Here is a 61,807-nt window from a genome sequence, read left to right as displayed (position 1 = left end):
TTACGAAAATAAATTGTGAATCTCATTTTTTTCCTATCAATATACAGGTAAACCAAGGCAATTGGAAAAATCAATAAAATACACTTGAGATTACTTGTAATACTAGTTAAAAATTTATGAAAGTTAGTTGTAAATCACAAGTTTAATCATTGATAATTTTTATAAATCTTTGAAAAATCTACAAAATACGTTTTGAAATTATTTGTAATGTTAGTTGAGAATTTATGAGAGATAATTATAAATCGCAAGGCAATACTTGTAATTTTTTACCATCAATATCTAGATAATTATTTAAAAAATTAACAACAAATACTTAGGAATCTTTGTAGTATTAGTTGAGAATTTACAAAAGTCAACTATAAATCTCAAAACAATCAACAAAAAGTACTTTATTGTTAGTAAGGATTATAGTCTATTATTAATTTCAATAATTCAAAATTTTTAATTATAATTAATGTTCTTATGGAGTCTCTAATGTTATTTCTCCAAATTCTAACCCATTTAAAAGGTGGGTAATGTAGCCCTTCATTTAACTCATGGCTTATAATAAGCTAACTCACTAAATCACAAGTTGACCCACTTTTTTGATCCAAAAAAAGTTGACATACTTTTTTTTTTAACAATTTTTTTTTCTTTATTGTTTTAATTTTAATGAATAAGGAGTTTTTATTCCTTCTTTTAACTATGGTCTTTTGTTCTATATTAGAAACTTGATTCCATGTTTAATTTTCATTTTCTTTATTGATAGAAAAATGGATAAAGGTGCAAATTTAGTTATGAACTATTTTTTGAGAAGCATTTGATATCCTATACTATGAGATGGTGAAAATAAATCATCAACTATTTTTAAACAAAGTGCCTGTTCTTTCTTAAATTGCAGAAACATGGAAAGAAACAGATGGTTATTTAGTATTATGGGAGCCACTCAAATTTCACACATGGCACACCAACCCCTAAAACATGTTCTTCTATCTCCTCTTTCACTCCTTTACTCTCACTCTTAGATCTTATTGTGTCTCCAGTAATGGCATTTCCCTACTTGCTCACCATATATATCTTCTCTTCACCATGCTCCATTTTCCACAACTCACAGAGTACCTCATAAAATTACCTCAGCTTCCTTTTCTCTACAAGAACTCTCTCATACTAGATCAAGAAGCACAATAACTAGTCTTCTATTACATCATCTTCATCTCCATGGTGGCTTCTCTGCTGGAAAAACTGCACTTCTTGTTCAAGTTCATCAATAGAAGCAAGCAAGGAAGGTGGCCTTAAGAAGCTTAGTAGATCATAAGCTTCGAAGAAGCCTAAAGCATGGAAGGCCATGACTTTTATCTGGTCCTTAATGATATGTCCACAAACAAATCTTATGGTTATGGGGGACCACTTACAAGGTACCCTTGCTTGAAGGGGCTCCAAGACAAACCATATCCCTCTTTGTCATGACCCTTCAATCTCAAATCAAGGTCACAACTAAGTGCTTGCTTCTTCCCGAGTTGTTTGGTAGAATCAGACACATGAACCTTAGAGCTACTAGTTGGCACCAATAACATTTGGGTTTTGTGGCATGCACATATGGATAGAGGGAGAGAGGAAGATGAAGATGAGAAACGTGTTTGCAATTTAGAATGGGCCCATAATTCATAATAAAGTAATAGATGTTTGTTAAAAATTAACAAGGGTGTTAAGCATGTCATTTTAATAGTTGATTTATTTTGTACCACCCCGTTATAGGATATTAGATGCTATTTGAAAAATAGAAAATAGTTCATGGTTAAATTTGTACATTATCTTTAATAATTATATAAAAATATATATGTTTTTATTTGCAAGTTTTAAGATTAATAATCATATAACTTCATAAAAAAAACATACATAATCACTTGAATTTAATCTATAAAAGCTTGTAATTTAATTTGAATATTTTTTAAAATATTTAGAAATGCCAAAAAAATATAGAGCGAGTTGGTGAGTGGCTTATACTCACTTATAGCAGTTAGGTTGGTTTTTTTTAACACACTAAGAGGTGAGTTGGTTTCAACCTACCTTGCTAACTTGCAATTTGGTCTTTTTAAGTTAGAGTTGCAACTCTAGGAAGAATATCTAAAATTGGTAGCACAAAAGGAGCTCATATGGTTTCAAAAATATCGATGTAAGTGGCTTAAATGGAGTGACAATAATACTAGATTCTTCCATGCTTCTATTGTCATCAAGAGAAAACAATAGAGGATTACCTTTCTACAAGATAGCAATGGCAAATGTATTACTAATGAACCTTCTCTCTAGACCATAACTAGTCAATTTTACACTAATATCTACTCTTTTGACCTAGACGTTAACCCACACCTTGATTTGTTTTCTCTCTTCCCCTCACTTTCACTTGCCACTCTCCTTTAGATGTAATGTGTTGTGGACGATGTGGAGATTAAAAATGCATCCTTTTCTTTAAGGGTGTTTATAACATCTTAATTTTAATCCCTAAATTAAGTTAAATTAATCAAGGGTAATTAGGAGTATTAAACAAAATAAGAATGGAATAGGAGTAATGTGGAGCAAATTTTTGGTTTAAGAGTGATTTTAAGGGAGAATTTAAGTTTTTATCCATAACCATTTATGGTTGTGACCTAATAGGAGACTACCTTCCGCGGTGTTGAGCATCCTCACTCTTTGTTCACAATCATTTGTAGTTGAGTTCTTCATTTGAGATAACTACTTGACGTCATAGACAAAGGGGACAAATATGGAATAGTGGCTTTAACTGTGATTGGTTATGAATTAATGTGAATGACTGTCCATGGACAAAATGTTAGAATCACGATTTAAGTAGCAGAAGCGAGAGCAGAGAGAAATAGAAAGAGGGATGAAGGATCAATATAAAGCTTTGCTAGGGCTTGTATTTTTTAGTGATTCGAGGCATATTTGGGCTAGATATCACTTGGGGTAAGTTCCTCTATCCTTCCTCTTCTATTCTATCTCTAATTTTGAGGTTAGGGTTTATAGTTTTTCCTTAAATCTAAACCTTTGGTCGATTTTTTAGCTTTGGGAGGTTTATGGCCGAATTAATAGAATTACATGAAATTGTTTGAAGTTAGTTTTTGCTCCTAGAATTATGGATATTGGTGGTTTGGTTATTAATCTAAATTTTATGTGATTTAAACAAACCCTTTGTCTTTGAAGAATGATCTTGGAGTTTTGGGTATTATATTAGCTATTATTAAAAACTATGAGAGCTAAATGAAGTTAATGAGATTTAGTAAACTAGTTGGATGTGAGAATTAGCTTATGGTTAAAAATTTTGGTTAACAGGTATGAGTTTAAGAGATTGAAAAATAAAGTTTATGTTATTTATAATGATGGTTAATGTTAATTGTAAACTAACATCATGTTTGCCCTTCCTCTTCTCAGAGTTTACCCCTTAGATGTCCCTAGTAGGGGTGGAGAGTAGGACTCTTTCCAGTCCATTTACTCAGGCGGGGGCACGCTGGAGTAAGCCTTCCTAATGATCGAATTCCTAAAAGTTTGGCGTAATGCATACTTCTAAGGTTTGATCCTACAACCTCTTTTACTTAGTAAACAAGTGGGCTAAGATATCAGTACAAATACATGTTTGGATGTTTTGATTTGATGTGATGTATAGATGTTAGCCTTGTAATATGTCTTTTTTAACTGTGATTTGCAGGTGTGGCTGAGATGGAACCTTAAGCACAATCCAAGAAAGTCAAGAGTTGGCAGCTGGCAATGGTTCCAAACCTTTAGCCATATTTGTTGGCTACTATGGACCCAAAGGTGTAGGCACATTTTTGAAGCAAGAGTGAAAACCTTAAAGAAGTCATCTATTGCTGTATGCACAGATTGATGGATAGTGGTGCCAACGACAAGGTCAACCACAAAATCTTCCCTATGTTTACATTTTCTGCAAACAACTGGACCCCACCCCCTTTAGGTATTTTGAGGATCGATGTTAATGGGTCTATCAGAGGTTATCTTGAAGAGGCACGCGAGAGCCTCATTTGCAATGATAAAGGAGATGGATTCTTGGTTCCAAAAAAACCTAGGCTCCTATTCTACAATTGCAGCTGAAGTCCTTGCTATCAAGATTGGACTCTAAGTTGTTAAACTATATAATTCAAAAAAAAAAATCTAACTATATACTGATCCACTAAAAGCTTTCAACTGTTTATAGAAAAAATATGGCCCTGACCACCCTTTAAGTGTTGAGACTAGAGAATTAATCTTTCATGGTTGGAAACTTGAGATTTTTCACAATACCTGAGAAGTCCTATGGTGTGTGGATACTCTTGCTAAAGAAGAACATGCTGGTCCCTTTGAAACAATTGTCCTATCCAAAAATACCTGCTAGTTGCGTTGGTTATGCTTAGGATGATATGCAACAGTTTTTGATGCCTAGGCCTCTCTTAGTCTTATTGTGTAAACTTGTACTTCTCAAGTCCTGGCTTGCCCCTTTATTTAAATTTTTTTTTTAAAAAAGCTTACAGGTTGGCCCACTATTACCACCTCTAATAGTTTGGCTTCATCCTTTCTTTTAAAATATTTACAAATGCAATTAATATTAATTATAGCATTTTAAGGCCTTTTAATTTTAGAATGGGTGTGGACACTCTGTAACTCAAAAATCACAATTACGATGCAAGCAATGAGATAAATACCCTGTGTGTACATATTCTATAACGTTTTAAATAATTGTTTGATTGATTCAAGTTTGAAGGGCTTGCGTAACCGTGTCCGGGTTCTATTGGATCCAAATGATGCAAAAACCGACCACTGCGGCCCAGGGCCCACTTAGGTTCATCCAGACATCAGAACACTGGGAATGGGAATGGGATGATCTCTGCCAAAACTCGCTATTATATTAATAACACTCCGACTACACAACACGCAGTATCTCCTCTCCTCAAGCTTCGCGCACTCACCTCCCCTACCCCTTCCTCGCCGCTCGCCTTCTTTTGCCGCTGTCCAAAGCCTTCCCAGGCTTCCTCTCTTTTCCTTTTCTTCTCTTGTGCCCACCGCCGAGGCACCTGCTGGTGCTCTTCGGATTAACCCAAACCAGGCGAAAGGAGTATTTGCGCTGCTAATGGCGGCTACTGCAGCCTCTGACATTGCCGACGGCCCTGTCCTCAGTTTAGTCAACAAGCGCATCCGTGGGCTCCGCAAGAAAATGAATCGTATTCTTCAGATGGAGGAGTCTATTGCTCAGGGTAAAACAATCAACAAAGAGCAGGAGGAAGTCCTTCGCTCTAAGCCTGCAGTGTCCGCACTCATCGACGAGCTCGAGAAGCTTCGTCAACCCCTTTTGTCTGCTGTCAAGGAAGAAGTTGACCTAGCCCTTCAGAACCATCGTATCTCTCCCGACAAACAACCCCAGAAAGCCGACGACTTTAACCACACTGTGGTCGAAGATCTTCTCAATCTTCTTTATTTTGGGTCATTGTTCGACGTGAAGTCGCAGAATGATTTCACTTCGACGATGCTGACGAGGACCCATGAGCGAGGCTGTTGCTTAACCTACGATTATGTCACCGACGACGCAACTGATCTTCTCGGAGAGAAAGACTTGGATGTAATTTCTAGGCTGGGCGGTCTGTTGATATCGCGGCCTGCGGATTCAAGTTTATCTCACAAGAACGCGTTGCAGCGGTGCATAGAGCATGCGAAGCTATGGCTTGCGAAGGCCGACCAGCCCATTGAGTCGAATGCTGATGTCACATGTATCTTCCTTTTCCCAAGTTTAATTTCTTTTGAATTTGCTAATTTCTCTTCCTCTTCAATTTGGCTGTGTCATGTTGATTCTAAGTTTATTTCCAGATGTGGGTTTGAGGGAGAGGTTAAATAAGATTATGTCTTCAGAATACTTCACCACTACGCCCGAGATGAAAGCTACAGTTGAAGTCGCAGCAGCAGCTGCTGGAAATTATGCCTCTTTCCAGGTGCCAGTACACGGTACCATTGTTCCTGCCTCAGTTCCACTCGAGGTGGAAAGTTCAGTTTCGCCATCTCAAGAAAAGGTATATCTGCAGACCCAGTAAATTTATATTAATTGATTTGGATATGATCCATCTTTAATTCATGGTTCTTATCCTCCAATAGTTAATTGTAAATGTAGAATTTTTGGATTGCATGGTATGGGTGGCTTCAACTTTCAATATAGTGTTGTTCTTTTGGCCATTTGGTCGGTATTTGTCTGCACACGACCATTAATGCGGCAATAGCTATCTAGAACCTGCATTGCTTTGTCTGGTGCAATGAATTGTTGTTTGAGTATTCACTCTTTATTCAAGTATCATTCTAATAGAAATTTAAAAGTGGAAAGGGAAGGATGGGAGAAGAGTATTTACCGTTTGTGCTGTTTCTTTGCCTTTTTCCATTCTTCAGTTGCATATATAATATAACGTAGTGTGAACTTCAGTGGGTAAGGAACACAATTAACCTCTCACTTTAATATCAGGACCAGAGATTACGAGAAATGCAAATAAACAATCAATGCATGTCTTTCTATCGAGCATATTGTTATGACTCGCGCTATACTTCCCTCTTATGACCATAAAAGAGATGATCTCAAGTTTTTTATTTATATAATTCATTGATGTTGGTGACCCTTGACAAAATTCAATAAAGTTGTTCTTTCCCTCTATAATTGTTGATAATGGGCTTATGATATTTTGCTCCCACTGCTTAGTTCTTGCAGACTGTTTGATTTAGGCATGACTATTATCTGGTTTGAATTTCAGTCTTCATTGGACATGCATATTCCTAGAATTAGCATTTTGTAGAAAAATATTTATCTGCATTGTAATTATATTGGTAATTTAAATGGCAAAAACTCTGCTTGAGCATGTTATGTTTTGAAGAGTAGGAAATATGATGCGTATTGAATACTTTTTATGTATTAGATATGAATGCAAGTGTTGTTCTAGCATGGGACTTGCAGTAGATCATTTGTGCAATGCCATTCTCTTCAATGGGAGATTTGAAATCCCTCAATAATTCTTGTATCTCTGGCTTCTGTTTTTGTTTCCATTTTTTTCTAAAATAGATGGCTGTGGTATAATGTATGCGCTGGGTTATGGACACAGTTGAGCTGATGTTTATTTGGATTGATCTACCCATCCTTATCACCAGTTGTCACCTGTAGCCTTTAGTGACTCTCATTACTTAGTTTAATTCTGTGTCATAAGATAAGTTCCTTGTTATCACGTTTATATCACTGGGATTCATCAAAAAGGATGATTGCGCATAGTGCAGAAAATCCCATCCTTGCTTGTTTTGAACTATGACTGTTCCATTTTCTGGTCCCTCTGCCCCTATAGGTAAGATATTACCTGCTGCCTTTTAACAAACTTTCTTCATTGGAGGTAAGTTTGTACATTCCTCCTTAAAATATAATGCGAGAGCTGTTTTTCTGGATGACTGGGACAAATGATTCTTAGTTGCTTAACTACCTCTTTTAAATATATGCATTGGCAGTGAATAATTGAAAAGATGGGATGTTATTAATTGCTAAAACTGAGATAAAACAGCCTTTTTCTTTGATGTTTGTGCTTGAAGTAAGGTTTGATGAGAAGAGAAGTTTACCATGTTGCTAGAATCGCTTAATAAAACAAAAATGCACAGCTGCTGCTGGGTTGCTGCAGAGAAATGGGGGTGGTGTGTGCGTGCGTTTTTTTTTTCTTTCTTTTGGGGTGGGGGGTGATAATGAGTTTCAGTTCACGGTTCTTCTTGTTTTTTTTTTTTGGGGACTGTGTCTCTTCAAAAGGATTAAAATGCTCAAGTTAAAGAATCTTAGTTTTTTTTTTTATTTCTTGGTTGGGTCGTATCACTTCTCCTCTGCTATAGTATCATTCTCTCGTTGAATTCTGCTTGTGTGCCAGTTCAATGCTGCAGCCAAAGGGCCAAGTTAATTAATCAAATGGTTGATACCATACAACCCATATTTCTTCCATATGGATGGTTAAATGTCCCCAAAAAGTTTATTGACCCTTGCACAAGTAATTTAGGTGATATATATCTATCTTCCCTGTATTATGTTTCTCTAATCCAATCAAAGCTGAAGTCTTTTCAAATAACTTTTTATTCTATTTTACACTTCACTTGGTCAGACTATTTCCTGCATCATAACTGCTTTAGTCTTCATCGGAAACACCTTCAAATGTAGTTTGAAATAATCATAATTTGGAAAGGTGGTAACTGGTAAGTGCAGCTGAAAGTGCAAGTGGAATTGCCGCAGCCCCAAACGCTTCTGTTGTCCTTTTTCATGTTGCCATTAGGGCCGGCTTAAGTGACAAGGATGGGGAGAGGCATGGGTGGTGGTCGAGGTTCAGCTCCTGATGCAACTCCCCTCCCCCAAAAAAAGTAAATTATTTGATGCAGTTGTGTAAAATTTACTTATTTTTGAGTTGTTTTGGTAGCATAGAGCCCTGGACAGACAAATATCAGTGCTAATTACCACACCCAATACTTTTAGCATGTGTGGTATGTACCATATCTTCAGAGATGACTTCCTTACACACTCTTCCATGATTTTGAGTTCCAGACTCTAATTGAGGGTGCAATTGAGCCAGGCCAAATTGAGCACTTAGATTTCATTGTTTGGGAAAAGGATGGTTTCGACCTTGATCTATGTAAACAATTGAGCCAAGTTCAAAATGTTAGCTTGTAGGTTTGAAAGGGGCTTTGTTTAGCATTAGTTTTGGACCAAATAACGAGTTTAGGTTTTTGAAGAAACATCATTCAATTATCAAGCCTTGACAAATTTATCCAATTGCAACTACCAAAACTGCTGCCATGTGGCTATTTTAATTAGCTATATAATGAATGAATATAATTACAAAAAGCGGTGAGGTGCAGTTAAACTAGTACCATAACTAAAGTCACCAGGCTACTTGCACCTGACATAGGATGCCTTGGGTGGTCTCAAACAGTGCCAGAAAGCCAAAATTAAGCTTACATCAAGGATGATATATAAAGTTCAAATTCATGCAATCATTCAATTGTAAAATTAGACTTTTCTCATACCAAAGTAATGTGTTCATGTGGTAGGGATAGTCAAACAATTGAGCCTAATTCCAAACTTAAGTTTGTTTAACTTGCAAGCTGTGCTATAGCAGCTTGTGGATGCCTATGATCTATTTCCAGGGCCCCAGTCCTTGACTGCAGTTTTTAGCTAGTGATTATTTGATGATGGATTCAATGGAGTCATATCTTCTGTTTTTTCTTTTGATGATATGTTCATTTCCATGCATAGTTTTCTTTTGGTAAGAGGCAACAGCATTGTTGGTTACTGGGCATATTGGCAAGGCTAAATCTGAATACTGATTATATAGATCTTCCTTGGACCAAAAAAACATCTTCAATCAAGAAAATTAGAGTTTTCTTTTATTTTACTCTTTGAATATTGGGTTTTCCTATAAATAAGTCCTTGATTTTCATTGGACTGAGAGGTGCATTTATTCGGCAAGGGATTCATTTCACGGTTCTAATAAGTCCTTGATTTTTATTTATTTATTTATTTTGTTTTCTTGTTTTTTGAAAACTTCTTTTGGCTTGAACTCTACAAGTCAAGCTCCCTTGTCCCCTATCTTCAATGATACTGGCAAAAAAAATTACAGATTTTTAGGATTTTTACTTATCAGTCCCATGCGTTTTTGGCAGGATGAAAGGGTAACGAATTTTCACGGACATGAATCTGAAGACCTTCAATCTGATCTTGAAGAGGAACTTCAGAAGGTGCTCTTAACAGTTTTCCTAGACAGCTAGTTGATGTAGAAATTGTGATTTGGTCTGTGTCATCTGATGTTTCGAGGTGTTGCTTTGCAGGATGAAGTAGAAGAAGAAAATGTAGCTGAAGAGGTCTCAGTTCAACAAGATGTTAAGCCACAGGTAGATGCAGAGCGTAACCAGAGAGACTCTGAGGCGAAGGAACAACAGTATTTCCCCAGGAGAGGGGGTTACCAGAACCAAAGAGGTGGCCGGGGGGTTGGAGGTGGCCGGAGGGGTTATTCAAATGGACGTGGAGGCCGGGGTGGCGGGAGAGGAGGTGGCTATTACAATGGCCGTAACCAATACTATGACCAGTCTGGTAATTATTATCCCAGAAACTATTATAACAACAGAGGAAGAGGTGGCAGAGGTGGTGGTGGGCACCTCTATGAAAACCATGGTTCAGGTGGTCAAGCTAATCATGTAGCTGATGTTGGGGTTCGATCTTGATTAATCGTGTGAGGTGTTCATAGCGTTCTTAACTGTCTGTAGCAGGTCTGTTTTTGTTATATTTGTCTGGCATGAATAGAACTTTCTTTTGAACTATTTTGTTGACAGAATTCAGCATCCCAGACTCCATTTTGTAGTCCATTAATGAACATTTGTGAGAAGTGTTACAGGAAGAAATTACCTGCGAACATCTGATGTTTATGGAACTTAGCTTAGGCTTTCTACTCTGCCCCCGTCGACATCTAGGGCCTGTTGATAAGCAGCTTCCGTTTCAGATGTGTGCTTCTGACCATTTAATTATCAGATTTCGAATTTGTATTAGAAGAATGAGATGCCATAGTCTCAGGTTCGAACTCACTAAAGTAAAAATAGAACCTAACCCAGATTTCTTACATACAGTTATTTGCAGCTGTATCATCTATCGTGAGCCGCTTGCTCTTTTCTCATCTTCAACGAACCTTGAATTACTTTAAGTCCATCATTAAAATTGTTGAGTTTCAAAGGTGACAAATGACAGCTTGTACTCTGTCTTGTATCATCATTTTCACCGAGTATTATTGTGCGTTGTATGCGACCATTTATTTGATTTAAACAAAGGTGAGAGTGACCCGTTGTGGCGGGTAAAACAAAAATCACGTAGTTGACTTTTAATTTGTTTAATCTTTTTATGTAGACTTGAGTGAGGAATATTTGTCAAAGCTAGAAGATTCCCGGGAAAAATGTAATTTTTGGATCTCTGTAATCTTATGAACTAAAATATGTTTGGAATTCTTGTGGCCCTGTTCACATCTAGGAGTTATGCATAGTATGGGTACTATTTTGTCTTCAACAAGGTATTGTGCTTTTGTGGCTTGTTAGTATTCATGCCGTGTATTAACTATTAATGCCACTTCGTTTGAGATCATGCGATTCGTCTACGTATTCAAATTTTCAATCGCATGCGTCAATATTCTATTATACCCCAATTAACTAGAACTATGGCCCTGTTATTCAAAGAAAAAAGGGGCAAATTATATTGCAAGTTAAAATTTATATAATTTAATGACTAATAATATGGTGTGCCTCTTTGTAGGATTGCAGAAACAATGCTTTGACACCCACAATAGAATTAGTGTCTTTTTTTTTGAAGAAGAAAAAAAGTTAAGATTGTGGGAGGATACTTGTTTTTGTTTGACAAAAAAGGCCCATGGTTATCCTCTTGCATATTGGAGATGAGAGAGGAAGGAGGTGAAATTCAGTGGTTTCACCACCACTTGTTTTTAAACCAGAAACTCTTGGATACGAAAGAGAATTCAAACCTGACAAAATTAGGATCCCCTGTTGTGCACGGAAGTGGTATATACATACATTCACGCACATGAAAGTGATATTTTATTCTATTCCATGGATGTATGGCAGCTCAAATGGGAGCTGGAAGGATGTGAATATCTGTTTATTTTGTCTGGGTGAAGTTAAGGATTTGGGACCATTCACCATCGTTTCCTTTTGTATTTTACTTGTTTTGCCTTCTTTTCCCTTTATTCTTGGACAATATTTTTCTCCAATGTGGAATACACACCGTTATCATAAAGCAGATGCCGTTTCAGCCGAATCCAATTTGTTCACAAGCTTATTACTTAATTTAGCCTGTAAAAACCACGAGCTCATAAAATAAGAGAAGGCTCAGATGCTTGGGCAAGGTTATTATGAACCCCTCCTTTTATGCTCCTCAGCCTTTTTTTTTTGTTTTTTTTTGGTTTCGCCTCTTATATAATGTTGTGCTTTTGGTTCTGGGATGAAAAGACGTAAAATCAGCCCCACCACTGAGCCACAAAGCACCCATGAAGTTTCTCACCCTCATCCTACCGTATGCATTATACACTGCTCAGTACTTTAAAAGGCCTATTGGGAGCAAATTGAATATGAATCTGAAATATAAGAAAACTCCCCCATACTGAAAATGATTGAGATGAATATATACATATAGCAGATACGTATGTTACCAAATATATGCGTAAATTAGCTCAGAGGGTCTATTTTACAGCTTGCCACCTACAAGAATCTGATGCTATCCAATGAAAAAAAATGGCAGCCTCCCTTACAGCTTTATGAGTCCTATATATATGGCTTTCCAACCAGCAAGACATATCCAAACCAGTTGCGTACGAAGAAACACAGATTTTACAACCTTAATTCTCGTACAGCCTCTGATTTTGGATCATCAGACCTTTCTCAGAAGAAGAAAGCGGCATGAGAACCAACGTTTTGGACATGGGGTTTCTCAGCAGATCCTCAGAGTCATCATCAAACATCCTTAGCTTCCATTCCACTGCTAAATGGAATGCTCACTTTAATGCCTCCAAAGAAACCGACAAGCTGGTATGTTGTCTGATAGCTATACTCTTCAAAATCAGTAACGTTATTAACTATGTTTGGACTTCATGATGATTGGTTCTCACGAGATATTTGTTGTTTGCCAAAGATGGTGATTGATTTCAACGCTACATGGTGTGGCCCCTGCAAATTCATGGACTCAGTAATCCAAGAGTTTGCTGCAAAATACACAGATGTGGAGTTTATCAAGATTGATGTGGATGAGTTGATGGTACCAACCACCCCTTCCCTCTCTATACAGTTTATGTTACTATAATTTCTTTTCATTTTAACAAATGATATTCACCACTACCTGTGATTAATTCTTCACCAAACCTACCTAGGCTAAACAAATTAATAGACTAAAGCAGTAGGAATAGATATATAAGCATGTCAAAATACTAATCAATGGGACCACTTCTAACATGCTTATATTGATATGATTTACATGTTAGTGTTGTAGACTAGGTCTATGCAACTGAAGAAAAATTCTGGATCGTACAATTAATTGATTATCTGAATTCCATATATAAATGGAAACAGGAGGTGTCTCAAGTATTCCAAGTTCAGACATTGCCAGCATTCATATTGATAAAGAAAGGCAAGGTTGCTGAAAGAGTGACGGGAGCAAGAAAGGAGGAGCTTCAAAAGTTGATTGAGAACCACAGGAGAGTAATTGTATAATCATACCTTGAAATGAGGTCGCAAGGCTTTCCAATATATTCCTACCATGACCATTTACGATGGAACAAGACCAGCAACCTAAGATAACTAAATAAGTTGGTTTCGTTGTTTGTTTTATTGCTTACAATGTGTCGGTGCCTATATTTAATTATATATTACATAAATGGGCGCCGATACACCTTGGCCCTCTTTTTATATTATACCACACGCTCGTTGGATTCTTTAGATCAGTGATGTTGATATGTTCCTCCCCCTATCCGTCAAAACACCCTCCCCAAAAAAAAAAAAGAAAAAAAGGAAAGGAAAAAAAAGAAGAATAAACATCCAGAAAAGAATATCATTAAAAGGCAATATCATCCCGACAGGTCAATGAAGCGAAACCAGCATGCACAGATTCTCCCCATCTTTGATTATTTAATACATTTCTATAATTTCTCCAGAATGGCCAATGGGAAACTAATAATAATATATTATATTGATAAGAACAAAACTTGAGTCTCGAAGAAGCAAACACTAATTCCACAAGCAATAACATGCTGCGGAAAAGGTAGCATATATGCTTGGTTTATTTGTTCTATGCACAACTTTCATATCTAACTGTGGAATTACATATTTACAGTGTTAACTGACCTTTCATGCCACTCAGTGTTAACGGAGAGACACAACCATTAGAAAACAGACTGAAATTAGTTATCGGCGTCACTCAGAATCCTTTTCACTTCATATTTTTGCTGTGCGGTCAGCCTTGAAGGAAACATGACATCAAACTTAATTCTTAGGTTCCCCTTCTTGCCTGGTTCCTTTGAAATAGGCATCCCTTCATTTTGGACCACCAGCTCGTAGCCTGGTTCAACAATATCCTTCACTTGAATCGTAAGGTCTCTTCCATCCAATGTTTTCAGATTCAGAGTCTTTCCAACGAGAGCCTCGATAAGTAATATCTTCTGGATGATCACCAAATCATTTCCTTCCCTCTTGAAAATAGCATGAGGTTTCTCATCGACGACGAAGATTAGATCTGCTGGTTCACTTCCTGGTTCTTGGTGGCCTTTACCAGGAAAAGTTATTTTTGTGCCCTTCTTCCAGCCAGGTTTTATATAAATCTTTAAGATTTCTTCAACCGTGTTTAGCTTGCTGCAAAAAAAAAAAAAAAAAAAATGGGATACCTTGTAAAGCCTCTTTACAAGAGTAGAAAAGGAAACAGAAGATAGCGCAAGTGTTACGGGCGCATCTACATATGCATGTAGAGGGAAAGAATGAACTTAAGATTCAGTGGTTTTAGATTTGCCATTATGATGTGGAAGAACTCTTCTTGAAACAGTCAAACAGTTGATAGTATGCTGAATTCTACTTTATGTTCTCACCGAAAAATCTTGTAATAAATACCAAAGGAAGTTGTCCTCATTTTCATACAGAGTTGATTCAGATAATCAGTTCGGTTGGTAAATATCTAAATATGCCTGAAACTCAAGTGAAGGATCTGGAGATTATTATAAGCCAGAAAAAAAAATCATGCAGCTTTGACTTCATTTGTTACGCTAAACACACACATCAGGAGGGCCAGGCCAACGGACTAACACAAATCCCTAAGGCAATTAGGTTACTTAAAGACCTTCCTCTCTCCACATGTCGATTCACGTGTATGCATGCAAATATGAACAAGTGTGCGTGATCAGTGCCAATTCAGCATCTGTGGTTGTGATTCGTTTTTTTATGATGTTAGTGTAAGGCCAAAAACGAAAAAGGCCAAAACAGCATCTTGGGAGCGTAGCAGTGATATTTAAAAACGTCGGCAAGGAACTAGAATGGAATAAATTTAATTATCCTAGAGTTATTAGCTGTAATCATGATTACAAGACAATTTTTTTTTTTTTTGGGAAAACCGAACTTTAGACACACAGAAGGATCATGAAGTAAAAAAACACGGCGTGATTCAATTTTAGCAGTTTAATTTCTCTAAATGACAGTTTAGAAATGACAGCACAACTTGTTTTTTGCCTCATATCCTGCACAATTGAATTTCAAAGGCCTTTCAATCTCCAGGATGAATGAGTAAATGCACAAACCAATCCACAACCAACGCAGAATAATGCATGCTTATGAGAACAAAATTAGAAGTACCAAAAATGCATGAAAGAGAAATGGAAGATACTGATTACCCAAATTCATCAGGAACGTTCCTCGAGACTTTCATCTTCCTTTTGCAACCATTGTAAAGTTCCTCAAGGCTAAAAGCCAATTTACTCTCAATCGCCCCGACCTTCTTGTCCTTCTGGCTCGCACTTTCCTCATTCTCACCGTCTTTCCTAGCAACCCGACTAGAATTGAGTGGATAATGACCGTAAAAATCATAGATCTGACGCTTCTTGGGGTCGCTGAGAACATCATAAGCCTCGGATATCTGCTTGAATTTTGCCTCAGCGTCCTCTTTCTTGTCTGATTGTTGATGATTCTTATCCGGATGCCATTTCATGGCCAATCTCTTGTACGCCTTCTTGAGCTCCTCATCGGTCGCATTACGATTCACCTTGAGAATTTTGTAGTAGTCGCCAGCTCCCATTCTCGCCAATCTCAGCAAAATTGAGCGGAAATATCTGTGAAATTTGGGTTGAAGACGAAGAAGCTTTGATTCTAAATTTGCCGTAGTCTGTGGGTTCAGTCCGTGAGTGGTGGGCGAGTCCAGCAGAGCAGTTCTGTATATGTGAAGGAGGAGAGAGGAAGGAAAGCAAACGCGTGAAAGTAGCAGAAAATTCGCGCAAGGCTCTGCGCAGAGAGAGAGAGAGAGTGTTAAGGAGAGAAGGTTAAAGATTTAAGAATGAACCAAGCGTTACACGCTAAGAAAGCCCCAAGTGAAACGTTTCACTTATTTTTAATTTAATTTAACATGTCATTATTACTACTTATTAGTTTTGAAGATAAATAAGTAACATTTAACATTAAATTAATTTTAATATATCAATTTTTATCCAAATACCTAATATTTGTTTTATTTTAAAATAATAAAAATCAAATTCTGTGAAAAATTTTCAGAAGTATTGTAGATTAATTTTGATGAAATGTAAACAGCTTTTTTCTTTTTTACTTTTTTATCTAAGAATTAATTCTAACAAAAATAATATGTCAATCATGTTTTTCCTTTTTTAAAAAAAATAAATTTTAAATTAACAAACAAAAATCAAATATTAACAATCAAGGTGGGAAATCCAAATTGAAATTAAGAGAAAAATAATTAATTAAAGAAATATATTTAGATAGATTGGGTGCACTACATCATTTATGATTTGTTCAATAAAAACATAACATTTATATGATATTAATATAAATTAATTTTGATATTAATGGTAGTAGAAAAAAAGATGTAAGAAATTAAATATATATTTTATTATAAAAATGAAATTAATTTAAAAAATATCATATAAAATTTTATTTAAATTACTTATAGTATTTTAATTGAATAAATTATAAATAATATAGTATATTCAATTTATCTAAATATTTCTCAATTAATTATGGGATGGTGGGCTAATTTTGTAATGACACGTTGGTTTTTAAAATTGAGATGAACATTGTTTCCTAAGGAAGAGAACATTGTGGGCAAATAAAGAGGAAGTAGCAAATTAGGGGGCGACATATGTGGGTAACAGAGTTGTAAAGTTATGGAGGGTGCAATATACCGTACGAGAACGTGCGTTGAGTTGGAGAAGTGGTCATGTGGCCAAATACTATTAGCTGGTGACCATACTTTGCAAGAAACACACCTTTTGGCACTTTCTTCCTCTGCTTTTCTTTACACGGTATATTCTTTTTCATTGACTTCAACAACCCCACATCCAAAAAACTGTTTTTTTTTTCTAGTACCCTTAAGGACTTCAACTTACTGGAATTTCCAATGGTAACCCTCAAAAACTTAAGGCTTGGTTTGGATGGAGGAAAACATGGATAGAAAATAATGAAGAGAGAAAACTAGAAGAAGAAATTGCAAAAAAACAGTAATTTTTTTTTAACAATTTTTAAAAATTCTTTCTCATAATTGTTCTTCCTCTTCATTTACCCCATCCAAACGAAAGTAAATGTCAATAACATAAAATTCTATTTTTATCACCTAACCCTCTAGCCTAGTGGCACACAATAGTAACCAAAATTTATAATATATATTGATATTGAATTGAGGTTCTTTTTAGTACTACCTACGAGTCTAGTACAAAATAAGTCATCGTTAACCTTTCTTGTACTGCAATTGTTTCATCGACTTCCAAGCTTTCTTGCAAGTTACAACCGCTTAGAGGTGTATCATGCTGGGTTGCACATGATTTTTCTTTCAAGTTTTTGTTTTCTATGTGCTACTTATTGTTTCAGGTTTCAAGTTCCATAACATTGCAATTGGCTCTTTTCAATTGTTGCTTTGTATTTCATGGCGGTGGTTACTGAGATCTTATAGGAGATTTTCTTAATTATGCTTCCTACTTCTTAAAAAAAGGTCGAGTAACACATTTCAACTCGTTGTACTAATAATCAAGTTGCTTCTTCATCTACACTACACGAGTTGCTATTTGAAATTGCTGCAAATTTGTGGGATACAAAGCTTGAAGTACAATTTTTTATGTATTAAAAACATGCGATTAATGTTTTGCAATGTTTGGTTTGTAACAAGTTGTTTTGTAGAAGGGAAATGAAAAATACACGTATCATACTTCTTTCTTTTTAACATTTTTGGTTTCATTTTTAGAAAAATATTTTTTTGGGAACTAAACACGGTCTTCATGCCTTTTTGCATTTTCTTTGTTTCTTTCCATTGGTTGTTTACGTTTTTGCTTCGTCGTTTTGTAAGGTCCAATATACAAACTCATTATGAATTTTACATGAAAAAATGACAGTTAAGTTATAAAACAGTTAATTGATATCAATTAAGTATTCAATAATTTTTTAAAAAAATAAGCTAAAAATATCAATATAAATTATTACAAATTAAGGAGTTTTAATTACAGATGATTATTTAAATATTAAATGTAACTTTTAGATTATAATAAAAAATTTTATTTATAACTATTTAAATTAATATTTGTAATTCATTTCATAAAAAATTTATTAAAAACTTAATTAATATTAATTTATTATTTTAAAATTTAACTGTCATTCTCCCATTTTACACTAGCCATTTTAAATTTCCTCATTTGGTGTTTCTTTTTATCTTTCCCTGTTGCATGTGTGTGTCGGTCCAAGGATATTTCTTGGGAGAATTGCACTCAAGGCCCTTAGAATGGATATATTTGTAGATAAGTCTCAAATGATTTTGATTTGTCCCAGCAAGCCCAAGGGCCTCATTTCAAATTAAGTTCCTTTTTGAAATGACTCGATTGCCCCTGACATTTTTTCCCTCCTCTCTACTCCTTCGTTGCTCCTCCTGCGCTATCTTTCTCTTCCAATGATGGTGCGAGATCATAGAAAATATGCAGCTTAGCATCTTGTGAGGATAGGCAAGAGGTGATGTTGGATGCGCAGGCAGTGGATTGCTTGGCGATGTTGTTAAGCAGTATTGATTTGGGTTATTGTTCAACCTTAGAGAGCTGCGATAGCGAGCTGAAGAAGGAGGAGAAGGTGGGAAGCAAAAGAGGGAGAGAGAAGGTAAAGAGGATGTTGGAGATGATGAGAGTGAAAGAGGAAGCTGAAGAAGATGATGCCAATTGGGAGGCACTTCTTGACTCGGGTTTGCCAGAGCCTTCTTTATGCATCTTTTACTTCTCCTCATTGATAAAAATAACCTAACTCTGGCATCAAATTTAAAATTGATTCATTTTAGTTTCACTAAAATTATGCTTCTAATTTCTGAATCTACAAGTGTTTAAAAAAAAGGGTTAGATTCTTGGCATTAGGGAAATTGAGACTGAGATACTGCAATATAATTATAATTCTAGAATTTTTCAGGGTAGAGAGTGATGGAAGAGGACAATGTCTCACTAATAAATTCATCTCTTGAACACAATCTATTTAATAACTTACTTTCAAGTAACTTTTTAACATTTTATTTCCTCAACTATAGGTTTTTCAATTTGAATTATTTGATTCTGTCTCTTCAATAAAAGCATGAGACTTCAATGATGGTGGAGATGAGTGCTTGTAAGTTGTAACTGCCTTCCTGTATGTCAATGCATGCATCTTAAAATTTCATGCTTCAATTTGCCATATGAAAGTTATTTTTTGCATTTTTTTAATACCACAAACAATTATGGTTCACAGTATAATTCTATTGTATTCTTCTTCTCCTAATCATTATGATCTTAGGTTAAATGATCTCCCACCAATAGCATCGAAAGAGGAAAATAAGGGAGGAATAGCAATGAAGGAGAAGGGAGAGTGTTAAAAATGCTAGGGGCAATTGGGTTGTTTCAGCAAAAAATTTAATTCCGAATGATGCCCTTAGGCTTGCAGAGACAAATCAAATCATTTGGGCCTGATTTGCAAATATATCCATTCTAAGGGTTCTGCGTGCGCTGCTCCCTATTTCTTCTTTTATATCCTTGGTTTTTTTTTTTTTAAGTTGTAATCATTTTATTTTAAAAACCTTGCTCTTTCATAAAAAATATAACTTGATTTTTAAATATATTTTAACTTCAACTTATTTCTTATAAATAGGCCTACATTATTAGTTTGAAAATACTTAAATTGTGATCAAATGGATAATAATTATGCATAAATATTTATATTTTAATATTTTTTTAAAAATTGATGAGTACATTGTAAAAATGTTTTATATAAATAAAATTTCAAACATGTCATAAATTTTAAATTTAATTGACCTCCTAATTTTTTAAATCTGAAGCCAACGTATTTACTAATTGTTGCCTGATTTTGATGGTGACAAAGTTTAATTTCAATTATCTTAGCAAAAGAAAAAATTACAACTGGGAAAATTTGAGAAGATCAATACACTCAACTTGGAGCATTAATTAAATGGAGCAAGTCTAAATACGATGGGGCAGTCAAGTAGTCAAAGAATTCAAAGTGAAGAATATATGTTTGTCCTTTAAGCGATGCGAATGCACTTCAGTTTTTTTTTTTTTTAATCAAAGTCAATAATAGCTTGTAATTAACAAGGTGATATAATATTTGAGAAATTCTTGGATGATATGAACTTAGTGCACCATATCATTCATAGTTCATATAATAAAAATATGACACTCAATTGGCATGCAATAGAAATTGTTGTTGATATTCATAATAATAAAAAAAATATAAAAAATTAAATAGGTATTTTATTATAAAATTAAAATAATTTAAAATAATAATATAAAATTTTATTTGATTGAATTGATGTAATTTTATTGAATAGATTACGAATGACATGATACATCATGTCCATTAATAAAAAATTTCTCATGACATTTACAAAACTAAAAAGTATGAAAGTGACAAGCATGCAAAAAAAAGATTTGCATGAATAATCGATACATTATGAAGAAAAATAGATGCATAATGTAAATTAATACACGTAACATGCCAACATGTAAACAACATAACAATTGTTGATTGAAGCACCTGTGTATGAACAAAGATAGCAAATTAACTCTGCCTTTTGATTGGAATGGGAAGAAAATTTAAAAAAAAAAAAAATTATGGTGAAAAGTAAAAGAAAAGGGACCTTTTTCTTCCCTGGCATAAAGTCTTCCCTTTAGTTTTCCTCGTCTTTAGGGAGAAATCAGAGAAAAGGGAAAAATAAGGATGAAAAAAGTTTTTTTTTTTTCATCTCGTTTTCTATTATAATTTTCTCTTTTCTTTTTTTCTTTTTCTCATTATAGCCAAAGCCTGCAAGTAAAAAATGGAGATGTTCATACATGGAAGATCTATCGTTAATTTTCGGATTAGCCTAAGCCCATCAAGTTTTTTTGGCTTTTTGGGGAAAAAAAAAACAAGAAGTCTGAGTCAGTAATGATCTTATTGAACATCATCAATTGTAACTCTATTTAGCATGGTCGAGAAACTCACTTGAATATAGGGCAATGATTGTAGACAACAAGGTTAGATAAAAATAAATCTTCATATGATTTTCTCTCCCACTTTTATTTGTACTTATACACACTGTTGGTTAATGTTGTCAACCAGCTAACATCCTTTGGTAAGGGGGGAAATAAAAGTATAAAACCAGCCAGCATCCGCGAGTTGTTTCACCTGCCAGGTGATATTTTTCACTCATAAATATAATCGACAAATATTAGTGTGTTATAATAAGTAAATGAAATTAAATCATGTGAAAACTGTTGGCGGCACCGGCAGCAAACGTGAACAATTGCTTAAGTTATATTCGAAAGGACACTGTTCTTAAGAACTATTCCGGCACACCATCCGCACCTATGGCTATAGATAGCCCGAGGAAGGAGACATGAACGTTGACTCATAATCATTAGATTAAAATTTCATTTACACTCTCATAAATCACGTTTAAGCACTTATCTAGGGGTTTCTCTGTCTGGAAACGTCGACAGACAAAACGTTTAAGATATTAACTTCACAAAACTGATTTATCTGGAGACTTTTGGCAGACAAAATATTAACTCACAAAATTGATTTTCAGAAGAGGTTTAATATTGAAAAATTGTCAAGGCTTCTAGTTCAAACTCGAAACAACAAAATCAGAGGTTTTTGGATAAGTTAAAAATAATTATTTATTTAATTATTTTTGTAAAAATAACTCAGTAAAATGAACCCATTACCTCTTGAACTTGTGCACAACTGTGATTGCCCTGTGTTGGCCTGTTTTTATGTGTGTGAGGTCACTTTTTCTCCAAACTTATTTTATTCCTTAGTATATATATACTAGGAGATTCTTTCTTTTAGTTAGCGTGAAACTTTGACACACACATATTCTTGACACACATGCAACAAAAACTTATCATTCATTACATTAATTTTTTTTTTCCGTGATTTCAAGGACAAATACAGGTTATAAAAAAAAAAAAGACAAATATGGTTAAAGTAAATTATGATTGATATGCAGTGAAAGATTGATATCCCATGAGAGCAGAGATCACCAACATCATCGCCATCGTCAGAGATCATTATTGCCTCCCTAGATGCCGAAGCACGATCAGCTTTAAAAGTTAATTAAAACCTGGTATTTATTTATGTTTTTATTCTATTTTGTTTAGTGTCCGGACTCCGGAAAAACCTGTGAGGAACAAATAAATATTTGGACATCAATTCAAGCCCAGGTAAGGCCCAAATTTTACAAGTGACAGCCATTTTAAACGTAAACTTGATAAACAAGCGTCCAAAGATGAATCCAATGTCATCTCATTTTGAAATTTCTAAAACTATTTGCAAGGGGGTTTAAAATCTTTTTCTTATATTGGACAAAAAAAGTTAGAGAATAAAAAAGACATACAAATTTGAATAAACAAAGTAACAAGAAATCTGATTTTATTTTTATAGTATTTATTAATTTAATGACAACTGATGAATGATTGTTGATGATTATTAATATATTGATTGATGATAAGGGTTATTCATGATATTCCACTTATCAGCTGCTATAATGATTTAGAGTCAATGTTTGCGTTAAACTTGTGATGTCCTTGACTTCTTGGCATTCACATGGAGTTAAGTGAATAAAAAACGAAACGAAAATGATTGTAAATGAAAAGTATTTTTTATTTTTTAATATATCCAAATGGGCAATACTAATAAAAGGTAATTTTAAATGAAAATAAAATATTCCCCCTTGTTATATATCGAATTGACTAATTTGTTAAGAACAAAAATGAACTCTTTGTTAGATAATTTTGCATACTTACAGTATTATTCCACTGTTAGCCAGCAATATTCAGAAACTTCTATCATGTACGATTGATACATGTAAAAAATATAATAATTAGTTTGAGTTAAAAAAAGAAAGAAAGATATATATTATTAGAATGTAAGCACTTTGGAGAGCAAGTAAAATGTATTTCTTCCTCTCCCAGAAATGAGCATTTAGTTTGAGCAATGGATAACATTTTGGACAGCTCCTCTATTTAGTATAAATAGGTATATCTTGGTAAAGCATTAATTGCAAGGGACTGGCAACACGAAAACCAAGTGTGGCGCAGGGTTCACTCCACGGGAGAACGCAATTTTAATCTTTTAAGCCACTGCCTTCGCTTTGACTGGTTAGACAAATTGAACTTGTGTAACTTCCTCATCAACAAAGTAAAGATGGTGTTCTTTTTTAAAAACTTTTTTTAATGACAATTTTTTCATTAAATTTGCTTATAAGATTACAGAGATTTATAAAAACTAAAATCACTTTAATATTTAGTCTAAAATTTAAAAATGACCCACATGAAAAAAAAAATTTGAAAGGCTATTTGGGATTACCTCCAAACCAATCTCAGACATGCTATTGGAAATGCTCCCCAACATCATACTTGCCTTTTTGTTTGAAACTCCACTTATTCTTCTATTCATATTTTACGAGAGTATAAGAAAACTTAAAAGGTTTAGAAAAAATTGATTAACCTTGTAAAAATTAATTTTTTTCTCTTTTGGTATGCAAAATTGAATAATTTGAAATGCGAGGAATGAAATAAATAGTTTGAGAACAAAAAGAAAACCCTACCTAAGACTTTTTGCCTAAGTCTATTGAAACATTTGAAAAGCTAGATATAAAAAAATATACTATGAAAATTAGATCTTGGATAGCGATATTACCTTCTTTGGCACTTAACAAATAATCAATGGTTTGAAGCTTCTATCAAAAATTAATCACTTGAGCAAAAGAGATACTAGATATGATTTTAAATTGAACTCTCTTGAACTTGGATGGGCTAGACTTGATATTAACAATTTTGTCAACATTAATAGTGCCGTTGTCTGTGGAGACATCATTAAAGAGGATAAGGGAGATTGGATTAAAGTATTTTTCAAATATTTTGGCTAACACTCTAGCACAACAATCGATATCATGTGAATTTTTGAAGGACTTAACCTTTGCTAGAATATGAAATTATGCAAAATTAATGTTTATTTAGATTCAATAGAGGCCTTATCAATCATTGATTTCACCTATTATGAAAGCCATCCACTATATGAAATTATGAGGAAGATCAAAGATCTCACTGTGAGGGATTTGATAATTACTTTTAATCATATTTACAAAGAAACAAACAAATACGTCAATTTTTAAATTCACAAGATATCATATGATAATTTTGATGCATATTCTTTAATAACTCGCCTCCAGATTATAAAAACTTTTTAGTTTTAAAGATGACTGAATTTTAATTTCCTTGCATACTTTATCATAGCCTTGTATTAAAAAAAATACGAAGCGAAGAAGAGGTAGAGAAGGTAGAAAGCTAATATTATGGTGTACTTTATAATTTGAGTTTAAAATGAAATTTTTCATTTATTTAAATTGCTCTTATCATTTTTTTTAAATATTTGGAGTCTTTTCTTTTTTTAATTAAAAAATTTAGGCGAGATGAGTGTTCTAGGTATTTTCTATTCATAATCTAAAACATATATTCTCTCTGTTAAAAAATGTAAGGTATTTTTAATCGAATCTCACCCCAATAAAGTTTTTATTTACTTTTAAACTAACCCTATCTTTTTATATTTATTCCTATGGATTGCCCTATAATAATTATAAAGTCACCATCAATAGGGCCACGTTTGAAAAAAGGATAATGATTATATCTCAAAAATTTAAAATATCTTATATTTTTAAATATTCAATTCCTTAAAAAATAGTTATTATATGAAATTATGAGGAAGATCAAAGATCTCACTGTGAGGGATTTGATAATTACTTTTAATCATATTTACAAAGAAACAAACAAATACGTCAATTTTTAAATTCACAAGATATCATATGATAATTTTGATGCATATTCTTTAATAACTCGCCTCCAGATTATAAAAACTTTTTAGTTTTAAAGATGACTGAATTTTAATTTCTTTGCATACTTTATTATAGCTTTGTATTAAAAAAAATACAAAGCAAAGCAGAGGTAGAGAAAGTAGAAAGCTAATATTATGGTGTACTTTATAATTTGAGTTTAAAATGAAGTTTTTCATTTATTTGAATTGCTCTTCTCATTTTTTTTAAATATTTGGAGTCTTTTCTTTTTTTAATTATTAAATATACTCTCTATTAAAACATATAGTCTCTCTATTCATAATCTAAAACATATACTCTCTCTATTAAAAATATTTTTAATTGAATCTTACTCCAATAAAGTTTTTATTTACTTTTAAACTAATACTATCATTTTATATTTATTCTTATTAACTTCCCTATAAAAACTATAAAGTCACCATAAATAGGAGCACGTTTAAAAAAAAGATAATGATTATATCTCAAAAAATTAAAAATATTTTATATTTTTAAATATTTAATTTTTTAAAAAATAATTTATATTTTTAAATGAAGGGAGCACGTTGTTTTCATTTTTTTTTTAACATGTTTTTACTTTTCATTGAAATTAATTATTAAATTTTTAAATTACTTTGAATATGAATAAGTTTTGAGTTATGATCTATATTTGCCCCGGCATGTAATTTTTTCCAGTATATTTTTTTGCACCAGGCTGCGTTAGGGTTGCTCTTTCCTCCTGGCCGCAGCCGCACGCAATCTCTCACACACTCTCGGTTGAGCTGCCATTTCTTCTGGTCTCCCTCTATCTGCAGCTCCTAGCGGCAAATTCACCTCATCGGCTCACGGTTTTAGGCGCTGCTTTCCGGTTTCTGATCTGTCAAACCGTCGTCATAGGTGTACTCGATCTCGGTGGCCGTCGGTTCTCTTTCTCGGTTGTTATCTTTTAAAGTCACCACCAAGGAGTATTTGGAGCTCCTGTATCTTTCAGGTTTCATCTCTATTTCTTTCCCTTCTGCTAAGGTTATCCTCATGCCTTCCCTTTGGCTCTATAGATGTACTGGTTGAATAATTCTTATGGCTGTAGTTACGCGAAATTTAAATTAGCTGGACTTCTGGAGGATTTTTTTTTTGCCCAATCATTAGAAGTCTCCTGCATGGCTGCCATCAGTTAATTGATGGGCGTGTTTGATTTAATTCGTTTCTAAGGTATTGCATGCTTTGAAAAGGGTCAATCATTAAGGGGAATGATTGTCTGATGCTCAGTCCCCCCCCCCAAAAAAAAAAAATTTCATTGCTTTATAGAAGGAGTATGGCACACACGCTTAAGTTTCTGCAAACTTTACCGGTTGCCATCTTTGGCTCGAGCAGGATTTGGCCTTAAATGATATGTTTTTCAATTTTTATAAACTGGCTGCTCAAATGATGACGCTACATATTCAATGGATTAGTACAAAATAAAATCTTGCTCATTTTCCAAATGCAGAGAGGGCTTATTGGCCACATACATTAGAGTGGATTAATGAGAATAGGTCTTGCTATTACTGTTAGTGGATCTCGTTTCATTTAATCAAAAGATTGCTTTGCGTCATTTTTTGATATTTTACGTTTTCATTCTCATTCTCCTGGATTATGTGGTTCCCTCTGCCCGGCTTAAGGGGCTTTTCCCACTTTATAAAAGTTGATCCATCTTCTTTCCAGTAATATACTTCCTGGCATAAAATATATAGTTGTCAGAGTTATTTAACTAAGAATGCTATAGGCAGTGAAAACTCAAAATAACATACGTTTTGAACTTTTTTGTGATGTTTGTCATGGTAATAGTTCAAAGACATGTTTCAGGCATAATAGGTTACAACTAGTAAATAGATTATATGGTGGTGCAAGAGAGATTTGTTAAAAATTGGTTGTAGTGTTTTGCTGGATGGGTGAGTGATGGCTATGGAACTAAAGGATGTGGAAGATGATTGAAAAGGAGATTATCATCATGCAGAGAGATTGGTATATATGGAACTTAACGTATGGATCATTTTTTAGGTTTGCAATGACTGTTTTTAATGATAGGAAACTGCCTTATTGAATATTGGTTATCATAGTGATTGTATCAAAAGTTTGAAGTAATTAACTAGCTGGACAATAAAGTGCTAAGCTAAAAGTTGTTGAAAATTGACATTACATACGTGAATGATTTGTATAGTATAGTTGCAGTGATTTTTGGATGTCTGGTTTTATCTTCTATGGTCATAACTTGTACCTGAAGTTCATGCATAGCATTGTTGAAAAAATTCTATTCCCTTGTCACATATTCATGCGTAAGTTCTCACACAATTTCTGTCTTGTGATCTTGACGTGCAGGAAACCTACTGAATTGCCGAGCATATATTGATTTTATTATTCAGTTAAGCCAGCCAAAATGTCGCGGAAGGGTTTAATGGAGCAGGACCTGAGTAAACTGGATGTGACAAAGTTGCATCCACTCTCTCCTGAAGTTATCTCTCGTCAGGCTACCATTAATATTGGTAGTATTGTTATTCAATTTAGTTTGGTTCATTTACATTAGAATTGTCATAACCATCGGTGATCTGAGAGAAATGACTAGGACACTTACTTTAGTTGTCCATGAGAGGAAAATTTGGATAAAAGAACTAGGGAAAATGATAAGTAAGGACCTTGTAAGAACATTAACCCAAATCAGGAACTTTAGCATTGAAACATGCTAAAAGTAGTATCGAAATTTGGGAACGTCAGTGTTGAAAAATCCTAATTTGACATCAATATTATTACAAGGTCCTTTTTTGTCATTCTCGCAAAGAACTAATTTAATGCTACCAATTAATTAATTGCCTTTTCTCTGTTCTTTTTCCCCTAAGTTGATGAACAATATTGTTTTGTATCCTGGCAGGTACCATAGGCCATGTGGCACATGGCAAGTCAACAGTTGTAAAAGCAATATCGGGTGTCCAGGTAGTCCTCTCTCTCTCTCTCTCACACACACATGCACACACACATACACACACCCCTTTTCCGTCTTTGAGCGGGGTTTGGAGGATAGGAAGCTGATGTACGACTATATGTCGCATTAACTACTGGTAGCATGTGTTGTTATGGGTTATCCTCACTCTATAATTTGCTATTTGCAAGTATGACTAGTCCACTGGAAAGATTACAATATTAGCATCACGAAACATTACTCTGACTCAGGTGGCTGGTAAATATCACATTAAAAAAAAATTCCTTGGAGAAATAAGAGAGTAAGGACAGAAATGACCATGAAAATTTTTGTTACTATTCCCTATTCCTATGTCTATTTGATTGCAGATGAAAATTTCTATTGATGATCGTTTTGATTTTTTAGAAGAACAAAAAAGTTTCTAGTTGCTGGTTGGTTATGTTAATGATGACTAAATTTATTTTTTAAAAAAAGTTGTTACTTTCTGAGCATATGTCGTTTGCTTCAAAGCATGCTAGAAAATTAGTTAAGAATCAATAGTTAATTCTTCATTCAAGTGCACCAGATGAGTTCATGTAATTAGAAGTGACTATTTTGTCTTTGATAGTTTGATATATCTCACTCCTCTAAGGCTCACTTTATACACCATATTTTTTCTTTTTTGTGTAATCATGAAAGAATTGGTCAGTTCATGATGGTTTTAGCATGTGGTCTTTCTTTCTTTGTTCTTTTTACAAAGTAAATTTCATTGCATTTGATACCTCTCTGCATCATGAGCTACAGGGGAAAAGGAATTGGTACCGTGGTGTCGGATTATATCATTTGTATATATTCCTTGAGTTATTTAATTCTAAACTCTATGCCTTTGGGTTTTCATGTGCATGCAGACTGTTCGTTTTAAAAACGAGTTGGAGCGTAATATTACAATCAAGCTTGGTTATGCAAATGCGAAGATATATAAATGTGAAGATGAAAGGTGTCCCAGGCCTATGTGCTACAAGTGGGTATATTTGCAAATGCCATCATAATTTCTGGTAATTTTGGGCTTAAATAATGTAGTTAAATTGCCTCCGCAGGGCCTACGGAAGTGGAAAAGAAGACAATCCTATGTGTGATGTGCCAGGGTTTGAAAACTGCCGGATGAAATTGCTGAGGCATGTTTCTTTTGTGGATTGCCCGGTAAGGCATTTCCAATTTCAGGGCCTATATGATATTTGCAAATGTGACATAGGGATTCATTTCCTTATCTCTGCCTAGTTGTAATAGCTTTTTTTAAACACCAGGAGCTATGATTTATGTAATTGCTTTTCTTTGCTCACAATTTTTCACATGGCATGGAATTTTCATGTTTTCATGGGTATTGTCTAGATAAGTTGAAAAGTTAAAGAGGCCACTTATGTTTGTTACCTTACACCTATTTTGTTTCCTTACGCCTATTTAATAGCAGTAAATTTTCCCGATACCTGTAGGGTCATGATATTCTCATGGCTACAATGCTTAATGGAGCAGCAATCATGGATGGGGCATTGCTACTCATAGCAGCTAATGAGAGCTGCCCGCAACCACAAACCTCTGAACATCTAGCTGCTGTAGAAATTATGCGTCTACAACATATAATAATTCTTCAAAATAAGGTTGACCTGATTCAGGAAAACGTGGCTATTAATCAGCATGAAGCTATTCAGAAGTTTATACAAGTAAGTTTTCAATGAAGCAGATTATGCTATATAAGTGAATTAAATCGCATTAACTTACATCTGCCAATTTTTGTTATCTGCCAGGGAACAGTTGCCGATGGTGCACCTGTAGTACCTATTTCAGCTCAGTTGAAGTATAATATTGATGTTGTGTGTGAATATATCGTTAAGAAGATCCCAATTCCTGAAAGGAACTTTGTCTCTCCACCTAATATGATTGTAATTCGGTCATTTGATGTCAATAAGCCTGGGTTTGAGGTTGATGAGATAAAAGGAGGTGTAGCTGGTGGAAGTATTCTCAGGGTAAGTCTCTTGGATATATAATATGCTTAATGTTGTACGTCTTCTGATCCTATTTTGTCCACTTTTTTATTTTTCCAATTAATTTTTGGGACTAATTTGTGTCGTTCTCAATTAATTTTTATACAAAATGATGGGACTCGTTTTCATCCATTTCTAATGGTCATTGTGCGCTTCCTATGCTAAATATATGGATAATTTGTAAATGAGAGATAATGGCATACTAAGTTAATCTCTCCTCTCTTCATAGATAAACTCTTCTCCATACATGTGATCTTCTAGATACCATTTAAAAATGTGTTCTGGTGTAATACCAAGCTTGAATAATGGAATATTCTTTTTGTTTATCTTCACGCCGAGTCAGTGAAGATAATTTACCAAGATGTATGAGGTCAAAGGCATAGGATTTGTGGACGCGTAAAAATCAGTTGCATGACATGTGTTTGTCAAATTCAATCTGATTATATGTTCATTGCAGGGTGTTTTGAAAGTAAATCAATTCATTGAAGTTCGACCTGGAATAGTTGTTAAAGATGAAAGTGGGAATATCAGATGCACTCCTATATACTCGAGAATAGTTTCATTGTACGCTGAGCAGAATGAGCTTCAATTTGCTGTGCCAGGAGGTTTGATTGGTGTTGGCACAACCATGGATCCCACTTTGACCCGTGCTGACAGATTGGTGGGTCAAGTTCTTGGTGAAGTTGGATCACTGCCTGAGGTCTATGTTGAACTTGAGGTAGGTGGCATTAACTAGTTCGTCTGCAATGCAGGCATTGAATATTGGGTTGTCAAACTATTTGCTGAAATTTTGAGGCACAGGGATTTTTTTTTTTTGCTTTTTATTATAAATTTGTCATTGAGATGTCACGGTTGCTTGCTATTAGGTAGGGGTTAGAATGTTTTGGATATGGATTGCATTCAGAACATTTTACCTATTATGTACATCTTTTTCATCTCCAAAAAAGTTTGGAAAAAAAATTCCCGTTGTCTGGTCTTTTATTTCATGTATGACAAGTTTTCTCTTCCCACTGTTCTCCGCAGAAAAGCATTGTTTGGGGCTTAGTTCTATTTGCTTTGATCATGCAGGTAAACTTCTTCTTGCTTCGTCGCTTGCTCGGTGTCCGGACAAAAGGAACTGAGAGACAGGGAAAGGTATCAAAGTTGACCAAAGCAGAGATCCTTATGTTGAACATAGGATCAATGTCAACTGGGGCCAGAGTTATTGCCGTAAAGAATGATTTGGCGAAGTTGCAACTCACTTCCCCTGTGTGCACTAGCAGGGGGGAGAAGATCGCTCTGAGTCGTCGTGTCGAGAAGCATTGGCGTCTGATTGGCTGGGGCCAAATCCAAGCTGGAACCACCCTAGATGTCCCATCTTCACCTCTTCTGAATTAATCTGAGTGACTAGAGAATAGAGACAGCGAGGATCACAGCAAGAAACGCCTTATATAAATTCTGAGAGTTCATAGATGTGGGAAGGTAGACAATTGTTGGGAACCATTTTTTTGAAGTGGAGAAGAAAACTTTTGCGCTGAGTTGTTTTTTCTTCTCTTTTTCCTCTGTATTTTTTTCCTCCTCCCTTTTTTACCTATTGATGAATTTGTATCTTGTGCCGATTTAGACTGTGGGAGCAATTCAACAGAGTATTTTTTTTCCCCTCAGGGACTCCCTGGCCAATAATCAGTTTGTTGCTTCAATTGGGTTTGACAGGATGCTGTGTGGTGCTGGTTCAATATTATACATTATTCAAGCTACGGTTTTCAAAAGCTGTGTAGTGTAATTGTGTTTATGACTGCCGGGTTGATTTTTTTTTTTTTAACCAAATATATAATTTACAAAATCCTGCTGTGTAGAATTGGATTGTTGTGGCTTTAGGAGGCTACTAGAGTGATATTTTGTCGGTCATGCTATCTTCATCTAGCATTTTGGGTTAAATACATTGAGGTGTTTGGATGGAAGAATTTATATTTGGATTTTAGATTTTAAAGTTTGGTCAAACTAAGAAACGAGTTGAATCTGATATGGAATTCTTGTGTCCTGGTTGGCAAGTGGAATGTAATCCCGGCTTGTCCCTTTTCAACAAGAAGGTGAAGGTCTCATTTCTATGAAATAGTGCACTATATAAGCTGAGAACATTTTTGTTGGACGTGTATGATGATTATGCAATCTATATAATCAGTCCCATCTAATTGATATAAGATTTGCTGTTGCACTTCTTTTGGTGCAAAATATAAACAGTTTCTTTAAAAAATCTGTATACCAATAAAGAAAGTAGTCATTCTCATAATATATATATATATATATATATATATTTATGTGGGGCTTTTAGCAAATTTAGCTAACATTATATGGTTAAATAAAACTAATAACCCATTTTTTTTTAAATTAAGATAATGGCCGTTTCTTAATTTATCTTTAATACAAAAGACAAAATTATCCTTAAACATCACAATATCATGATTCTCCTTTTTCACACTAGTTTTGCTTTCACTCTCTCGAAAATGTGGAGACAACACTGCACTCTTAGTCACGATAGAGAAGAAACTAATAGTAGACAATGAAACAGTTGACACCAATGAATAAATGAAGTTAGAAATTTACCCTGGAGACTACAAGAACGCGAGGTGAGGTAGATTAAAAGCTACAGATTCAGGTTGAAAAATCATGAATGCAAGGTGAGGAAGTTTGAAATTACAACTTCTATACAAAGCCACACTAAAGCTGCAGATTCAGGGTGAGGAAGTTCAGTCAAACTCTGTTACAAGAGCCAGAGTTCAAACGAGGGTTTTCTAAGATTTTGTTTGATCTGTTTTGGAAAAATAATTATGTATTTTTCATGTTACTAATTTGCGATACTACATCATTAATATACGACTGTACATCAATTCTAAACAAGTTCATATTTGATTGTCTGATTATGTTGATCTGCGATAGTATATCAATGATATATTATTATATATCACTCATATATAAGTCCTATCAGTGAAAACTTATCGATTTATTTATCATTGATTTACAGTCGTATATCAATGATATAGTATCGCAGATCAGTAATGGAGCATTCTTTTTTATTGTTGAATATTCTCTTCGTAATATTTGAAAAAAAAAAGAGAGAGACAGAGAGAGAAGAAAAGCTCTATGATAAAAATGGTGATCCAGAAAAATTAGATCAAAAATTTGGATGAAGAAAACCACTGTACAAGAGATAAATATGGTGATCCAAGAAAATTATATCCAAAAATCTAATGAAAAAAATATTCAGAGATGATAAATTAGAGAGGGAGCACACACAATACGATTTTTGATAATAAAAATGAGAGATCTAATCAATTAAAGATTAGTTAAATCAAATATTTTTATTTTAATAATAAATATATTGTGAGGGTAAAAAAGGAAAACATATCTAATTAATTTTATGAATGGGCCATATTTCAAAATATTTAAAAACCTCATCCATAATTTATGAGAGTTATATTTTTTGAGGCCATTGAGCTAATTTTCTCATATATATATATATATATTGGTTTTCTTTTTTATTTTTAGTTTCAATTACTAATGCATTTTATGAGTGTGAGATTTTTTTTTTTGAATAAATTAAAAGAGGTACAGACGTCCAACAAAGGATACAGAGAAATTAGGTTACAACATAAGACCAATTTTTTTTTGTCATCCATCACTTTTTAGCAAAAATAAGGTAGTTGATAAAAAATATAAAAACTATTGACATAATCTAAAGCATTCTGAGCAAGTGAATTGGCAAAGAAATTAGCTTCTCAGATACATGAAATTCAAAGTGTTAAACAATTCCTCACACACTCAATAGTGTCTCTAAACGGGTGATGACTTGCATCAGTCTCGATAATCAAATTAATTGCCTCAGCACAGTCCTTGAACACATGAACTCTTGGAATATTCAAATGATAGCAAAGTTCACAGGCTTGGATTATTCCAATAATTTTAGAAATAGTAGAAGGAAGATGACCAACATTACAGTGAAATCCCGCAACCCACTCAACATGGCCATCACGAAGCACACCTCCACACTTGGAAATGCAATCTTTATAAGAAACATCAATGTCTAAGCATAAATTATTAGCAGTAGGCCAACACCATTGATAATGATTCTGCCGAGAGGAGTCACCCATAGAAACAGAATTGTTGAATAAGCACCAAACACTCTTAGCTTTATATAACATTCCCTCTTTCGAACTCTCTCACCATCTTCCTCAGAGAAAACACCTTTGCATCTTGCACACCAAGCATTCTGGCAAACATAGCCAAAAAGAGCCTCCCAATGTACCTGCTCAGTGAAATCACGATCCACATAATGTTTCATATTTCATAGGATCCAATCCCCAGAGTGAGAGATAAATTTATACAAAAATCTATGTTAATAAATACAAGAGGTGAAATAATAATTTTTTTACTGTTTATATTTTGAATCAATATTAGTTAGGAAAAAATACTTATATTTTGGATCAGAGAGAATATATGATAGTTACATATATAGGCTCCTCACTCTAACTCACAACCTTAGTTCAATCTCCCCTTTGTTCACACGAAAGATTGTGTGCGTTTAGATAGCTTTTAGAATCAATTTTAAAGGTAAAAATCATGATTTTATAAAAGTACATTTAAGCATTCTTATCATGAAGATTCTCTCCCTCGCATTCCTCTCCTTCCCGCTGGAGATTGTTCCTGTGACGATGGATTAGCTTCTCTTTTCTCTTTCTGCAATTTTGTGGCTACGTACCATCCCCTTATGTTCCCATATTTCTATAGTATATTCATGTAGCTTAGTAGTTTTTCCCCGTTCATTATCTATTCTTGAAACTATCATTTGGATTGGGATTTTCTTTAAGATAATTTAGTTTTGTTTTATTATTTGGATAAATTTTTGAGTACATTACATATCCTTGTCCAGCAAAAAGTAGAAAGTTCTTTACCTTTTATTTCATACGTATATTTGGTTAAGGATATAGCAATTGATGTGAAGACAAAATTACATCATTGGATCGGTTTAATTTTCTTACCGTCTGAACCGATTTCCTCTTATCTTAACGTCCATAATTCATCGTTGTCTTATTGACAATAAAAAAAACCACACAAAACAAAATAATCCTTTTCCGGTGGCTTCGATGACATTGGGCTTCACCTGCGGAGTTTTCGAACTAAATGAACACGTGTCCCAACTTGAAAGCCTGAGCATGGGGTCCACCACCTTATGCTAACCAAATCAGATCAAATTCCAACATTGTCAGACTCTAAATCAGTAACAATCCACCCTTTTGTAGGCCATATCTGGAACTAATTCATGTTTTAATTTTTTTGTATCATTGGTTTACGTATCCTTTGCTTCTACTTGTACTCATGCCAGGTTTGTACTTACGCATGACACACATGAGATGAGACCTTGTGTTAATTAATTCTCCTTATTAGATAGTATACTTATTCTAATAAAGAAAAAAAATTTCTACACAAACCAACAACAAAAAGGTTCCAGCTGTACTATGTCACCGTCCAAAACGGCAAAACCTGCCACACTGTTTCCTTCTTAATCTATTTGCCTGCTAATCGCATCCCATTTTCGATCCATAGTAATGAAAAGTTTGACATCTTTTTATCTGTTTTTTTTTAAATTAATAAAACTTTACCTTTAGAAATAAAGAAACTCATTTTCCCGCCTCATTTTGAGGTAATTCGCATCCCATTTAATTTCCAACAGTATATATATATATTGTATCTCTGGATCTCTTGTCTTCTCATTTGAAATCGGAATGCAAACAAAGGGGTCCTTTGAGATAATTCACAAGCTTCTCCTCTATATATCATTAGCTCTATCTCGTAATTATGTCTCTCTTGCTCCCTCTAACAGACTATTTTCATATATATATATATATATATATTCACAAACGGAAGAAAAATCAGCAGAAAGCGATCGGTAACTAGAGACTAATAATCGCCAGCCTCATGCATGTCTAGATTTTTCCAAGCAAGTCTCATTCTGTCTTCAATTAAAACCAGAGAAGCTGTGAGAGCCAGTGCGACGGAGACACCTGTACGTGCTTTGGACATATGCCCCATGAATATCTCCTGCTTGATGCTGCTGCATGAGGAAAGACAATTATTCAGACATTGAAAAGAGACCGTGGAATTCAAAGGTCGAGAGAAACAATGACTGAACACTACTGTTTTTCCAGTGTTACGAATGAGAAACATGATTGCTGGAAATTGAAGGCACGTAGATCTTTGTAATAATGTCGTCTCCTATTTGTGCCCTTTGATTTAATGTGAATTCAAACTGTTAGCCCATGTCTATTATATTAATACTGTTTTGCATGGTGGAAAATTATAGTTAGAGCATGAACAAGCAATTGGTGAACGCATGAATGAATTTATACAAACAAGAAATAAGAAGGAAGACGATTATACATTATATCTGGTATTGAAGGTTGAGATATGCCATTTTACGAATCATTTTCTATCTCTTGGTAAAGAGGATATCAATTACTGATTATTAGTTTATTTGATCAATATAATTTGTTTTTGTATTTCATAAAAGCTTTTTATTATATCTAGTATGTCATCATCTAAAATTACAAATAGTTTTCCAAAACGACTTTGTTCTATTATTTGTCTCAATATATATCTGTTGCAGCCCATTGTAATTGCTCTTGTATTTCCAAATAATAGTGATCATGATCTTAATCCGAGGAATATACTCTAGTTCCTTTACATAGCGTCGAGCTTAATTGGATGAATGAAATACCCATCCAGTCCTTTTTATAAATAAACCATGTTAACTACTTTCCTGAAATTAAGGAAATTAGTTAAATGTTAAATATTTTTACAACTTTAAAAAATTTACCCTTAATCAAATTAAAGCCATTATTTGAGCTAAGACTGAAAGAGATAAGCGTTATTGATATTTCAGTAAATTTTGTTAGGTGTCTTGTATTAAAGATTGATGAGTATTCTCTCCGGACCATAACATAAACATTGATAACTATTTTGCGGCTCTAAAAAAAAAGTTAAATAAGACATTAATCTCTCAAAAAAATTTATATCTTTTCAATAATATCCTCGTTAAACATTTATATTAGTGTTTTAATAATAACAATTAAAATTTTAATATATTTTTTTTAAAATAGAGTATTAAATAAAATAAGAGTATAGTTCAAAAAATAATTACAAAAATTATATAATATTATATATTTTGTACTGAGTAAAGTTTTCAAGAATATCTTATATTATAATTCAGAAAAAGTAAAATTTATGATGTGTTCTACTCACTCCCATCTTCCCACATGACACCCTCTCCTGGACAGGACCTTTATTTTGGCCCAAATCTTTCCGATGTTAAGCAAGTTCAGCCTCTCTCTTTGCCTCACATTGCAAATTTCATCATTGGAGGGCCATGAATAGTATTCTTCCCAGGAGGTAATATTCCTATACACATATATTTTTTCGACGTCACTGTACTGTGATATGACTGCACCCTGCGTTCTATCTTCAATAACATCGATGCCTTGTTTTCCTTTTTTTTTTTTTTTTTTACCTGTCTGATCGAGTTTCATTGCTGTTATGGCTTCGGCTGGCTAGAAATTTTGAAGGACATTACCGTTGAAGTGATGCAAAAACTGAATTATGGAGAAGAGAGCCTGAGTTCTCTCTCATTTTTGCGTCATTTATCTGGGGTAATCTGTTTCTTATAATTGACGTCATATTGTCGTAACAGTTCTAAAGTCTAAACCAACTCACAAGTTAACGCCATATAATCAAAATTCGCCAAACGACGACTTTTCTTGTTTCTGTCGTCGAGGAGCGCGATTTTCCCCAATGTAAGGTTGACATCTGCAATGGCCGGAATTGGATTTTATCGACAAATCAACCGCCCTCTCATCCACTTTCGTTTCAATGCTCTGGACGGCCAGCCGGCGTTTCTAATGAGTGTACAAAGCTTGAGAAAGCTGCAGATTAAACATGAACCCCAAAAAGCGATTCAAGTTTCAGAAACACCCACATGTTGCTATTTGTTTTTCCTGTCCTGTTAATATGTATCTTTAGGCCTAAAACCAGAGAAACTAAAGATGTGTTCTCCAGCTTCAGCGGCGACACCCGTTCTGGCTTTACGAGCCATCTTGAAGAATCTTTTACCAGGAACGATATCACAGCCTTCTTAGACGACCAAATTGAGAAAGGTGCTGATACGTCTCCTACACTTTTACGAGAAATCAAGAGGTCCAAGATCTCAGTCATCATTTTCTCACAAGACTACGCCACTTCAGAGTGATGCTTAGAAGAACCGGTAAATATAATGGAGCGCAAGAGAAAAAGAAAACAGATTGTGATACCCATTTTCTATAGGGTGAGGCCCAGAGAGGTGCGAGAGCAATCTGGGATTTACGAAGCTGCTTTTGAAGAACATGAACAATGTTATCGGCGTCGGAGAGTGCAAAGGTGGCGGAATGCCATGACAGAAGCAGCCAAAGTCTCTGGCTGGGATAGCTCCGCTTACGGGTATACATACGCATGAATAGTGATTCACTTCTCTTTTCGTTTCCTCCATATATATATATATATATATTTCAAGTCGAGAACTTCTACTGATCAAGATTTTTCATTAATTAGCACGAGTTTTTACGCCATATATAGTTAATTAACGCAGGCAACATGCTACTTTCCGGTCTTAAAACTTAGGAGATAGTTGGGGATTTGTTTACATGTATTCTAAATATAAGATATCAATCCATTTTCACTTGAGACATGTAAGGCGGTACTGTCAAGACTTTTTTTTTTTTTTAATTACTCATCTCCTATTCACTGTCAAGACTTTTGATCATCTACATACCAATGACATTGGCGTGCATCTGCAATCTAACTTCAAAATAGTGTTCCATTAATTTTTCCAATAATTCCTATTATGAATTTTGGTCTTGAACAAGGTGGTGTTCCAGTTTGCTTTGAATTTGGTTTGTTGGAACGGTCTTGATCTTCCTACAGACTTGTAGCTTTTCAAGTTATTTTAAGGGGAAATAATTTTTACTAATTTGAACTTTGAAGACAAGATTCATTTTAATGAGGGAGATAATGTCATGAATAGGCCTGATGATGTGTTTTATATATTATTTGAGTAAGTTTTTGTAGTTTTTTCCCTTTCATTATCTGTTCTGAAAACTATCATTTGGATTGGAATTTTGATTAAGATAGAGTTAAGTTGTGTTTTATATATTATTTGAGTAAATTTTTGAGCAAATTACATATACCTAGTCAAACAAAAGTTGAAAGTTTTTATGGTGTACAAATAATTGATGCTTGGAAAGATAGTTCTAACTTCTGAGCAAGATTATTTCCTTTCTAAGAGCTTGACAAACATTTCTGAGCAAGACTTGCATTTATAGGAGGGAGTCAGAGCTTGCAAAGGATATAGCAAATGATGTGGAGACAAAACTTGAATCAATTAGCCCACGTAGCGGGAGAGAGAGCAGCCAAATCGCAACACTAGAATAGGCTGCGTGTGTGCGTGGGTGCATAGCTTCAGTCTCAGGATCATTTTGACAAACTTCATTGCGCACCCAAACCGAAAATTATAGTTTCTAAAACTTACTCTTCAATTCAAATGAAGCTATATCTTTGTACCATAAGGAACATTCTCAACCTTACGCTGAAACTTGAAAAAGCTGTATAAGTAAAAATTTCAGCCCATGTCAATTTTTGTACAGTAACTCATGTCAATTTTGGCCAATGTAATGTCTTCTTTTTCTTTTCATCTTTTTTCTATTTTTTTGAATGCCTTCTTTTTAATTATTTTTCTTCAACCATTCATTTTACATTATTATTATTGAAAAATCTTGTTGAATCAAACTGAATGGCTATATATGCATGATACAGACACACATAACAAACGCACTCGCATATCCTTACCACATGTATATATAATATTTTAAAATACGAGAAGAACTAGCCGACACATGGCGTAACTCCCAACGAGAAGGCTGGAGCTATTTAAATTCTAGGTTTTGAGTTTGAATATGATAAATTAAATGAAAAAACATTTTTTAGAAAAGTTATTGCAATTAGAACTAATAAGGCTTACATTTTATCTTTGTAGTATTAACTATCTTATAATTATATATAAAAAAATACATGAAGGATCGATTTTTCTTTTTCATTTTTTTTAAATGGGCAAATTAAACGGGTCAACGGAACTAAAGTTTACTCGATGTGGAACTTTGCGCAAGTTGGCAAGTGGAATTTAACGCCCACTTGGGCATTTTTTCATCTGCCTATTCCCATAAAATTTCCTGGGTCAAATTTGATGGCTATATTTTAATCAAATATCCTCCTTCAAACTCCGTTATTATATTCTTTTCACATATAAAATTTTATTGAATTATTTTTTTTAAAAAAATCATAAGGTCCCATTCGATGACATGGCAGATCATTGAGAGTTTCAGTTTTACAATAAACTAAAATGAATTTCATTTGAGAAAAAAAAGTTTCTGCCATGCCCCTCACAATGAGGAGCACCCATGCATGCATCTGCAGATTGGTCTCATTTCATTTGGGATGCAATGGATTTCTCATCAATTTAAAAGTGTTTGATAGGATTCAGAGGAAGAAACAGTTGATCAGTTTTTAAAGATGTTTTATTTTAAGGAAGAAGCACCCATGTTTTATTTTTAAAGATGTTTTTAAATTAAAGAACATAAAACATAAAATTGAGATATTAATATAAAAATAAATAAAATAAACTTAAAATAAAACATCAAATAAATAAAGTTAAAGGATAAAAGGATAAAAGTATTTTAATGTCACTAATTTCTTTCGTTTATTAAAAAAGTATTTTAACTGTAACCGCGTTTTACTAATTCAGGTTAGCGTAAACAGTAAGTATTGTCGTCACTTAATTAGTGGGTTTAAATACTAGCCTTTTTAAGTATGTAGCAGTCCTAGCTTGGTGCTATGTGCAAGGGAGAACAACGACTTTCAGATCAGTCTCACACCTTGTAGAAGATCAGTTAGACGCCACAATCCCATTCTGTAGTCCAATATAACCAAGACGTTCACAGAAAAACAAGTTGCTATGGCATCAATGAATCGCTCATCGTCCTCAAGTGGTAATGGTAATGTTCCTCCGGAGAAGCACGAAGTGTTCATCAGCTTCAGAGGAGAAGACACTCGCAAGGGCTTCACGAGCCATCTCAACGCTGCTTTCAGGAGGAACGACATCAGAACCTACATGGACTACAACCTCGAGAGAGGAGACGAAATATCTACCACTCTCCTCAAAGCCATTGAGGATGCTCAGCTCTCTGTTATTGTTTTCTCCAAGAACTACGCTAATTCCAAGTGGTGTCTGGACGAGCTCCTCAAGATCCTTGAATGCAAGAGATCCAGAGGCCAGGTAGTGTTGCCGGTCTTCTACGACATCGATCCCTCCTTCGTGCGTAACCAGATAGCAAGTTATGCAGAAGCATTTGAGAAACATGAGCAGAGATTTAGGCATGACTTGACCAAGGTCCAAAAATGGAGAGACGCTCTGACAGAAGCCGCTAGTTATTCTGGTTGGGATTGTACCATCAACAGGTAATTAACGTGGTTTTCATAATTATAATTTAAAGAGAGTACTGGTTTGTGTTTCGAGACAGTGTGTTTCTTTGCAGGATGGAATCAGAACTGGTTGAGGAAATAGTGAAGGATGTGTTGGAGAAACTGAACAGAGTGTATGTGGGAGACCTGGATGAGCAGATCGCCAAGTATGAACAGCTTGCACAGCTCCAGAACGAGTATGCACGCAAATTACCCAGTATTCAAAACTTTCAGCAGGTTGAAATCACAAAGCAACGCATCGTTCAGCTTCAGATGGAGAGAAATCTTCGCATGCTTCGTCTCACTCCTGACATGGTTTCTGAAATCCAACAATCATCTCCACCCAATAATTATCGTTTTTCTAGCTCGATCTCTCCCGTGATGAAATGTCAAGATTGTTATAATAGAATTCAGGTTTATAAGCTTTTGTTTTGTTCTATTGTTTAAACGGATACATTTGTGTACTGTTGACTACTTCTATATGGCTTCAGCATCAATTTCATTTGATGCATTTTTAATTCATCCCCTACCATAGTTACGCTGTCGTTAGTTCTTTCAAATGTATTTTATTAAGTTGCGTATATTTATAACTCGTATATATCTCACGCTCGATAGTTCATCTTCAAGCGGACCAGCTTCATTTTTTAAAATAATCAATTTTTGGAGTGTTTTCAAACGAATCGGCGGATTTATTAATGGGATTGCTTGATTTTCAGCACTTCTGTTCTTTGTGATGAAAGCAATGCAATAAAACAATGAAGTAGCCAGAGATTGATTGAGGTTATTTTAAATTGGATGAATATTACCGATGCATAACGGGGAAAATAGAGATGTTATTTACAGGTGTTACCAAATTCATAAAAATAAACCTGAGAATATTTTAGAAATTTTAAAATTAAATGTAAAAATAACAATAATTTTAATATTATAATAGTTAAAATAAAATATTCTTAATTAATCTTCAAGCCTCTAAAATATTAAATTATTCTTTTTCATGTTTCCATCACTTACTCCCCTTTTTTCACATATATATCCTTGAATTGTATATAATTTATTATATTTAAGGTTTTTTTTAAGGGGTGATGGTAGATAGAGTTGGTTTCTCTCCACTACTTTTCTCCCAATTATCTTTTCATTATAAATTTGAAGTCAAAAAAGTAAATCTGAATTGTTTAAATTAAATTTATATTTTAAAAATTATTAAATTTAAATATTTAAATTCAATTTAACGGTCGAGTGGTCTTCCCTTTACTCCCTTAGAAAGGCCAAATCTGACAGTACTCAACATCCTATCGTCCATTTTCTCTATTTAATTGAGAGACTTTAATGTTCACATTTTTAGAAGTAATTAAATAGCAATGTGGGAGTATAAACTAATTTTATCTGCATGTTACTCCCTCCATCTCAAATTATAAAATATTTTTAGGTAAAATCTCACATATTAATAAATTTTATTAAATATACTTTAACAACATTATCTTTTCAAAATAAAAATATAAAATTTTTAAAATACCCATCATTTAATATATTAAAAAGAAAAGTGAGAGAAATTAATCATAGAGAGAGAAAGGATAATATTAAAATTGATGCATTTAATAAAATTTTAATTTACTTAAAATGTCTTATATTTTAGGATAAATAAATTCTTTAAAAGTAACCTATAATTTGAGATGAGAGGAGGGAGTAGAAACTTATAATTCAATTTAAGACGAAAGGTAAATTTAACCAGGTTTCAAATTCATAACCCTTTCAAGATCAGTGGCAGGCTAACAATAATTAGCGCGAGAAAGCATAATCATCAACACATAATTACATTAAATCATGGTTCATCTGCCCATATATGTATTGTCAACCTATTTTATTGCGAAAATTAATATCCACACAAACATACCAAGACTAAATATAGGGATATGTTTTCTTATTATTTTTAAGAGACGTAAATTGCTAGTCCTTTTTACTCATCTTAATTATTCACATTTTCCAGTTTTTTTTTTTTTTGAAATCCTTCAAGCTGCAAAGGTGTCTGCTTTTCAAGGTCTTCTTTTTTGTTTGACCAAAATCTCCATTGTCCCTGAAAAATATGGGTCAGTCAAACTCGACGGCTATAAGTATAAGGGGGAGAGACCAACTAGCTCGAATCATTGAGCGCATGGTAAGTTGTATCCTTATTGTTTATCATTATATTAAATAAATTTTTGTTGTCCATGAAAATTCCCTACTAATCAGACCTAACACTTACTTGAACTACCAATTATTTTTAGATTTTTTTTTGGGCCACATCAATTGTCCCTAGAATATATTCCCTCTATTTCAATATACAAGTTTTTTTTGGGAATTTTTTTGTTTCATTTTATATATCCTTTCAAAAATCAAACGTAGAATTGTATAAAAATTTTCCTATTATTTACTTATTTTACTCAAACAATTTTGATTTATTCTACACAATAATTAGGGACAAGTTTGTCAATAATTTAATATATTAATTAATTAATTGTGTTTCTTAATCTATATGCTAAAATCTTAACAGACTTAAATTTTCATTTATTTTCTACACAATAATTAGGGGCAAGTTTGTCAATGTAGTCAATATTAACTAACATGGATTCCTCCGGCTTCGCTGAGACTCTTCTACATGTGTTGGCAGAAAACAAAGAATTGTATATGAGCTTCAATCATTATATAGCTAATATAATTTAAGTTATTAATTTGTTTCCGTTTCACTTCTCAGCGGGTGATTTGGCAACCTATACACATGTGCACGCGCTTGTAAATAGAAGAATTTTTTTGGCCGAAGTAAATAGTAGAAATTTGTAGAAAACTTATTTGCACCCAAATTATCAATTTTAAGACTCAAGCTTCACTCAATTTAATCGATTTTAAAATAATTAAAAATAAATATTTATAAAACCTTAGCCATTAAGTTAAAATTGGGTCTAGGCCATTATCTTCACACTCCACCTATAATACTTGAATCATGAAAGTTAGAAAAGTAACCACGATTGAAGAAGTGCTTTCTAAATTCAAGGAAAATGACGATCATGGAGTTTAGACATAAAGTCAGGACCATTTATAAATAAATGAGCCCTCTCTCATCATCGGCATCAATAAACTACCAGTCAAATTTTCAAACTCCAAGTCTACTACTTTATTTTCAATTTTATCATGTAGTTTTAGCCTTTAGTTTTCTATTGTATAGCCGGCATAGCCTACCAACTCTTTCTTTAATCAATGTATCTCTATTTCCCTGTATCTACATTAATTTTCTTCACTTTGCATTCTTGCATCTAGGTAAACTATAGTAAAAAGCTTAGGTTCCTAGCGTTTGATCAAAAGTAAGGTTCTTTCATCTTTTTAAGATCCCGTGTCTTTGGTACGCCTCACAACACCCCCTTTTTTGCAGAACAATCTTTTGGCACGCTCGGTGGGACCTGTGTGAACGCAATGCCTAAAACACATAAGGATCAATATATTGGAAAGAATGAACCTGAGTCTTATGACTTAGAGAGAACATGGTTGCATATGCAAAATGTGAAGTAAGGGCCTCTCATACTTTAGTGATTGTGGGGCAACAAGCAATACCTCCTCAAGAAATGCCTTACCCACTAGCTCAAGATGAGTCTTAAAGCCTCTCACTTAGGAAAACCTCTTATTATTGTGTCTAATGATGTTGTAACTTTGTCTTTAACCATGATACATGATCTTATCGATAAGCAAGCAATAACCTCACAAGCACTAGTAGAGGAACTCAAGAGATAACATTTGAAAAAGCAATCGAAGTAAGCCAAAGCCTAGGAGAAGTTGGAATGCTAGGCTGATGAGAGGCAAAGAGCTTTATTGCAAACTCTGAAAGATAGCCTAAGGAATATCCTTATTATGCTGTTTAGATCATCAAATGAGCAAGCTCCAATTAGCTTGCACATTCAGAGAGTAGATGGATTTGGGGGGTCTTCCAACATGCCCTTCAATTAGAAGATTAACAATAAGGACCATTATAATATCCCTGAAAGGAGAAATGGTAGGTTTAACTCAATGGTAGGCCCATTCAACCTCCAGGAAAGATAAATGACAAGATGCTGTAAGGAAGAACAATAGTACCATTAAGACACATTTCTTAAAGCCCATCACAAGTGGCACTACTCAGCCAATACTCTCAACAAGTCTATTTAAGAAATGCAAAGAGATCTCAAGACTAGAGCTTGGCCTATGAGTCAAGTCACCATTGAAAAGCTCAGGAGGTAATCTGTACGAGCTCACCAAGAGGACTCCATCTTTAAGATGTCTCTTTAGGCCAATTTTAGACAGAGGAGAAATGGATAACTTTACCTAGGATGTGGGAAGAAACTTGAAAGTTTGTAAAAAACTTAAGGAGCAACATCCAAGGGCTCTAAAAAAGAGATGAACAAGGTCCTAAGCTAATAGTTTCGGTGCCCAGACTGTCAATTTTTAAAACAATAAGGCTTGGCTTGTCAAATTCATTGAGTCCTGAGATATTGTTTGATACGGCCCTAGTACTTGAGCTATCATTTCCTACGGCTCTAGTCTATCAAACTCAAATGGCTTTGATATAAAGGAGTCATATTTTAAGAGATCAAATCCTAACCCACCAATCCCATAAAGGTAATGTCTACAAAGATTGGATCTTAAGTTGCCAATCCTACAAAGACTAACCCCACAGTAGCTAACTTTACACAGGCCAGCACTATAAGGGTTAGAGCCATAAGGGCCAAAGTTGAAAAGGCTAGCTCTGTAAGGGCCCTTTGCATAAGAGTTCTCCCCCCAAGGGCTCTCTTCACAGGGAAAAAAGTCATAAGGTCGAGCCTTGCAGTAACTAGACTTTGCAAAACTAGCCCTTAAGGTCCCAAAACTTAAAGGGCCAATTCTAAAACCAGCTCTTGAGATTCTAAACCTTGAGAAACTTAATCCTAAGCTAGATCATATAGCCTCTAATCCTCAACTATAAGAGTGTCCTCCAAGGAAAGTACCAGATCAATTATCAATCATAACAAGAACGAGCCGATCCTCTAAGACATACTACTCACGCAACACTTGAAAGCGAGGCCAATGAAAATATCCATATAAAATTGGCCTACAAAGGCTTCCACTAATTTGTATGTAGAGGGCATTGTTTGCACCCAAATTGTAAATTTGGAGGCTTGGGATTAACTCAACTTAATTGGCCTTAAAATAATTAAAAATGAATATTTATGATATCTTAGCCACTAAATCAAGATTGGGTTAAGGCCATTATCTCCACATTCCACCCATGATGCTTGAATTATGAAAGTTGAGAAAGTGGCCATGATGGAGGAAGTTTTCCTAAATTCAAGGAAAATGAAGATCATGAGGCTTGGGCACGAAGCCCAGACCATCTATAAATAGAAGAGCCCTCTCTCATCATCAATATCAACAAACTACCAGTCAAATTCTTAGACTCTACGTCTGCTACTTTATTTTCAATTTTATTATGTAGTTTTAGCTTTTACTTTTCTGTTATACAGCTATCATAGCTTGCCACTTTTTTTTTTAATTAATGTATCTCTGCTTCCCTACATTTATATTAATTTTCTACATTTTGCATTCTCATATCTGAGTAAATTGTGGTAAAAAAGCTCGGGTTCTTAGTGTTTGATTAAAAGTTAGGCTCTTCTATTCTTTTAAGACTCCACATCTCTAGCATGCCTCACGACACCTTCCTTTTCTGCCAAACAAACCTTCATAAGGATTGGAGTGACAAAAAAAAATACAAAGATCTCTTCTCAATCTATAGTAGTATGTAATTCTCTTATATTGACTTAAAAAAATAAATCTTACACACTCTTTTGGGTGAGATGCTAAGATGAGAGAATCAAAGATTAAAAAAAAAATACATATCCTAATTAAATTTGTTTCCTACAAAATGATGGAATAATCTTTATAATTAATAGTTTATGTGATAATGATAATGCACGACCTTAATTTCCAGTTGGCAAGTGGCATATCCTTAGGATTAAATATTCAAATTGCCATTTTGTTTATCCCAACTTCTAAGCGGACCTTACTGTATCACTCTTTAAAATTGAAATTTATATCTATTTGATTGGTCAAGTTGACTTTAAATGTATTTGTACAAGACCTAGCTTATTGTCTATACTTTCTAATGTCTACCTCCATTGAACTACAAATTGCCATACACTATGTCTTTGCAATAAAAATATTGTTTTCTTATTATGAGCGTGTTGATGGTATATGAACGAAAATTAGAGGGAAACTATGAGTAGTTGAATCAAAATTACATCTTGACTTCAAATTTTAAAACTTAATTTCATAGATCATTTCACATTTAGATATATATATATATATATTTATTTATTTATTTATTTATTAGACCCAACTTTTTTTGATGTGAAACTTGTACATAAATTCAAGACCACTCATATTTAGACGTTATAAGTGGGAATTTGCTCCAAATTTTAGATGACAATTCTCCCATGCATGGCCATTAAGTTTTCATTTTTTAGGAGTTTATGTCCAGCTATTTTTCATATTTCTGTATCATATTCTTTCAACTTCTCTTCCATTGACTTTTGGCAAGTTAACGAAGTAATTAAACCATATACGGGTTTCTCTCCTATATATTTCGCACAACGCAATCCCAAATTCAACTACAACAAATTCCACACCAAAAATATCAATCATCTCTGTCTATCATATCCAAGAATGCCACGTGCGACCTCCATGAGAAGAAGTAAAGATCCTCCTCAACGACGCGATCATCAGTTTCAGAGGAGATCGAAGACACTCGCAAGACCTTCACAAGCCACGCATCTCCACGCGGCTTTAACAAGGATTGGCATCAGAACTTCAAGAAGAGTTTTTGGAAGAACAATACAGTTTCGGAGAGCGAAAGAAACCATAAAGCAACACTGGAACAGACGACTCAAAAAGTCAAAATGGAGGAGGAGTTCAGGAAGCTTCGTCTCACACCTGACTTGGTTCTCCAAATGAAAATTTCAGAAGCCACACAAACCTACTAGAAAGTTGATAGGTGTATCATGCATAATTGCCTTATTTGTTCTTGTCTCATTCTTGTGCGTGTGTTTGGACTTTGTTTGAACCAAATTAATTAACTATAACGAACTATAGTTATTATCAAGTGATGACAATAGCGACATAATAACCAACAAGGTTCGCTATATATATATATATATATAGTTAGTACATTGCCGGATCTCGCGAACATGTTGTCTCCCCTTGTGTTTGAAAAAATTAAAAAAACCCTGGTTGAGAGAAACAAGGCTCCCTTATGCGATTTCTCCCATAATAAATATACTATACTCCGTCCTGTCTCGTAAGCCATTCATTTAATCTCATTTATAAATTACGATATAATTTTTTAAATAATATATATTTAAAAAGTTATTTCTTAAATTACCTTTCACAAAAAAAAAAAGTAATATGATATTACTTTTTAAATTTATTATATTGAGACATATTTAAAATTCTACATACGTTTATTCCTCTTTTTTTTGCATTGGTATTAATGACGTTAGTAAAAATGACTTATAAAAAATATTGGAAGAGTATATATATAAAAACAAACTGACACGACATATTTCTTTCTTTCCTGCTCTTCTAAAAAATAGTGTCACGCATTAAAGGCAAAAAATATTGTCATTTTTGGGGCTAAGCGTCTTTAAACAAAATTAATCATCTTTGATAATTATTTGGTCAATAACTCATAAGAATGTGAGTTTAAATCCCATTGTTGATATAAAAATTTTGTTGTTGAGTAATTTATAAATATTTTTATAAGTACTTTTTAAATTTAGAGATATATCTAGATTCAACTTATCTAAACTCTTATTCATGAAAGAAATACTATAATGGTGTATTTGGAAGTAATGAGAATTTGAATTTGAATTTGAACCAAAATCTCTTATTGTGTCCTTATTTTATAGCTTTATAATTTTAAATTCCCTTTAGTTTCTGGTTATTTAAAATTAAATTTTGGCTATTTTAACTTTCTTATTTTCTTCACATTTTTATTATTTGTGTCTTTACATTCTCAATCTTGTCTACCAATTGAAAAGTAGATGTTAGCTCACCACTTAAAAATCTTCTGTTTCCACTTTCTTTTGCATTTAAAATTTTTTACATTGTCCGAACAAAATATTTTAGTTACATTATTTTAAATATGAAATTTTAAATTTAAATCCATAAATCTAACCGGTGCCAAGACTAATTAAACAAACATTGGCCAATCAAAATTCACGCTGATCTACACCTCTCCCTCCCCCTTTGTTGTCTCTACCAAGTTCCCCAATCTCCAACGACCACCGTGAGTAATCTACACGCCCTTCGACCGCTGCTAGCTCTCTTCCATCTTCCCCAATCTCCGATGACCATTGTGATGCTTCCATCTTTATTTCATCATCTCCGATGACCATCACGGGGACAGACGTTGAGGTGCAGTGATTATATTGCTTGCTATCTCCTCCACTTCTGCATCCCCACATCTTCTCCCCCCCCATACGTTTGCTAAGAAGGAAAAGGAACCCAAGAAGGAAGATGAAATCGAAGGAACATGCTCATATTTCTTCAGTCCGTGCATGGGTTTTGTATTTGTGTGGGTTTTTTGACACTTTGTTTCTCATTTGTGGCCTTTTTATGCTGTGTTTGTGTGGTTTTCTGATCTGTGCGATGGTTCCTGCAATGCTTTTGTGGCTGCTGATGATGTGATGCAGAATTTTCATTTTCTACTTTTTACTAGCGCATTTTGGTCTTTTTTATTTTAATTATATATACATATTAAAATTATGTCAAGATTTCATCTTAATATTAAAGACACTTATCATGTCTTTGTCTTCTTTTAAGCTTGAACTTGTATTACAAATTTTTGTACCAAATGGGACCACTAAGCCGGCCTCCTCTCGTGTCTGGTCCAAGAAACCATAAGCCCATTTGGTTCAAGAGAAAGCATAGTCCATACGGGGATTCCAAGTCATCCATAACAAAAGCTATAATATCCACATGTAGACAGACAGACACAACCCTACTTACCATTGATAGCAGTACATTAAGCCGTATATGAGTCAAAATCAAGGCCATGATAATCATTATGCCAAGCAGTACGACCATAGCTCAATTGTCCAACACTACCCAATTGAAGATACTGATAGGCTCACCGCGTGAGAGGTAGAGGACGTACAGTGGCTCAGTGCAAACAACCATCATATCCTGATGATTGGAGACGTGATTCTCCGACTCCATAATCCTAGCCCTTGCTCTTCTATCAGAAAGATCAAGTGAAAGAAAAGAGACGTTGGTAAAGGAACTAGAGATCTTACAAAATTAGAGAGAAGCAAACGTAGCTAGATCAACCCAAATCTAGAGACGGACATACGAATCTTGACTGAAGAGAATTCGATTCGAGGTCACATAAGAACGTGGCCGAATATTACGAATAGGAATGTTGACATAACTCCATTTACACGGCCTACAGAGCCCACGATCCCAAGCATCGAAACTAGCACCAACAAGATGTCGCCGATCAATAACAAAGATCTTGTGCAGGGAACGCTGAAGACTCTGGGTGTTGGGTCAACGCTGAAGGTCATCGACAGTGAGGATGAAATCCTGGTAGTGTGCCTTGCAAACCTTCTCGATCTCAGATTCTTTGAAGTGAGCAAAGTGACGAAGGTGATGGAGTTTCATGACGCGAAGCGAAAACGCGATAGGTTGGGCTGTGATGCTGATGGGTTTTCGAATCTTGATGTCCGACCCGTTTCTTGAAGGAGGAGTCTTGAAATGCTGATGAGTTAAGGTTTCTAAGTGGGCTGCAAATCTTGAAAAATTTGGTCCAATCCGTGATTTTTTCGCTACGCACTTCAACCGAACGAAAGGGGCTCTTGTTCATGCCCAAACAACCTAATGCTCGTGATGCCATGTTAATACTAGAAAGAATTGAATAAAAAGAAGAAAATGAACATTGATGAAGATGATGATTATCAAACATTACTGCAAAAAGATGAGATTTACACAGAAAAGGAAATTGTGAATAGAGGCGCCCAGTCCTCAAGGTCATGTATTCCTTATATAGACAGATTATACAACCTTAATACACTAGCTGAAGCCACGTATGCAAGATGTAAAGAGTACATAATATACAAAATGTACAGATAAAGAAATGGGCTCAACTTTGTTTAATTTCCTTTGGTTTGGGCTTTCTAGTTTTGGGCTTCTGTATTGCTTTAATATTCCCCTCAAACTCGGGGTTGGGCTTCTAATCAGACCGAGTTTGGTTCTTAACTCCAGGAAACGAGAATGAGACAAAGCCTTGGTAAATATATCAGCAATCTGGTCTGATGAAGGAACGTAGCAGACGGAGAGTTGACAAGACAGAACACGTTCTCGAACAAAGTGCACATCCAGCTCAATGTGCTTAGTTCGAGCATGGTACACTGGGTTAGAAGCCAGAGCAGAGGCACTCTGATTGTCACACCATGCTACAGGAACCTGTTTGAGCTTGAATCCAATCTCAAGGAACAATGACTGAAGCCACGCGATTTCAGTTGCAAGATCTGCCAATGCCCTGTATTCAGACTCTGTTGAAGAGCGAGAGACCACTTTTTGTTTCTTCCCAGACCAGGCTACAAGAGAATCGCCGAGATAAACACAATATCCTCCCATTGAACGGTGATCGTCGACACACGCTGCCCAATCCGCATCCGAAAAGCCATATAAGGTAAGAAATCTACTCGGTTTCAAGTGGAGAGATAAATTTGTGGTACCCTTTAGATATCTTAGAACTCTCTTGATTGCTTGCCAATGTTGGTCTGTAGGTGCATGTAGAAATTGACTCAGTTTATTCACCGCAAACATTATATCTGGCCTTGTATTCACTAAATATTGTAGTGCTCCAACAGCTTTTCTGTATATTGAGGGATTACTAAGAAGATTTCCATCATTAATGGACAAGTTCTTGTTGATCACCATAGGAGTAGGCACGGGAGAACAATTGGCCATGCCAAAGGTTCTGAGTAAATCCAGAATGTACTTCTCTTGTTTTAGATAAAGACCCGATATATCTCTGTGAGCTTCTATGCCAAGAAAATGGTGTAGATTCCCTAAATCTTTTAAGGGAAAAAAGGAGTTAAGCTGCTTAATAAACCTACTCAGCATAGATGGATTACTTCCAGTGACAATAATGTCATCAACATAGACAAGCACAAATACTAAATCTTGTTTCCATTTGAGAAAAAATAGGGAGTTATCACACTGGGAGTGATAGAAGTGCCAACTAAGCAGGGTGGACTTCAGTCTATCAAACCAGGCTCTTGGGGCCTGCTTTAGTCCATATATAGCCTTGTTTAGAAGGCAGATATGATTAGGAAATCTTCTATCGACAAAACCTTCTGGCTGTTTCATGAACACCTTTTCTTGTAAATGGCCATTCAGAAAAGCATTATTTATGTCTAGCTGTCTGATTTGCCATTTAAAACTCACAGCTAGTGTAAGAACAAATCTCAGTGTTGCAGGTTTTAGGACAGGAGAGAATGTCTCATAATAATTAATTCCAGGATTTTGTTGAAAACCTTTAGCTACTAATCTGGCCTTTGGCTTTAAAAATGACCCATCAGGATTAAATTTTGCTTTGAACACCCATTTGCAATCTACAGGTTTGACTCTGCCACTATGAGGAACTAACACCCATGTTTTGTTATTCACTAGAGCATTGAATTCATCTATCATGGCTCTTTTCCATATCTTAGATTCAAATGCTTCAGTAACACAAGTGGGTTCAGTTACTGAAGTTTCAGAAGACTCAGTTAATCCAATGAAAGGAGTATTTGGTTTATAAATTCCAGCTTTGCTCCTAGTAATCATAGGATGATTATTCTGAGCTTCATCAAGGTGTCTTTACTCAATAGGTACACTAACAGTAGGAATAGATTGAATGGAAGTAGGTAAATCAGGAACTAAACCTGTATTTAGTTGTATGTTGCTATGACTTGCATCTTCTTCCATTTCTTCAATTCTGACAGCATGATTAGAGTTGGATTCAGATTCATTAACAGTTGTATCTTTGCTCGTAGGTGATGAAGGAATCAAATTCGAGTCATCTGTAGTAAAGGTCAGGCAGAGCAGAAAGCAAAGGTCTGAAGAAAACACTTGGATGCACTTCTTCAACAGGTACTTGTTGTTTGTTGATAAAACCTGAAGTAAATGGAAAATCATTTTCATTAAATTCAACATGTCTGGATATGTATAACCTGCCCGTAGGACTCAAACATTTAAATCCCTTGTGTGAATTACTGTAGCCAAGAAATACACACTTGGTAGTACGAAATTGGAGCTTGTGCTGATTGTAAGCTCTTAGGCAAGGATAACAAGCTGATCCAAACACCTTAAGGTTAGAATAATCAGGATATTTTGTAAACAACCTCATGTATGGTGAAATTCCGCCTAGAGCACTGCTAGGCAACCGATTAATTAATACAGTAGCTGTCTGGAAAGCCTCCCACCAATAATGAAGAGGCATCTTAGCTTGAGCTAAAAGGGTGAGACCCATTTCTACAATATGTCTGTGCTTTCTTTCAGCTTTACCATTTTGCTGAGAGGTATGTGGACAAGAGTGTCTAAATTGTATACCAGCCTCTTATAATGTCTTAGAGAAGCTCCTATACTCTCCTCCCCAATCACTTTGCACAATTTTAATCTTCTTGTCAAATTGTCTTTCAGCAAATTGTTTGAATTGAATAAACATTTGTAATGCTTCATCTTTAGTTTTAAGTGGAAAGATCCAAGAATATCTGCTGTAGTCATCTAAAAACAGCACATAGTATCGAAATCCATTCAAGGAAGGCAAGGGAGAAGGTCCCCATAGGTCTGTGTGAATTAACTGTAAAGGTTGAGAAGTCTTAGAAGTGGAAGCTTTGAAGGGTAGGGAGTGAGATTTACCATACTTGCAAGATTCACAAAACATAGGTTCAGTTTTCTCATTAACCTTCAAATTACAATCTCTAATAATTTGATTCAAAATCCTATCATTAGGATGCCCTAGTCTATAATGCCAAAGCTTCCTAGAGTCACAAGTATTATTTTTGTCAACTAAGACTTCTTCTCCTTCAACATGAAAAATCATCTCTAACTTTGCATGTCCTCTGTCACAAAAACCAGCACCTTCTTTCACCTTCTTTGCATCAACTTTGTAGAGACCCAGGTTACTTCTCAGTCCTTGTAGTAGCACTTGTCCTGTTCCCTGATTCTTGACAATTGCAGCACGTGAATTCATTAGAATTAGTGCATCATTATCATCTGATAATTTAGGAATGCTGATTAAGTTCTTCTTTGCCTTAGGAGCATAAAGAACATTGTTAAGTTTTACAGAAGTGTCAGAGACATTTTGTAGAGTAGATGAACCTATTAGTTCAACATTTAGACTCTGCCCATTAGCTACTAATAAATAAACCTTACCATCATTGTTTACTGGGTGGTCAAGCCGAGAAACATCATTAGTAACGTGAGTAGTGGCACCACTGTCTAAGTACCACGACTCATCGTTCACAGTCTCAGGAGTAGCTAGAAAAACCTCATTAAAATTAGATGAGCCAGAACCAGCCTCAAAAACGCGACGAGAACCACTAGGTGGGTTGAAGTTCTTGTCAAAGCGACGAAAACAGTCTTTTACAGTGTGACCAGGTTTGTCACAAAGCTGACACGGTGGTTTACCACCACGACCTGATCTGCCTCGGCCACCACGTGACCCTCTAGTTCCACGAAAACTTCTCCAGCCACCTCGTGAAGGTTGAGAAGTAGCAAGATGAGCAAACTGAGTAGAGATGTTGAGTTGAGTAACATGATTAAGCTGTTCCAAACGAGACTCAAATGTGAGCAGAATGGTTTGAAATTCAATCCAACTAATCTCTTCCTTAATACATGATAGTTGAACCACTATAGGGTTATATTCACCATCAAGTCCCGCAAGCACCTGAAGGAAGAAATCTGCCTGGGGAATAGGACTTCCAGCTAACACGAGACTTTCAGAGATGTTTTTCATCTTAGTTAGATATTCATCCATCCGCATGGTACCCTTCCTGGTACGTTGCAAATCTGTTCGCAGCATAAGGATACGAGCTTTGTTTTGAGCTCCCGCAACCTCACGCGCAGCATTCCAGAGACCGGCAGCAGACGATACTTGAGTCATCTGCGCAGAAACTTCAAGAGACATTGTATTGAGCAGCCTGCCGAAAACTAACTGATCTGCCGAAATCCAGTCTTCAAACTCTGGATTAATTATGGTTTCATTTTTGTCAACAATGAACTGAGGAGGGCAAGTCTCAGTGCCATTGATGAAACCTTCGAGTTTGTAACCTTTGAGAATGGGCAGGACATGAGTCTGCCATAGAAGATAGTTATTCCTGTCCAGCTTGACAAAAATATTCTGGTTAAGGGTAGGTGCTGTAGGATTCTTAGCAAGAAGGGAGGCAGAAATAAATGAACTGTTAGTGTGATTAGTGGAGTGTGGGGTAGATGGTGACTTGGAGGATTCTTCTGCCATGGCAGCTAGCCGACGTGCTCTGATACCAAGATGAGATTTACACAGAAAAGGAAATTGTGAATAGAGGCGCCCAGTCCTCAAGGTCATGTATTCCTTATATAGACAGATTATACAACCCTAATACACTAGCTGAAGCCACGTATGCAAGATGTAAAGAGTACATAATATACAAAATGTACAGATAAAGAAATGGGCTCAGCTTTGTTTAATTTCCTTTGGTTTGGGCTTTCTAGTTTTGGGCTTCTGTATTGCTTTAATACAAAATATTCTTTCATTTGAAGGATATACAACAATAAATCATCTCTTAATCTAATGGTGATGTATAAACCCATCCAGACTAACATGAAGGATTACAATTATTTTTCCTAATAACTCACCACAATGATATATGTTCCTTTTATATAGATTTAGAGATACCAACTAACTAGGTGATTAATCACTAATCATAATAATATTCCAACAGTTCTCTTCTCAATCTAAAGTAACACATGCTCTTTTCGGGTGAGATACTGAGATAAGAGTACCTTTAATGGATGATAAAGATTAATATCTTTTAAAATGCAGAGGATATTTACTAAAACATCAAAAAGAATCCATATCCTAATTAAATTTGTTTCCCACAAAATGACAGAATAAACCTTACAAACTTTTGTTTGTACAGTTAAACAATTGAGCAAAAAGACACGCACTTACATATACTTAATTAATAGTTTATGTGATAATTTACTTCCTTAATTGCCAGTTGGCAAGTGGCATCCTTAGGATTTAAGATTAAAATTGCCAATTTAATTGATTTACAATTAAGTCAAGGAGATTATTTTGACAAAAAAAAGTCAATGGATTACAACTCAGACTACCCATATAATCATTACACTGATTTTGTACTTTTCATTATCCCAACTTCTACGCCCATGCAACTTTTATATCACACTTCAAAAAATTTATATCTATTTAATTTTATGCTCAAAATTGACTTTAAGTGAAATTTTGAATTTATAAATCTTTCCATGTAATTTACATATCAACTTTATTTAATATGACACGTGCCATATCAACTCAATATCACTCTTTCTTAGACATCCCAACAATAACATGCATAAATTTATTCCAAATCTTAGATAACAATTCTCTCATGAACGGCCATTAAATTTATTTCATTGTTTTAGGAGTTTGTGTCCAGCTAATTTTTCATATCTGTATAATATTCCTTCAACTTCTCTTCCATTGACTTTTGGCAAGTTAACGAAGTAATTAAACCATATATAGGTTTCTCTCCTATATATTTCGCACAATGCAATCCCAAATTCAACTACAACAAATTCCACACTAAACACATCAATCATCTCGATCTATCATATCCAACAATGCCACGTTCGACCTCCATGAGAAGAGGTAAAGATGCTGCTCAAGAGAAGCACGACGTGTTCATCAGTTTCAGAGGAGAAGACACTCGCAAGACCTTCACAAGCCATCTCCACGCAGCTTTAACAAGGATCGGCATCAGAACCTACATAGACTACAATTTAGAGGGAGGGGATGATATATCAGCCACCCTCGTGAAGGCCATCGAGGATGCGAAGCTGTCTCTCATAGTTTTCTCAAAGAACTACCCAAATTCAAAGTGGTGTTTGGATGAGCTTGTAAAGATTCTCGAGTGTAGAAAAAAGAAAGGGCAGCTGATAGTGCCTGTTTTCTATGACGTGGATCCAAGCTCTGTACGTAAGCAGATGGGTAGTTATGTAGAAGCATTTGCAATACATGAACAGAACTTTAAGGGTAACATGGAGAAGGTCCAATCATGGAGGGAGGCTCTGACTGAAGCTTCTAGTTTTGCTGGCTGGGATTGCACCATCAACAGGTAATTTTGTTTTGTACAATATTCACAATATTTAAAGAGAAACCGAGCACTAGATTTAGAAGTATATATTTGGTAATAATTATATATGCAGGACGGAATATGAAATGGTGGAGGAAATAGCGAGGAATGTGTTGGAGAAAGCTGATGGGGTGTATGTTGGAGACTTGGATTTGCAGATAGAGAAGTTAGAGAAACTGGCAGAGCTTCAAGAAGAGTTCTCGCAAGAAATATACAGTTCGTAGAACGAAAGAAACCATAAAGCAACATTGGAACGCATCAGACGACTCAAAATGGAGGAGGAGTTCAGGAAGCTTCGCCTCACACCCGACTTGCTTTCCCACATGGAAATTTCAGAAGCCACTCAAACTTATTTCTAGAGAGTCGAGGGGCGTGTTCTACAAGTACAATTTCCTTTGTTTGCAATAATTGTGATAAGGAACAATATTGATGGCCGTGGTCTGCATAATTTCCATTGTTCTTGTCCTTTTCGTGTGCGCGCGTGTTTTGAACTTTGGATTGGCAATAAACTTAAACGGTTTAATTTGTATCGTACTTTGAACCAAATGAATTAATTATAACCTTTTTTTGTACTATTAACATTGTATAGTTATTGTTAAATGATGTTAATAGCGACATAATCAAATAACCAGCGAGGCTCAGTACAGTTGGCAGATAGCTGGTTGTCAGTGAAAAATCATGCAGTAATTGAAAAGTGGAAAATCTCCACCGTGTATGTTTATCCAATGGTTAATAAGAAATTGGTGTATAAGAAGGCTCCTCATTTGCAAACATACAGTCACATTTTATCCAAAATAAAAATTTATAAAAAATATAATATTTTTAATAAATATATTAATTCCTAATTTGGACATATAAATTTTATTTAGATGGTTCACTTTAATATTAATTTTTTTTTATAAATTGACTATTCACTCTAGATAATTCAGATTTGTTTTTGATTCATATTTAAAAATTTTAGCTTATAAATTTTTTAAAAAATATTTTTTGAAAAGTGCTAGAAATATTATCTTTATTTTTAATATTATATTTATCAAAATAAAAATTTATAAGGATTATAAAAATTTTAATATTAATTATGACCTGTTCGAATTAGTGATTAACATATTACTAAAAATATTATATTTTTTATAAATTTTTATTTTGGATAAAATTTGATTATGTGTGTGCAATGACTGAATGAAGAGCCTTTTTGTATATCTATTTCTTACCAGCTATTGGATGAAAATTCATGATGAGGATTTTTCACTCTTCAGTCACTGCACTGTTTCCATTGTACCTGATCCGTATCCGGTTCTCTTAAGCATATTGTGAGAGGTTCAATTCCTAGCCACATGAATAAAATAGACCTCTTGGAGAGAAGCAAAGCTCGCTTATGTGATTTCTACACCTCAAAAGAAATTAGTGATTCATAATATATATATATATATATATATATAGCGGCACAATCAATATAATATTCATGCAACTTGAAGTTGTAAACATAATAGGGAGAATAATGCAAACCGAATATGGAACACAAAAAATGACCAATTTTTTTTTCTAAAAAAAAAAGCCGCACATGGATGAAAATATCCTTACGCAATCGTTACATGGGCTTGATCAAACACATTGCCAAAAACCTCACAGCATTCAGTAAATGGATCCTTTTCGCTACTATACTTTCTTTCATAACTCGTAAGTTAACTTGGCTAGGAAGGGGGGGAAAACTCACTAAGTTAACCAAAAATATGGCTTAATTAGAAATATTTCCTTGATTCAACGCTCTTTCAGGCCCTAGTAGGAGTAATTAAGCCCAGGTCCCATCCAGCATCTTGTGAATTATGGGCCCTAACCATCATAAACGCACATGTTTTCCAGGAAGGTTCCACACGTAGTCCTCTCTTGCACAATGCTTATATATCCTTTATCGCTGCGGTTGTTTCTTTAGGAGATTTTGCGAGGTGATTAATCAGATGAATCCGACGGAACAGCCGCAAAATCTTCAACTACTGAATTTAATTATAATGTGTCGGAATTGAAAAACATATATAAATAAAGAGTTTGCATAAACTTCGAAGAGTCCAAAATATGAAATGAAAATCAGCCATCAGTCCAAATTATAAGTATATGGCCTATCTATTTCCCTCGCCTTGTCTTGTTATCTTTGTCAGATCTGCTTCCATGTTTTTTCCTCAGTTCTCACATTCTTCTCACAGTTCATGCTTTATGGAGAACGCTCGAGGGTTCATCAGCTCATCTGGTAAGTATTAATTAATCTTGTTCTTATGTCCTCTTTCTTCTTCCCTGCGAGATGAACCCGTCACGCATGACGTCATACTTTTCTAAGGAATATTCTGGAATCTTGTTTCCCCCGAAATTTTACTTTTCATTTTCCTGGAAATAGCCAGGAAATTATCCTTCTGCAGCCCAGCAAGCTGCCTATGAATTTTCCTCTTGGTCAACCCTCCTATCGAAACGCCCTCCAAACAAAACAATCTTGGAATATGAACTGAACCTATTGTTAATTAGCAAGACTTGCCCGCATGAAATCATCACCATCATCGGCCTCATCATCTTCATCTTCATATGATTCCCTGTACTTCTCGGCCACACCTAGCCCTAGTACCAGAGAATACACTCATGGAGAAGAAGGCGCTACCCTCATGGAACCACCATCACCTCCACCAGCACCGTCGTCATCTTCATCATCTTTTTTCCCAGCCCTCCTCCCTCGACCCTAGCTCTAGTACCAGATCAGAAAAAACTCATGACGGCGGGTTCATTATCTCCAGAGAAGAAGACATCCGGATGATGAAACCGTCGTCGTCGTCGTCGTCGTCAGCATCGGCATCATCTTGTTCATGTTCATCTTCCCAGCCTTCCTCCTCCAACCCTAGCCCTAGCATTGGAGAAAATACTCACGACGTGTTCATCAGCTTCAGAGGAGAAGACACCCGCCACGGTTTCGTCAGCCATCTCCATTCCGCTTTGAGAAGGAACGATGTCAGAACCTACATGGACTGCGATTTGGAGAGAGGGAACGAAATATCTTCCACGCTGTTAAGAGCAATAGAGCAATCCAAGATCTCACTCGTCGTCTTCTCCAAGAACTATGCCTCCTCAAGGTGGACTCTGGATGAACTGGTGAAGATAATGAAGTGCAGGAAAACATGGGGACAACTCGTGCTCCCCATTTCTACAGAATCACTCCTTCAGAGGTACGAAAGACAAGGAGTTTCTCAATGTTTTTAATAAACACAAGAACCTGTTTAAGTCAAACATGAACGAGGCAGCGCAACAGTGGACGAACGCCATGAAAGAAGCAGCCGATCTGGCGGTTGGGGAAAGCTCCACTTATAGGTACTTATCAAGTGGTTTCTCTCTCTCAAGTTTGTTTCTAGAGTTTTTATGAAGATCTGATAATCTCTAAATTCAAATAAATGGTTTGGGTCTAAATCTTGTCTGAATAGAACGGAATCGGAGCTTGTGGAGGTTATAGCTATTGAGGTGATGAGAAAACTAGAATCTATGAGGCAGGGAAGTGAAGGAGGGGCCCCAAATTTCAACCGAACCAGAAGCGGCCGGCCTTCGTGGCAGAATTGCTCACCCGACGAGCCTAATTCCGGCGGCCTACATGATGATGAGCATACGCCTCAAGATTCTTCTCCACCAAATGCCTATCACATGGGTAAGTTCATTTTCTTATTTTATTTTTTTTAGTATATCAAGACTCGACGGTTAATGATTAAATCGGTTGGGATTA

General features: G+C 34.9%; 8 protein-coding genes across 8 annotated transcripts; 7 read left to right on the top strand and 1 right to left on the bottom strand.

Moving 5' to 3' along the window:
• Positions 1 to 4,897: 4,897 nt before the first annotated feature.
• On the top strand, positions 4,898 to 10,412 carry LOC129295886 (uncharacterized). Its single transcript, XM_054934478.1, has 4 exons — positions 4,898 to 5,726; positions 5,824 to 6,023; positions 9,667 to 9,741; positions 9,832 to 10,412. Exons 1-4 carry the CDS (start codon positions 5,093 to 5,095, stop codon positions 10,222 to 10,224), a joined length of 1,302 nt encoding a protein of 433 aa, XP_054790453.1. The 5' UTR covers positions 4,898 to 5,092; the 3' UTR covers positions 10,225 to 10,412.
• Positions 10,413 to 12,350: 1,938 nt separating this feature from the next.
• LOC129295881 (thioredoxin H2-like) lies at positions 12,351 to 13,460 on the top strand. The gene is made up of 3 exons (XM_054934472.1): positions 12,351 to 12,582; positions 12,686 to 12,808; positions 13,120 to 13,460. Exons 1-3 carry the CDS (start codon positions 12,454 to 12,456, stop codon positions 13,258 to 13,260), a joined length of 393 nt encoding a protein of 130 aa, XP_054790447.1. The 5' UTR covers positions 12,351 to 12,453; the 3' UTR covers positions 13,261 to 13,460.
• A 254-nt stretch (positions 13,461 to 13,714) lies between these two features.
• Positions 13,715 to 16,065, bottom strand: LOC129295880 (uncharacterized). The gene is made up of 2 exons (XM_054934471.1): positions 15,420 to 16,065; positions 13,715 to 14,394 (listed from the first exon to the last, which is right to left on the bottom strand). The coding sequence occupies exons 1-2, from the start codon at positions 15,818 to 15,820 to the stop codon at positions 13,947 to 13,949; spliced, it is 849 nt and encodes a 282-aa protein (XP_054790446.1). The 5' UTR covers positions 15,821 to 16,065; the 3' UTR covers positions 13,715 to 13,946.
• Positions 16,066 to 25,805: 9,740 nt separating this feature from the next.
• On the top strand, positions 25,806 to 31,716 carry LOC129295887 (eukaryotic translation initiation factor 2 subunit gamma-like). The gene is made up of 9 exons (XM_054934480.1): positions 25,806 to 26,096; positions 27,461 to 27,624; positions 28,008 to 28,069; positions 28,943 to 29,055; positions 29,132 to 29,234; positions 29,525 to 29,752; positions 29,837 to 30,055; positions 30,531 to 30,791; positions 31,142 to 31,716. Exons 2-9 carry the CDS (start codon positions 27,519 to 27,521, stop codon positions 31,448 to 31,450), a joined length of 1,401 nt encoding a protein of 466 aa, XP_054790455.1. The 5' UTR covers positions 25,806 to 26,096; positions 27,461 to 27,518; the 3' UTR covers positions 31,451 to 31,716.
• A 6,171-nt stretch (positions 31,717 to 37,887) lies between these two features.
• On the top strand, positions 37,888 to 39,749 carry LOC129295884 (TMV resistance protein N-like). Its single transcript, XM_054934476.1, has 2 exons — positions 37,888 to 38,575; positions 39,457 to 39,749. Exons 1-2 carry the CDS (start codon positions 38,373 to 38,375, stop codon positions 39,563 to 39,565), a joined length of 312 nt encoding a protein of 103 aa, XP_054790451.1. The 5' UTR covers positions 37,888 to 38,372; the 3' UTR covers positions 39,566 to 39,749.
• Positions 39,750 to 40,955: 1,206 nt separating this feature from the next.
• On the top strand, positions 40,956 to 42,164 carry LOC129295885 (disease resistance protein RPV1-like). The gene is made up of 2 exons (XM_054934477.1): positions 40,956 to 41,644; positions 41,722 to 42,164. The coding sequence occupies exons 1-2, from the start codon at positions 41,142 to 41,144 to the stop codon at positions 42,092 to 42,094; spliced, it is 876 nt and encodes a 291-aa protein (XP_054790452.1). The 5' UTR covers positions 40,956 to 41,141; the 3' UTR covers positions 42,095 to 42,164.
• Positions 42,165 to 57,476: 15,312 nt separating this feature from the next.
• Positions 57,477 to 58,690, top strand: LOC129295882 (disease resistance protein RPV1-like). The gene is made up of 2 exons (XM_054934473.1): positions 57,477 to 58,044; positions 58,136 to 58,690. Exons 1-2 carry the CDS (start codon positions 57,551 to 57,553, stop codon positions 58,284 to 58,286), a joined length of 645 nt encoding a protein of 214 aa, XP_054790448.1. The 5' UTR covers positions 57,477 to 57,550; the 3' UTR covers positions 58,287 to 58,690.
• A 1,459-nt stretch (positions 58,691 to 60,149) lies between these two features.
• LOC129295883 (disease resistance protein RPV1-like) lies at positions 60,150 to 61,764 on the top strand. Its single transcript, XM_054934475.1, has 3 exons — positions 60,150 to 60,304; positions 60,449 to 61,404; positions 61,515 to 61,764. Exon 2 carries the CDS (start codon positions 60,631 to 60,633, stop codon positions 61,294 to 61,296), a length of 666 nt encoding a protein of 221 aa, XP_054790450.1. The 5' UTR covers positions 60,150 to 60,304; positions 60,449 to 60,630; the 3' UTR covers positions 61,297 to 61,404; positions 61,515 to 61,764.
• Positions 61,765 to 61,807: the final 43 nt, after the last annotated feature.

The sequence above is a fragment of the Prosopis cineraria genome, unplaced genomic scaffold (genome assembly GCF_029017545.1).
Source record: "Prosopis cineraria cultivar Desert tree isolate PC_DT_omini unplaced genomic scaffold, ASM2901754v1 PC209, whole genome shotgun sequence".
Classification (NCBI taxonomy): domain Eukaryota; kingdom Viridiplantae; phylum Streptophyta; class Magnoliopsida; order Fabales; family Fabaceae; genus Prosopis; species Prosopis cineraria.
This window is presented reverse-complemented; position numbering and strand designations above follow the sequence as displayed.

Excerpts from the sequence above, each read along its gene's own strand:
- LOC129295886 (XM_054934478.1), top strand. The coding sequence starts at position 5,093 with ATGGCGGCTACTGCAGCCTCTGACATTGCCGACGGCCCTGTCCTCAGT. Across the intron at positions 5,727-5,823 it reads GTCGAATGCTGATGTCACAT|ATGTGGGTTTGAGGGAGAGG; the intron begins GTATCTTCCTTT and ends GTTTATTTCCAG. Across the intron at positions 6,024-9,666 it reads TTTCGCCATCTCAAGAAAAG|GATGAAAGGGTAACGAATTT; the intron begins GTATATCTGCAG and ends CGTTTTTGGCAG.
- LOC129295882 (XM_054934473.1), top strand. The coding sequence starts at position 57,551 with ATGCCACGTTCGACCTCCATGAGAAGAGGTAAAGATGCTGCTCAAGAG. Across the intron at positions 58,045-58,135 it reads TGGGATTGCACCATCAACAG|GACGGAATATGAAATGGTGG; the intron begins GTAATTTTGTTT and ends TTATATATGCAG.
- LOC129295887 (XM_054934480.1), top strand. The coding sequence starts at position 27,519 with ATGTCGCGGAAGGGTTTAATGGAGCAGGACCTGAGTAAACTGGATGTG. Across the intron at positions 29,235-29,524 it reads TTTCTTTTGTGGATTGCCCG|GGTCATGATATTCTCATGGC; the intron begins GTAAGGCATTTC and ends CGATACCTGTAG. Across the intron at positions 29,753-29,836 it reads CTATTCAGAAGTTTATACAA|GGAACAGTTGCCGATGGTGC; the intron begins GTAAGTTTTCAA and ends GTTATCTGCCAG.
- LOC129295883 (XM_054934475.1), top strand. The coding sequence starts at position 60,631 with ATGATTCCCTGTACTTCTCGGCCACACCTAGCCCTAGTACCAGAGAAT.
- LOC129295881 (XM_054934472.1), top strand. The coding sequence starts at position 12,454 with ATGAGAACCAACGTTTTGGACATGGGGTTTCTCAGCAGATCCTCAGAG. Across the intron at positions 12,583-12,685 it reads CCAAAGAAACCGACAAGCTG|ATGGTGATTGATTTCAACGC; the intron begins GTATGTTGTCTG and ends TGTTTGCCAAAG. Across the intron at positions 12,809-13,119 it reads TTGATGTGGATGAGTTGATG|GAGGTGTCTCAAGTATTCCA; the intron begins GTACCAACCACC and ends AAATGGAAACAG.
- LOC129295884 (XM_054934476.1), top strand. The coding sequence starts at position 38,373 with ATGGAGCGCAAGAGAAAAAGAAAACAGATTGTGATACCCATTTTCTAT. Across the intron at positions 38,576-39,456 it reads TGGGATAGCTCCGCTTACGG|GAGGGAGTCAGAGCTTGCAA; the intron begins GTATACATACGC and ends TTGCATTTATAG.
- LOC129295885 (XM_054934477.1), top strand. The coding sequence starts at position 41,142 with ATGGCATCAATGAATCGCTCATCGTCCTCAAGTGGTAATGGTAATGTT. Across the intron at positions 41,645-41,721 it reads TGGGATTGTACCATCAACAG|GATGGAATCAGAACTGGTTG; the intron begins GTAATTAACGTG and ends GTTTCTTTGCAG.
- LOC129295880 (XM_054934471.1), bottom strand. The coding sequence starts at position 15,820 with ATGGGAGCTGGCGACTACTACAAAATTCTCAAGGTGAATCGTAATGCG. Across the intron at positions 14,395-15,419 it reads AACGTTCCTGATGAATTTGG|CAAGCTAAACACGGTTGAAG; the intron begins GTAATCAGTATC and ends TTTTTTTTGCAG.